The 72089-nt window shown below is 37.3% G+C and overlaps 6 protein-coding genes across 6 annotated transcripts; 2 read left to right on the top strand and 4 right to left on the bottom strand.

The window, feature by feature from the left end:
• Positions 1–1705: 1705 nt before the first annotated feature.
• On the bottom strand, positions 1706–4811 carry hoxd9a (homeobox D9a). Its single transcript, XM_084725112.1, has 2 exons — positions 3475–4811; positions 1706–2498 (listed from the first exon to the last, which is right to left on the bottom strand). The coding sequence occupies exons 1-2, from the start codon at positions 4076–4078 to the stop codon at positions 2254–2256; spliced, it is 849 nt and encodes a 282-aa protein (XP_084581238.1). The 5' UTR covers positions 4079–4811; the 3' UTR covers positions 1706–2253.
• A 981-nt stretch (positions 4812–5792) lies between these two features.
• Positions 5793–8871, bottom strand: hoxd10a (homeobox D10a). Its single transcript, XM_084725114.1, has 2 exons — positions 7600–8871; positions 5793–6542 (listed from the first exon to the last, which is right to left on the bottom strand). Exons 1-2 carry the CDS (start codon positions 8369–8371, stop codon positions 6268–6270), a joined length of 1047 nt encoding a protein of 348 aa, XP_084581240.1. The 5' UTR covers positions 8372–8871; the 3' UTR covers positions 5793–6267.
• Positions 8872–12312: 3441 nt separating this feature from the next.
• Positions 12313–15273, bottom strand: hoxd11a (homeobox D11a). Its single transcript, XM_084725113.1, has 2 exons — positions 14095–15273; positions 12313–12925 (listed from the first exon to the last, which is right to left on the bottom strand). The coding sequence occupies exons 1-2, from the start codon at positions 14723–14725 to the stop codon at positions 12690–12692; spliced, it is 867 nt and encodes a 288-aa protein (XP_084581239.1). The 5' UTR covers positions 14726–15273; the 3' UTR covers positions 12313–12689.
• Positions 15274–19933: 4660 nt separating this feature from the next.
• hoxd12a (homeobox D12a) lies at positions 19934–21992 on the bottom strand. The gene is made up of 2 exons (XM_084724080.1): positions 21421–21992; positions 19934–20383 (listed from the first exon to the last, which is right to left on the bottom strand). The coding sequence occupies exons 1-2, from the start codon at positions 21959–21961 to the stop codon at positions 20145–20147; spliced, it is 780 nt and encodes a 259-aa protein (XP_084580206.1). The 5' UTR covers positions 21962–21992; the 3' UTR covers positions 19934–20144.
• Positions 21993–38787: 16795 nt separating this feature from the next.
• On the top strand, positions 38788–43216 carry evx2 (even-skipped homeobox 2). Its single transcript, XM_084724081.1, has 3 exons — positions 38788–39647; positions 40063–40298; positions 40783–43216. The coding sequence occupies exons 1-3, from the start codon at positions 39254–39256 to the stop codon at positions 41395–41397; spliced, it is 1245 nt and encodes a 414-aa protein (XP_084580207.1). The 5' UTR covers positions 38788–39253; the 3' UTR covers positions 41398–43216.
• Positions 43217–57340: 14124 nt separating this feature from the next.
• On the top strand, positions 57341–71099 carry lnpa (limb and neural patterns a). Its single transcript, XM_084725115.1, has 13 exons — positions 57341–57467; positions 59645–59747; positions 60224–60265; positions 63839–64026; positions 64114–64172; positions 64266–64306; positions 65459–65542; positions 65636–65687; positions 65776–66000; positions 67071–67176; positions 68661–68731; positions 69045–69200; positions 70068–71099. The coding sequence occupies exons 2-13, from the start codon at positions 59721–59723 to the stop codon at positions 70238–70240; spliced, it is 1224 nt and encodes a 407-aa protein (XP_084581241.1). The 5' UTR covers positions 57341–57467; positions 59645–59720; the 3' UTR covers positions 70241–71099.
• The last annotated feature ends 990 nt before the right edge of the window (positions 71100–72089 follow it).

The raw sequence follows: 72089 nt of genomic DNA on the forward strand, positions 1-72089 counted from the left end.
AAAGCTGAATTAGAGCATTGTCGGGGAAAATAGTGTTGTCTCTGTCGTTTTGGTAGCTCCAGAATCATAATAGAGTTTACATAAAATATTAGTCTATTGTTAATATTTTCTACCACAAGGGCACACGGACAACAAAATATATTTAAAATACAGAATCAATCTGATTAAGTTAACGGAATTTAGAACAATGCATGTATGAATGTTGACTGTAATTGTTTGTGTTGTTTTTATTCCGTAAGAAATTCTGGGCTGGCGTCGGTAACCAATTTCTGTACCGATTAAAACTGTCTGTTCTTTTGTGGAAATGTGATGTCTGAAATTTATCAAGAAATATTTTCAAAAAAATCCACATTAAGAAAGTGGGTAATTTAAAAACATAAAATTATTAAAATGTGTTTTTCAATCGTTAAAGAAGCATGATTTTTCTTTTCTTTTTTTAAGAACAACAGCTGTCAATTCAGGACAGAAAATTGTAGAATTGTTCACAATGCAATTAAGCAGTTTCACACTCACACTAACTCTGGACTGTTGAGAAGTCCACAATTCGAAAACCTCTAGTTTTGTAAACGATATTTAGAGATATAAAGTCTATTTTTCTTTAAAACATTGTTGTGGCTCATATAAATCGATAAATGCATGTATGGTATGGTCCATGTGTTGCCTTCATGTTCCAGCTGTGAATGAGCTGCAGTGACTGAAACTCAAAGAACAATATCGCCCTCTAGTGCTCTCAATACTTTTCCAATGTAGCTCCAGAAGAGATAAACATTGTATCTGCACAGTTCAGGGTTTTCCCACTTTGATTTCACTGATACCATCAGAAATGTTAGCATTAATTTATTAGCTAAGAACAATAAAAAAAAATCTCAATGTCTGTTTCACAGAAAAAAGTGTATTTAATTTCCTCTGATTCAGCCTGTATGAGGTAAGATCAGGACACACGGCCTTGTTTTACATGCCAAAATAAAATAAAATTTTAAAATCTGACGGTATAAAACTGCATCGGACTCCAGTCAAAGTTAAGTTTTTTTTTTTTCCCATCAGTGGGAAGTGCAGTTGAAGAATAAACGTGACCATTAAGGTGGGGGGTGATTTCCTCTAAAACAATTCATCGACCAGACACCCTGTGGAAAAGTGTCTACATTCTGTTTGTCAGCAACAGACACAAACGCCCAAGAAAAAGGGGGTTTCAAAGGAGAGTGTAATTACTGGCCAGGACCATAAAGTCATTTAGGCCAGACGTCTAGCCATTTCTATAGCTTTATTGGACCGCGTTTCTTCCTGCTTTAAAGTAATTATTCGTACAAGTTGGACAATAAATTGGAAATCCGCCGCAACACCTCTCCCAATCGTAAACACTTTATTACTCGTGGTTCTACGTTTTAAATCCACCATTTTAAACGCGAGAAAGTGAAATTTAACAATATGTTACCTCATTTGAGATTAAAGAGTGTTTTAATCCCTTTAATAGCTGAAGATTCACGTGTTAGCTGCAAATAAGAAAAAACAGCTGTCAAAAACTGGAACTATTGGGTTAAATTTTGTGATTTTTTTTTGGGCTACATTGTGCCGCAGTAGCAGTCTAAATGTAAACAAGGCCTCAGGGAATATTTCTTTTTACTTTAAAGAGATTACTTGAATGAAATAACCCAAGAATGTACCAAGAAAGTTGTTAAATAAGTTAATTAAAGAGGAAAAAAAAAGGTAAGAAAAAAATACAAATATTTATTTTGAAGCTAAAAAGTGATATGCTTTCTAGTCTGTGAAAGCAATACAAGTAAAAGTCTTTGTGAAAACGGATCATTGCACGGTCATGTGTGTGTACTGACACAAACAGTAGGCAAATTAAGCTGTGAAAATGTTTTATATACAACTCCACATTCTTAACAACTATAAAAGCAATACACAGAGGCACGTTTCCTATTGTGGGGGATGCTTGAACATCCCAGTGTGTGTGTGTGTGTGTGTATGTGTGTGTGTGTGTGTGTATGTGTGTGTGTGCGGTTGTGTAAAACTGTAAAAACAGATTATTTCAGATGGCTTCAAACAGTATTTGACGGATACATGACTGTATCTGCCCAAGACAAATTCCTGCACATGAGATTTGATGCTTATTCGGCCAACACGTTAAAACACTGACACGCAAAATTACGCTAGAGGGTCTAAAATTAAAATAAAATGGCTACCGAGGCTCCTACCAAAATAAAAGTATCATTGTTCAGATGGCTTCCTTGGTACAAACATTAAATGATTTCATAAGTGCTCCTTGCCGCTCCTCTCTCTGTTCATCTTCTTCATTTTCATCCTCCTGTTCTGGAACCAGATCTTCACTTGTCTCTCGGTTAAACTGAGTATGCGGGCGACTTCATAGCGTCGGTCTCTTGTCAAATACATGTTGTAGAGGAACTCCTTCTCCAGCTCTAAAGTCTGATATTTTGTGTACGGGCATCGCTTCTTCCTCGTCGAGCGTGCGTGAATCCAGTTTGCTGCGGGGTTGTCTGGAAAAAAAAAAGTAGAGACACGTGAATGTGATGTGATGAGGGTGTTTTTGATTGTAAACTTCAATGGCTTCAGTAAATTGGTCCCAAATTGGGGCTCAGGGACGTGTGAGGACACCGGTGTGGTTGCACAGAAAGTTATTATTTTGACAGAAAATGAGACAATGCGCAGAAATGACTATTTAGATAGGTGGTTCTCAAATGGAGATCCCCAGTGAAAAAGGGGGATAATTTATTTTCACTCTAATGTCATCTATAAGCAACACAACGACAGGCTATCTGATTATGGATTTCATACGCCAGTATTTTTCTTCTGTATTCATTTAGCAGTGGTGCACCAGCACAGTAAGGAAACCAAAATATGTATAAATATTATAATTCAGCCTTAATGTTGTCAATGACTTATCAAGGTGTAGTCCAGATGTTTTAAAAGTAATGATTACGTGATGAACGAAACAAAGGATAACATTAGAACAGCATATCTACATCCCGAAACAGATATGAGACAAATTCACAAGCTATATTAAAATTACAGAGGAAACACGGTACAGCTTCTGCAATAAAACATCTTCAAGCAAAAAATCTTATCAAATGGGGGTCCAGTGTATAAGTGGTGTGAGCTGAGGGGTCCTTCAAATGAAAAAGTTTGAGAACCACTAATTTAGATGACATGTTGTCCTGTTTTCACAGATATGTCTTCACCAACAGAACAAAATCAGGCCCATCTGTCGCTAAAGTCTACATCAGGTAAAAATCTAATCGACTTGGAGCATTGTGTATCTGTTTTGGGTGTCCTATGACATGAAAAACTTTAGGATCCTTGCTGTAATAACCCTTGCAGGGCGGGTTTTTCCCCTTCCCGAGCCGCGGTATAGTACGAGACACTTTTATAGGTTAGTAAAACCTCCAGTTTTACACACCCAGCTCATACAGTTCTTGGGGTTGTAAATCAGCACTGGCTATTTCGTTTACTTACTTGGGTCAAGTTGTTGTTGTTTCTCCTCTTTGGGCTCGCTGCTGTGACTCGAAAGCTCACTTCCACTGTGCTCTTTGCTCGCTTTTTCTGGACACTCCGATACTCCACACGCGAATTCACCGGCGAGCTGGGGCCGAGCCTCCGGCGCCTCCAACGTGTCGCACTCTGAAGCTTTGGCTGCCAACACCGAGACCTCCGGCTTTGTCCCGTACGGCCGACTGCTGGAGTGGAATCCGGCGAACGAAACGTGGTTGGAGATGGGGTCCATCCAGGAGCGGACGCCTACATATCTGCCGTCCGAGGCGGGGAGGTGGGACTGGTGGTGGTGGTGGTGGTGCACGTACGGATGATAAATCCCCTGCGGGTGAACCGACGACCAAGACGACGAGAAAACGGCGGACTTTGGTGCAAAATTGCAAGAGGCGAAGTCTGCGTTGTCCCCGGCAGCAGCAGCAGCACCTGACGGCCTCGGGGTCACCATGTGTGGAGCCTGAATAAAGCGAGCACCGTACACATCCTCCGGCTCCTGCTGCCCCATGATAGCGTCCACATAGCAGTTACTGAGAGTGCCACTGGAAGACATTTTTGATCTCTTCCTACTCATATAATAAGGGTTGCACTGTTACGGGAAGCTTCCCTCTATGAACAATCATAGTATTTTTGCTGGCCTGCATCTACAGGGATTGGTTACATGGATCACGTGGTCATATTTACCAATACAGCGAGTAAATCAATCCTGCCCTTGCGCTCTCTTTTTTTTTTTTTTCTCTTCGTCAGGTTTAATTTAGCTTTTCATTTCACAAATAATAAAAAGCCCCATCAGATGTGACTGCAGGGAGAAAACATTCGCGCAGATGAATGCAAATGGCTTTTTTTTTTTTTTCCTTTTCTGTTTCACAGGCAGAACGATGCAACAATACATGGGATAAGACACTTCTTCTCCCCTCACACACAGTCCACCAACACGGATTCTCTGTGCCTTAATGTTTGAGAAAACTCTTATAATATCGTCCTGATACCCTCAATGCTAGTAAAATGGTTTATAGACTTACGGAGTCCTCGTAAAATAGATGTAATAACATGTTGTAAAATAACAGACGCCATTTCCGTTCACAATGCGCCGTATCCATTGTTAATAATCGTCGAGGAAACATATTTTCTGGGTTGGTTTAATTTTTAAAGCTAAGAGGGAAACGGCAGTTGTGAAATTATTGTATTCATTGAAAGGAAGGCAATAATGTCTTTATGTATCAATAAATGTTTTATGAGGTGCGTGTGATTCTAGGTACATGCCGTCAATAAAATAAAGAAAAAAGACTTGGAGAAGAAAAGTCCATCTGTGTGTTGCTATCTGAAAGGTGCAATTTAGATTTAATCTATAGGTTATCTTGCTTTTATATATATACATATATATATACACACACATTAGAAATTAACTTCAATATGTTGCTTATTTTGGAGTTTGTTAACCTTCAGTCCAGAAAAAAGAAGCACATTTCAAGCAATAATCGAGAGTTATGTCAAATCTACAGTTACATGTCATTTCATCACAGATAATCAAAGAATTCAAAGAAGTTATTCTAGACTTAAAGAGAAATGCAACGTGACTGCAGAGGCCTGTGTCGCTCGGAAGGAAGGAAGAGCTGATTCTTGCCTGTGAATTTGTGCTTGAACATAACTTACCCCGCCTGTTTGTCCGTATAGACGATTAGTTTAGTCACAAACAGGCCTGAAAATAATAAGCAACAGCATGTTTATTAAATTACACCATCACCGCCTCTTTGCGTCTCTGCTGCACTCCTAGTACATACAGAAAAACTGAAGACGATGGATACTAAATGGCAGGAAGACTGGAACATTTTTGTTATTTTTAGACTATTTTCTGTGCTTAATTTCACAAATATCAAGTCTTTAGGTTTCAGTTTATTTTTCAGAGAGCTGGAACATCTTTTAAGGTGTCAAATCATAGGTTAACTACTAAAAGCCGCATATGTTAAAACTGGTGGTAGCCCACAAACAAAATATTTTCAGGTTTTTAAGCTTGTAGGCTCTTCGTCAGATGAGTTTAGAGCATAATTGTAGATTAAGCGAAATAAGAAACACATGTTGGATCATCTTAAGAATACACTTTCCTCTCCTGCAGTGAAGCGCAATGACATTTCTTTTTCATGTTTTTTCCTCGTTCTTATAATGATTTTAAGCAAAATAGTGCCTGCGTCAATGCGACTAAATCTGCAGATTTAATTAAAATTGATGTACTGATAAATGTGGTATTTGCAGCCAAGATACGTCGATGGTACAAACAAATACAAAACAAGATTATTTGACAATTTATTGCAAGATACATGCCACAAACATGCAATAAATTCACAGATTAACATTGTTTTTTCGTCACTTTTTAAAGGCTCATAGAAACATTTCACTATGGAGCAAATGGCTTGCACTTACTGCAAAACAAACGTTGCACTACACGACAATAAAATGTGCTTTCATGACTGAAATGAAGTGACTCTTTCCACTCAGCTCGTCATCGCGACACAACAGAATATCCATGTCTACTGGCAGAAGGAAGACATCTACTTGTCCAATAATTTAAGACCAAAAAGTGTTACCCTGTGATAAAATAAAACAAATAACACGACGCCACACAAAGTACTAAAATTGGCATATACACATATATTTATATATAGTCACAGTTTCGTTGAAATTGAAGATAAACGTCCAATGCCACTAAAGCATCAAACTGAATATGGGAGAATAATAAAAGACAGCTAACCACAAATACATGCAGGCTCACGAAAAGGTGAGATTTGAGGTCAGTTCACGGATGCGGTTTTCCCTGCTCATTTTCTTCAGTTTCATCCTGCGGTTCTGAAACCAGATCTTGACCTGCCTGTCGGTCAGGTTGACGCTCCTGCTGATCTCTAGGCGGCGCTCACGGGTCAAATACATATTGAACAGAAACTCCTTTTCCAACTCCAAGGTCTGGTGCTTTGTGTAGGGACATCGTTTCTTTCTGCCACTTTTTGCAGTTAACCAGTTGCTCGTTGGCGGGTCACTCTTGCAGTCTGTGGAAAAAAAAAAAAAAAATCAGATCAAAAACACTCACAGTAGATTTTAACGCTGCAGTCAGTGTGATTCAAGCTGAAGGAAACTCCCTCACCTGCTGATTTTGGATTATACCTCTGGGAAATAACGCACAGTATAAATAAATAAATTCCCATGATAGATTTTAAAAATGCAGGGTATGTTATTAGTCACGTACATGCCACCACTAATGAAATAGAAATGAAATTAAGCCCCAACTGATCAAACCGCACCACAGGAACACAGCTTTATACACCTTGAAACATTATCAGAAATAATCTATAATTTCATAAAAGCTTAAATGCATTAACCTTTGATTAAACTGTTAAAATTATAAACGTTTAATTGAATTTCAGATGCACCATTTTTATCATGTTTGCAAGGTTAAACTCACCAGAATTACACAACTGCAAATGCACCATTTTTGCCTGAGATCCTGAGTGATTAAAGGTATAATTAGTAGGATTTCGGTTCGTAAACGCACCAGAAAGATAGTTGATTGTTGAAGCTAATTCCCAGGACGTCAAACACGTTTTAGGTTCGTTAAACACCGCAAAATAATGAGAAAATATGAAAATATAGGCAGGGGGCAGGGTCTCTGCAAATACTTCTGGTGGGTCACAAGTGATGATTGACAGGGATTATGTGTACAAGAGTCTATACATTGTTTTTTAAGGAAAATGTTACATACTATGCCTTTAAAGTTTGCATTCATACAACAATGATAATAGTTGCTTACACGTTAAATTCTTGGTGTTTGAAAACCGTGCGATATGCCTAAATTATAAAGCAAAAGATTGTGATTTTTTTTTTTCTAAAATTGCATATAATTTAAATTTAAATATGAGAGGAAAGCCGGGGACACAGTCTGCATGCTAAAAACCATTCTCTACTGCCTATTACTGCAACCTGAGAAAGACTCTCATTAAACATTACGACTTTAGGGTTGTTTGTGTTTTATACTTGGTTTTATGATGCTGGAGGCTTCTCAGCACCGCAGCGCCACAAAGATAAAAGCTTTCATTGTAGCCAACCCACCTTTCCCTTCCTTCTGGAGCAGCTCAGGACTGGACACGGAGGCTTCCTCCATGGAGCAGTGTTTCTCCCCGGAGCTGGACTGGGTGGGATCCGGGCTGTCTACGGGCACCGGTGTCCTTGAAGTGTCGGGGTTTTGCGGGACGTCCTCACTTTTCTTTTCTGCGAAATTAGAAGACGCCGAGGAGGAGGAGGAGGAGGAGTGCGGTTTCGGGGTGACCCGGCTAAGTTGCATCAGTGTTGGGTTTGGACTCGGCGGTGGCTCATGGCAGTAGTTTTCCTGATGTTTCCCGTTCGCATAAGTTTGGCTCAGTCTGAAATATCCCGGCACCGGGATCTCGGGACCATCGACTGGACAGGACTCAGGAATAACGTTAGAATATGCGTCTGAAGAGCTGACTTTCTGTACTCTCTTATCCGAGTACATGCAGCAGTTACTCTCTTCCTTTATGCTCTGCTGTGAAAATGTGCAGTTTGACATCTGACTGGACGACTCTATTCTGCAGGGTCTACTCGGATCAGTCCAGTTATCTATTTGAGGTATGTACGAGTGGACATTCATGCCCATATTTTGGTGGTTGTTGACCTCCCCAGCTCTCTTGCCGAAAGACGGCAGGAGTCCACAGGTTTGCATTCCGTAAGTTCCCATTTCTGAGCCGGACGGCATGTACATGTTGCTGCTGCTGGAGTAAAAGCTGTCCGCTGTCCTGCAAGCACCAATTAAAGAGTCCACTAAGAATGTGTTGGCCGCAGGAGAGCTACTGGGAAAGGACATTTTGGGGGGTTAAGTTCTTTAGAGGAGAGAGATGTCCTTTGTAAGCTGACATATCTAGGAAAAACAATCTCCGTGTAAGTCAGGATGCCTCAACGACCACATGACAAGCCCACCAATGAGATTTGAAAATGGCCTTGAGACGCAGCCTCCTCTCCCCCCCTCTCCTGCACGCTCTCGCACTGCGGATGCAGACGTGGTCAACAGCGACACCTACGACGCGGACTTGAAATTGGTTTGGAGGGACTGTGCAACAAAAGTGACACAATTACGTTTAAAAGGCACAATTTGAAAACAGTCCACCCCCATTTGCAGCTTGAATGTTCAAGAGCAGAAGCTGTTTAAGATGTTTTCAGTGTGTAAAATGATTCAAATGATGTGTGTGTTTGTGCGAGAGAGTGAAGTGTGTGTGTGTGTGTGTGCATGCCTACATGACGCATAGGCGACAACTGCAGACTATTTGAAAGAATGTAACCACCTCTTCTGAATTTAATGGATTTTTTTTTTTTTTTTTTTTTTAGATTCATATCACCCATGTGAGCGGACTCCAAGCCTACATTAACTGTATTTGCACGTTACACGGTGTCGAATATCTTTAAATATATATATTTTTTTTAAAGAATGAAAAACAAAAGAATAAAAATGACAAATGGTGAATATACTGTTTGCACTGACAATTAATTCAGGATCTGAAGCTTGTTTAATTCATGCAGAGGTTGCAGATGTAAATTTGCTATGTACACTGTTGCATGCATTTTGTACATGGTACTTGATATAAATAAACATAATAAACTAAAGTAAACTGGGCTATTTTTGGTATAGGGTGTTTTTTTTCTGTTTAATTTTTGTAGATAATGATATTGCACCAATTGATTCGATATAAGGACAGCCATTGTTTAAGATTTTCCTACAAGATGCCAGTATTAGAATACGGAATCTATGCGGTAAAATGTGGGTGAACATTCACAGATTTAAATTCTACTAGCTCGGTATGCATGAAGGTCAACATTACAGTCCTGCAAGGATTCAAGCAAATTCCACTTCAGACGGATAGAAAATTGTCCTTTATTATTTGCACAGAATATTAAGCACAACATCTTTATCTGCATTTTGTCACATGTGTTTCATGTATATGTTTAAATGCAAAATTAAAAATAAAACCTGCGGGAGGTGGCGGTGTACCAACACAGTCTGGGGATTATTTTGCTCAGAGCTCCATTGTTTTTGTCTGCAAGGATGGCAAATATGTGCAAGATAAACAATCTGCCTGTTAAACCGAGGAAGGCAAAAACACAAAACAAAACAAAAATAACAACAAAAAATCACTGCCTGGAAATATCCATTACCAAAAAAAATCAGGCCACAATAATTGTAATGATCCTACAGGTCTTTGCAAATAAACAAATAAATGAACAAAACGCAGCAAATGCAGCTTGAAATAATTATATCTTTGGTATTTATGCACTAAGCTTTAAATAATCACAGAACTTGTTCGAGAGGATATCGTCTGCCCTGTCGTCAAGCCTCTTGGATATTTACATTTGGTTGTAATCAAGCATTTGTGGTATGCAAATCACTTCGACATCACAGGATTCACATACAACAAAAATACAGGCGTTTGATCACGGATGTGTGTGAAAAAGAAAACACATTCGTCGTTACACCAGATTATGTTATTTTAATTTAAAGAAAGAAAAATAATATTTAACGGAGACATCTGACAACACGGACATATTTTTTTTTTCTTTTAATGATCATGATTTCTGATAATGACATTTTCACAAAAGTAACATAACAGCTGTTTTTATATCGTGTGACGCACTGAACTGAGAAAAAAAATATAACAGCATATTCTTCAGGTATAAACAAGAATTCATACACGGACAAAACATACAGAAGTACCGTAAATGTGGAAAAACAAATTGGACCTCGGGCTCTATAATAATAATAATAATAATAATAATAATAATAATAATAATAATAATAATAATAATAATAATAACAAAAACAACTATTTGAAACTTATTCCAGACTGAATGATATTTCAAACAAAGGACAGCATTTAAAATTTAAACACAGAGAGGTAGAGTTACTCGAAAAAAGGACGCAAACATTGCTGTAGTTTCACGCAAATCGAAGGCTTGAAACTACAATACTGTCTTTTTTTTCCTTTTCTTTTCTTTTTTTCTTTTTGTGTAAATGTCATGTATTATCTTTTAAAGCAAATAACCAGACGCAGTTATATGGCCATTTACTAAAACTCAAATAGCTGCAAGATTAAATTAAATGAGAGGAAATGAAAATATATCTATATATATTTATATATCAGTGATTCCCCACGATGCTTTAATTCGTGGAGTCTAGAGACAGATTTGAGGGGCGTCCAGATAAAGATCGAGGTCTGTATAATAAAGGCCCGGATTACAAAGAATTGGAGTAGAATTATATTAATTTAGTTGGACTCGTCTTTTCAAAACACTTGAACATGACTCGTAGACTAAATGTAACTGCCGCCTGGAAGATTCCCTGCAAGATTTGCATCAGTTAAACTGGGAAACGAGTGGGGGAAAAAATAGTGAGTGGGTATTGAGTTTTGCTATGTTCTTATTTTCCTCAGAGAAACTGTAGTCCGGTGAATGGTTTGACTTTTACAAGTGGTTTTGGTGGTTAGTATGTTTTTTTATTTTTAGAAGTGAGGGTAAAAGAATAAAAAAAAAAACTTTCATTCTGTTGAAATCACAAGAAAATGCAGGCTGCTGGATGCAGTTAGGAGTGAAATAAGAATCTAAACAAACCCTGCTGAACAGATTATTCAAGTACACGAGGATTCCTCCACTGAATGATTTTCATGCGGGGTTTGATGTTCAATTTGGGTGAACTCTGCATCTCCACTGGCAGCCACAAGCTGCAAGTCTGCCCTCATGTGGATACACCGAGAAGCAAAGTGAAATACTCCACACAGTTGGTAATGTAATTTCACTGTGGGCCATGATGACAACCCAATTAAACGCTTAATGAAACCTCGCTTTTCTATAGCCTTTTTGGGAAATAACTGTAGATGTGATACATTCATACACAAATGAAATAGTAAACATTAATTCCTTTTTAGATTTTTTTTTTTTTTCATGAAGGGCGCTGAAACAATGCGTGTAATTGTTGCTGCAAGAGGAAATAATGTCCCTACTGGCATCACATGGATTATGAATAAAGCGACTGTTTGTTTGAAGTCACTCATTTATTTACTCTGCCCCCATCATGGTTACAAAAATAGCACAGAGATGAACACTGCATGAGGTAAAGCATCGTGATTTCTCTTGTGGAGTTACTAGAAAGGCCTGGTGGAGCTGCAGCAAGATGGAGACGTTTCACCTGCATTAATTAAAGATGGAAACGCGTTTTTTTCACCCAAATCTTAAAATCTCTCTCTTTTGCAACAGATTTAGAGGCATGAGAGCCACATTTAGCCACTGAGAACACCGGAAAAGCAGATAAACTTGAAAAATTACCTATCTTCTCACATGGTGGTCCTTGTTAGAATATCCTCCATTGTTTCCCAGCTAACATTAAGATCCCCAAGATGCCAGAAGGAGCTACACGTGAACGGGATGCGCAAGAATCTCCTCAATTCTCCAAACATTTGTAGCCTAGAGTGAAACTACTTTGAGGCAGGAAAAAGTGTCAGTCCTCTTGTGGTCTGGGGGCTGGGACACCAAAGTCCAATAGCCCCCTATTTAGACATTTACAGCTATGTTTATGATACTGTCTAGACGGTTCAAGGTTTAGTAAACAACCCAGTGTTTGAAAGCAAAGCGAAATAAAAGGATCACGAAGGCCTGCAAGCGCCAAATTTCTCCAATGATGAATCTACAGAAAAATCCCCCTTTTCTCGTGCTGTTTTGACTTGGTTAAGTTCATGTGACAAGTTTCGTGACTATGATACAACATTCGTCGTGTCTAAGTTTATTTCACACCACAACGTGCATTATATATACATGCGTCATATAAATGGACATTACACAAGGAAGAAGCTTACATATATTTTATATATAAATAATTTCAAAGCACAGCTCGCACTTTGTTGAAATATGTATTGCCAATAAAGCGAAAATATACGAAAACAAAAAAAATAAATAAATGCAGAAACTGCAAAAATATGGCACCTTGGTTTTCCAATTTTTTGTGAAATAAACGGTTTGAATAGAATGATCAGGGTTCAAATAAGAGGGAACCAGTCTTTGAAACTTGTGTGGCTGCTATTTCACTACCGTGTGTGTGTGTGCTGTGTGTGTGTGTGTGTGTGTGTGTGTGTTTATGTCAGGTATCAGAATAAAGGATTCCCAGTGAAATACTGTAGGCGGTCGCGGTTGAGCTTTTTCTCTTTCATTCTTCTATTCTGAAACCAAATCTTCACCTGCCGATCGGACAGGTTTAACATCCTGGAGAGCTGAAGACGCTTCTCTTTGTTAATGTACACGTTGAAGAAAAACTCTCGTTCAAGTTCTCGGATCTGGTATTTGGTGTAGGGACACCTCTTCTTCCTGGACTTGGTTGATGAACCTGCGTGAAAAAGAAAAAATATTTTCTAAAATTTCAAGATTAAGTCACAACATTTAGATTACATAGGTAATGCTATAAAGTTAGCAGGTTAAAAAAATACAATTATTTGTGTTTTTATTGAAATACAGAGTAACTAGCAAGTATATCGTGCTTCACAAACATAAATATACATTTTACAGGCATAACCCATGTACACATATACATGTACATATATCACCAATATTATATGAGAAAACAGTTGAAATTAAACATTTCATTTCTTTTTATTTTGAGGAAAATAAAAGAAAAATACAATAATGTAATACAATAATAGAAATATTAACCCATAATGTCTACAACAATCACAGGTCATGATGCCAAATCTTTGTCAGTCGGGATCTCCTATTTATTTATACTCGACCATTATTATCTTTTCTTCGAAATAATACTGCTTGGAAAAAAAGAAAGGCGCTCAAAACCAATATTTCTGATGTATTGAATATGAATAAACGTTGCCAAACAGCATCACAGTGTTCAGTAATGTCTGTTGACCATCTTAAAAAGCCAAAATTATATTTAGAGGAATAAGGGTAAATGGATTCACATTTATTTGTTTATTTATTTGTGCACAAAGGCCCCTCTCTCTCTCTCTCTCTCTCTCTCTCTCTCTCTCTCTCACACACACACACACACACACACACACACACACACACACACAATGAGAGGCAACAACACAGGACTTTGATTTACAAAATGAACTTGTCCTACACTGTTTTTATGCGTAAATTGGTATATAGAAGTAAAGTATCGCATCATATCCTATAATTCAATATATTTATATCTTTCTATCTATATTGGGTGTTGTTATTACAAATAAATCGATAAAATAAACTTTAATGAAAAAAGATTGAACTTTCTTGAATTCCCTATCAATACAAATCGATTCCAGCAGCACAGTATCGTTAAGAGACACAAGGCAACCTTTAAAGTACGCTTACTTAACCGTTTCCCATTGTAAATACCTTTACAACCGTAAAGTAAATCTTATTGGGATATAAAAGCTTTTGCATGCTTATAAAGAGGCACATAACCCTGGACGTTGCATGCTGGTGGACACAGAGCAGTCCAGACACTCTATTGTCTCAACTGCACACCTTATAACCAAGACAAAGAGGAAAATAGTGACTTACTCTGTTGGTTGTTGTTCTTGTCGCCGCAGATGGAGGATGAGTCCTCGTCCACGCTCCTGCTCGGGTCAGCTTTGTGTTGTTCTAGTTTGGTTAGAGCCTGATTGTTATTCGCAGCATCTCCGGGGACAGCAGCAGCAGCAGAGTCTGTTGTCTTTTGTTTGGGTTGCTGTTCCGCGCTGGGCTTGTCCGAGTTCGGAGTGTCAAGAAACTGGTCGAAGCCCTGGGGAAGAACCCCGTTTCGGCCGACGCCGGCGAAGAAACCGCACGGCGAGCTCGTTCCTCCGTGGTGGCCACCGTACAAGGACTCATTTTTGAATATGACATCCGCCCTGCTACTGCTGCTGGAGGACTGGATCAAGTCCCGGTGCATTATCTCGTCCGTTGAGTAGTAAGACGCGTAATTGCCCCTGTAGTGCCATTTGCTGGGATGGTCCAGTCCATAATCCCTGAAAGCGACCTCTCGAACAGGTTGGACCTGGGCTATGTTGGGAGAATAAGGAAAATTAATCTGACACGAAGTAGTCTGCGGTAAAAAGGAGGAGACTGATGTAAAATCGGGCGTCGAAACGTAGTAAGTGCAGCTCGGTAAATACATATTTGACGCACAGCTGCGATCATCGTATTCCGTCATATCTCTTCTTCCCTCTTCCTCTTTGCAACAGAGGAAAGGAATTGGCAGCTTGACTGTGTTAAACTTTGTCCATCTATAGCACCACAGGCGTGTGGAAAGACCCCGCCAGGGAGAAAAAATCGGAAACGCAGGCAGACCTGCAATACATCTTGATCGATTCTTGAGGTAATTGTGTCATGTGATCCAGCCAAGAAATTACCATACATCAATATCAGTCATTAAAAACTGTCCGGAGAAACTCATGTGAGCGCATGCAAGAGCCTCCATTGGCTGCCTGGCTGCAGAGGAAACTCCTCTCCAGCCTTCTTGCCTGTAGCTCACAGGAAAAAAAGACATTTGTGAACCCACTGCTGGAATATTTAATTGAAAGCTTTACAGCAACATCATCTTCATCGTGTAATGACACGTAATGACAACCGCACACGCTCATTCGTCAATAAATTTGCGTACTTTGGAGCAATCATGGCGCGTTTGTGGCAACAGTTAGATTGGAAACATTGAAGTTGACCTCCGCATTCAATTCGCAGCTTGAGGAGAATGGCACCAAGGCCACCGTGCCTGCACTTCCGCAGCACTGTTAAACCTGCAGAAGTCTGCGGAATTATGTGATTCACAAGCGGCTCATTAAGTCAGATTTCATGCAGATAAATTTGAGGGTTCGTTGCGCATAATCACTGTGCGGCATGACGGTTGGAGGAGATTTAAACACACAAACAAACACAGCAAGGAAAATATCTGAATTCATTATCAGCTACATAGCTATACAATTATGGCCTGCAGCATTGTGCGATTAAAAAAAAAAAGCTCAAGCGCCACAAAAGAATTAACAAAAGACCACAAAACTACTTCAATTCTTTTATAAATTCTTCAGCTTTAAAAAAGACTTTGTAGAATATTTAGACATCATTTGCTGCTTGGTTTTTCATTTGTTCCACCATTAATAATAAATGCAGATGAACGCTGTGCATGCGGCCAAACAAAACAGCTCACTCTCTGCTATTGCAAATGCAGAAAAGTTGATTTTGGATGCCACAAAAAACATAAGCTAAGTGAATCACTGAGCACATTCAGCATTGCCAAGTCCAAAACAACTGGCTTTGACCGTCCGTGGTCTAGGTGATGTCCACCAAGCATTCACCAACAAACGAGCCTCTCTGCACCCAAATCATTTTATTGCACACGAAGGCAGCCATGCCCGCCTGCAGTGTTTAGGCCCCTCTTCTATTCTCAGTGGAGAAACGGAGTTAAAACACCGGTGAACGGATACCACATGTCTTCAAGCCTCCATCAATATATTTTTTATTTTTTTTGCCTTTTGTGAGTATGAATTTATGTTTATCGCTCGTAAGGAAGTAGAGAAGGAAATAACATATTTTAATTAAATCAAGCACTTCCTAGTTATTTGCAGGCCTGATAATGGACTTTGAACACAACATTGTCATGCTAACTGTACTTCTCAAGTAGAAATGCAGCTCTGATTTGGAGGCCAGTGTTGTATTCAGAGGACCAGCAGATTCTTGGCTTCTTTAGCTTGAAGGTCACACGCAAAGTGGAAGTAACTTCAAGGCGACTGGGTTTATTGTTATTGGGGGTAAAATCAGCCTTGTGCTCCGTCTTCTGTGTCCAACTTTTCCCACACTTCAACGCTGACACCCCTCAGGCTAGCTGACACGCAAAAACAAAGTGTAGATTTATTTACAAAAAATGAGGTAAAACTGGGCATTTCTAAATAAATTAATCCATACGACTCACAACATACAGAGTGCAAACTCAATCTTTGCTCATCACCGACGTTCAGCGGTGTTGAATGAAATGATCGTATAAGACGAAATAACTCAAGCAGACAAATAGACAAAGTTAGGACGACCTGTTGCTTTGCTGTTTGTTTTAGGTTGTGACGGTTGTTTAAATTAAACTGTTTGTTGTGAAGTATTTTGAAATATGTCTTCTTTTTATTAAATATCTAATGACATACGCCTGAGTATTTTTGTAATTTCAAGCTTTCCGTTTTGCCAGAATGCACAAGAATATCTTTTTTCCCGAGTGACTCTGAGTAACTCTTTATTTTTATTTATATGCTTATGTTTGAAATATCAGGGAAACTCCCAATATTTGTTTTAAATAAGTATTCTTCTTCTTCTTATTATTATTATTATTATTATTATTATTATTATTATTATTATTATTATTATTATTTGCAGTAGTAGCAATAGTAGTTTTTTTGCGCATTTGCACTTATGTTTTTTTTTTACACATTACACGTTATTTATGCAGCACTTTCTAAAAACAAAGTGCTTTACTTGATTGAACCAGGACTGTCGGGACTGCAATTAAATAAAATCAGACAATTGCAATACTACAAGAATAAAATGGAACAAAAAAATACCAATAAAACAATGCTCCGAGCATTAATTCATCTAGACGTTCATCACAAAACAGTTAGTTTAACTTTCGAGAAATTTTTAATTGTCATGTTGTTGAGCCTGGTTTGCTGTGCGTAATATTCATTTTAAAACTACAGTTTAACCAAACAGTAAGAGACACTACTTCAGAATTGTTCCTAAATAGATATTTAGCAAAATTAAAGTCGCTCCAAGTAGTATCTTTGTGCTAATATTGGGGGAAGTAGCAATGCACAGCCTACTAACTTGACCTTAACTTTGTTTTGGCGCCCCCACTATCTTAAGCTGCCGGAGCTATATGGCGCTGTCTGGCTGCGTTTGGCTGTAAAGTAATAAAGCAACAAATAGTGACGGGAAACGCCGCGAATTGGACGCATAGAAATCTCAGCGTGGTCGTCCAAAATAGTCTGAGCAATAAAAACTAATAGTAGGTGAAACATGTTGTGTGGGAAGGATTTTCAACTGAGAAAAAGCAGACAAACCTCCTCCACTCGGAACAAAACGGGCCCGCAGCATGTGAGCGCATTACTGGAGATTGTGTGCAAAAAATAATCGTATGAAAAATACGGCAACAGCTCTACCAAATAAACGACAACATGTGGAATAAACTTAGAGCCGTAATAGTCACTAATGAAAGAACCATCTCTTCTGGTTTCATTACAAATTACTAGGTTTGAAACGTTACTCTGACCCTCATGACCCTTTAATATGACTGCAGTACAGTTCTGTTCTGCAGAGAAACATGGATGCAGTGATGATGACGTGATTATGATGTAATGGGATGATCCATTAATAGATTCAGTCTGATGTTTCATGTTCGTCTGTTAGTGGCTGGTGATTCTTTGATAGCTGCAGCTTGAGCCTCTTAAAACCAGACTGACCACTTGTGACCCGCAGACTTAAACTTTCACAATTCTCAACCACAACGTGGAAACAACAACAAAATGTTCTGGTAAACAAATAAACAATGACTCAGGTATGTGTCCAGAGACAGCACACAAAATCGCTACTAATGCGCACTGTGGGGATACTGTTTTGGGCGTGTAAAATGAATCAAATGTGTAATATCACTTAAAAATGAAAGGATATGATTTCTGAAATAGTCTCCACCAGATCCATTTGGCCACATTAGCCTCCAACTGACGTGTGGAGGTTTTGCCTGTTGGCGTGAGCCGCTGCTGTGTAGAATATATCTATACTGCGAGCAGGAATTACGCGCCTGCTAAAAAGCTAAATAGACACAATGGAGCGAGTGAGTAACACTGAGGAATATACACAAATATAACAAAAAATTTAAAATGAAAAAAAAATAAATAAATAAATATCCAGTCAAAGTACAATGTTTGAGTTTTTATAATGAATTTAAAATATTTGCAAAGATTTTATGAGGTATTTGCTACTGAATTCACAACTACGTAAAGGTGTATGAATATGATATAATACCATTAACCCGTCGGCGATTTTGTTTTTGTGTGTATGAAAATTTTTGTGTCGTCTCTTTTCGAAGCTACATGATAGTCAGACATTTACTACAGGTAGAACTGAATGCAGATTTTAAGTCGTTTAATTTTAAAATGACTTCGGGATTGTTTCCACAAACTATGCTTCAAAGTGTCTGTCCATAAAAGCAATTCATATTTTCTTCCCATACAAAATTGTATGTATGTATGTATGTATTCCGTATTCCGTATTGATTGAAGGTAACAACACTCGCACAGATCGATGCTGATCTCTCCACCGCTACAGGTTACCCAAAAAAGTCTCCTAAACAATTCCCCTCGGCTTCTATTTTAAAATCATGAGTAATATTTGGCGGAAGAGGTGCATTCCATTGAAACTTTTTACATATTTAAACAGATAATGATCAACTAGTGAACGATTGAATGATCAATGATCGTGAATACAATATAGAGAAACATGAAGCCTGTAGGCTAAACTCGATATTCAGTACGCTGCCTAACAAAACAAAATGATTCACAAGATGCACAAAAACGTATGTAATTTAAAAACGATCTTTATTTACAAAATTACTTAATCTGCAGGTTACATCCATCTGTACAAAATATCTTGTCCGTGCGTAAAAGGGCGGCTGGTCGAATGCGTTTTCATACGTTTACCAAAAACATGCTTTTCTGGAATGATTCATGAATCAGTGCAATCCACGCTGAAATAATCTTTCATTAATTATGTATTTATAAAGACTGGAAGAAGCAAGAGTGATCCCGATGCATCTGATTTGTGATTGTGTGGTATTCTTATGCATGCGTTTGCATGACAACACAAAACCAGCTCCGACAACAAAAATCCACGCTTATTTAATGCAATTATAATGTAGTTTGAAATAACACAATCAGAATGTTTCACATCCACAGACTCACTTGTTTTGCAGGCATTTTAAAACCTTCTGGCTCTTTAACACGACGCAAACCTTTTCTTCCGCAGACGCGGCCATATAGACAAAAAGAAATGCAACTTTCCTCATTTAATCAGATTTACAATCAGTTTGGGGGGGAATCAGGCATTTAATTGAATAACAGCAATTAGGAAATAGACATGCAATTATAATATATTTTGCAATATTATTTATCCGTCCGTAAACATGAACTTGACTGTTTGCTTTCACATTAGGCCTGCACTACATGCGCAGCCCATCATACAAAATAAACAAAAACATAAAGAAACATATTCCAGTTTAAATAGGTCTAAAATTTGAGCTGGATGAGAAATAATCAGGCTTAAAGGTTCTTCATTATCCGGCAGACAGGCCAGCAGGAGCCAGGGCCTACTGCGCATTTGGAGACCTTTTTTACCCTTAATATCACTGAAACTGCTGGGGCTGCATAAAAATGTGGCCTATTATGTAACAAGAACATAAACATTTTGTACATATATATAAATACAAGTCCATGCCACACACCGAGAGGGCATGTCATGTGCTGCAGCATTCATCGTCGCTACAACACCGCATATTTTCTGTGCGCTGTTGGCTGGTCATGATCAAGTCCAAAGGTCATCTCTCAGTACGCGGAGAAAGCTTGTTCGCGCATCATCAGTCGTTTCTTCTTCATCCTCCGGTTTTGAAACCATATTTTCACTTGTTGGTCGCTCAGGTCCAGTCTGTCTGACAGCTCCTTTCGCTTCTGTCTGTTGATGAATTCATTCATCATAAATTCATTCTCAAGTTCAGCCAGCTGTGGCTTTGAGTAAGGCTTTCTCTTCTTTCTGGTTCTCACTTGCGACGAGCACCACGGGGCACCTGGAAGGAGCAGAGGTAGAAATACAAGTTTTATACCTTTAAATTAACACCGACTTCAGCTACAGTCATATCAACTGAAGGGAATTAACTGCTCCCAATAGTACTACTTATTAGAGTTGCTCGAATAAAAATGGTTTAATAATATAGGAAATACTGGAAGTCGTGCCTATTTTACTTATATGAAAATAGGGCTGATATTAACACGAACCCCAGACACAGTAGCCTCTGTAAGGTTATTGAGGGAATATTAAAATAATACTGACGCCACAGGAGATATAAACTGACCATAAAATAGTCATAGACAGTCATATGAGCTCATTATATGATGTCACACACAAACTACAAAGTCCCCATATCACTTCTATATAATATAATTCATCACTGGAAATAGATTAGCCTTAGTTCTAATGATGTGACAAAAGAGAACTGAAATCAAATAACAAGAGGATCTGCTTAGTAGCATGAATTATTGTGACACCATAATAGATTTGTAAACGCAAAAAAGATGGATATACTTTTTTTCAATTTAGTTGAAAAAGGACAATGTACACTAATCAGCATACAGATGGTGGTAAATGCGCCCTGATTAGCTAAAGGCTAGTTTTGATCATATAATACCCAACAATATCCCTATAATAAATAAATAAATAAATAAATAAATAAATAAATAAATAAATAAATAAATAAATGTACAATAGATGATAATAGTTTAAGAGATTATGGTGTAAAAAAGCATATACCATAGCTTCATGCTGTTAGCTGACATAACAAAATAGTTGTATAAAAGAGGGTACTTAACCTTCTGCAACATGCCCTTTATTTATTTAGTTATTTATCTATTTATCCGTTTATTTGTCTATGTATTTATTTATTTATTTAATTGGAAAGGGACAATGTGCCCTAATCAAGTGACGAATTCAAATGCTTAGCTAAAGGCTACTTTTCATCCTATAATATCCTATAATGACCCCGTAATAACAACAAATAATTCAACATGTCCAAAAGTTACAACAGTTGTATAAAAGAGGCTACTAAACCTTCTGCAAAAGTCGTCCTGGAGCACGTGTGACTGGATGAAGGCTGAACGGGATTCTGCTCCTGTTTGGTGCCGTTCACATGCAGTGGACCTGCTGAATCCGGATCGAGCTGGGCCCGAGTGTCCAGATCCGAGTAACCGCGTTCACTGGCGTAAACTTCATCTTGTCTGCTGCCGGACTCTTCTTCTGTCTTGTGGTTCGTGTTCTGGAAGCATCGAGCCGACTCCTCCAAGTGCGCCTTGATGTGGCCGCCGGAGGAGCTCGAACTTACGGACACCGAGTTGGACAGAAACGGCGGACAGTAGCCCCCAAAGGCGCGGCTCTGTGGTGGCGGTGGTGCTGCTGGTCCAGACGTGCACGAACTTGAGGGCGTCCACGGGAGCGTGCACACGTCTCTCCTGTTGTAAGGCAGCTGATGCAGCCCGGGTATGTGGGCTCCATTGCCCCGCAAGTTGGAGAAATAGAGCGAGTCTGGAGGCGCAAAATTCAACAGAGAACCAACATAGCCGGGATTTAAAGGATTCCGCTCACACATTTCCATGGAGCTCCCCTCAAACGCTTCTTGCAAGCCTTTTAGCAACTCCTGAAGAATAAAGGGTAGGTAATTGTTGATTTGTTAATACAGCGTCACGTGATATGCAAAATATGTTGTTCCGCCCCACCCTTGGTCTCAATACTGCAAAGCAAAATACTCCATGAGGAAATATTTTGGTATTGGCGGGGGGGTTGGGTGTGGGGAGAGATTTAATTAAGTTAAATTCTAACCATCCATTTAGTCAGGAATATCTAAACAATATTTGACTTAGGTCAATTTCAGTCTCAATGTTTTATATATATATATATATATCATCGTGCTGTGACATAAAGAATAACAAGGTGACTGTTAAGGACCGACCCATATAGGAGGCTACAAGGGCAAATTCAGGGCCTTAAACGCACCACAGGAGACCCGAGACAATGCATGCCCGCATTCAAAAGCTTAGTGAAATATTAACAGCACACAATTCTATTAATTATACAGAATAATTTTAGGATATTACGTTCAATATATTGTCTTAAATCACTCACATCTGATAGATAGATAGATAGATAGATAGATAGATAGATAGATAGATAGATAGATAGATAGATAGATAGATAGATAGATAGATAGATAGATAGATAGATACTCATGACAACAGTCATCAAAAATCCCCCTTTTCCCTCATGCATTCTCAACAACAATGGAACATTATAAGCCTCACATAGATAGCATTCAGTGTATTAGGTTAGGTTATATTATATTATACAGTATGTCCCTGGAGGTGTTGTTTTTCTTGTGGTGAGTCCTTTGTATACAATGCAGTCTTTATTCGTGTCGGCCTCGAAGCTATTTGTGTTGAAAACATATGAGAAACATATGAAATATATCCACATTTCGATCATTTGAAACATCCTCGCACAGTTTGAAACTGTTTATCTCCCTCGACTGTTTTCTTTGAATGAACTTCTCCATAACGCGCTTAAAACCATCGGCCTTGAGTTCGTTTGCTTGTTTACCACCTGCGGGTTTCTATATAGACTTAATTTTCTGTTATTTGTAAGTTCATATCTAAAATAAACTTAACAACCTGATCATATCTATAAAAACTGGAGCTTTACAATTTTCCAGAGTGAAGAATATGACCATTACAGCCGTCATTATTGTAATAAAAGCTTCTGCATGGCACCCCAATTACGACCGTGAATCTCTAGTTAAATGTTAGCATCTGAAAATAAGCCGCAAAATGATCAGTCTGCACTACATGTAAGACCCAGGAAAATTTGAAGTATAAATATCAGATAATGCGTAAATGTAGTAATCCAAGTCCAAGTGCATTGCAGTCTACCAGGGGTTTAGTTTATTATCAAATACCGTCAGTGCTGGCCTAAAAAAGATATATTCATATCCATTATTTAGTCTACAGTGGGGATATTTTTTGTGTTATTACTGGAGCTGTACATTGTGTACATTGCCATGCTGAAATTTGTCACATACTGTGTGTGTGTGTGTGTGTGTGTGTGTGTGTGTGTGTGTGTGTGTGTGTGTGTGTGTGTGTGTGTGTGTGTGTGTGTTGGGGATGGGGAGATCAAAAATGCACTGACACTGTAGACTTACAGAAGTCTGTTTTTCAGGGGTCTCCAGCACAAATGAAGATAAGATAAGATCAGGTCAGATAAAATCAGATAAGATCAGATATTATATTATATTCACTTGTTACAGCAGATCAAGGATAGGAAGCACGGGCAGACAAAGAATGAATGATAAATTAAGATAGAAAAACAATAAAAATGTAACTAAATATAAAATAATATAAATATACCTGTAAACTTACGTCCACAAACTGCCTACATCTGTCACTTATAGATATATGGATATATTTGGATAATCGTACAGGATAATTGCACGAATGTGGCGTGAAGCATTATAGTAACTCCTCATGACTGAAGCTCACCAATGAGCAAACAGGAGTATGTGCATAAAACAAATCAGCCTGCATATATTTAAGTGAAACAGGTTTAAACCAGTCAGTCAGTTCAGTTCAACTTTGTCAGAGTCACAGTCCATAGCACAAAACACTACAATAGATGGAGAAAAATAAAAACGTCGCCACTTTATAAAAGACAGTTGTACCAATATTTCCGGTGTGGTGACTGGTATCGTGCGACTCTAAAACTAGAGTGTCAGGTTTCTCAAAAAAAAAATCACTTCATTTGCTATTTTTTATAATTTGAATAGTTGCGACTGTAGTCCAATAGGTGGCAGTACAAGTTCATATATGGCCTTCATCCTGCAGTGCTGAGTTCGCTCTTTTCATTGTTTGTCAGTTGTTTAATTCTGCAATTAAATCTCAGCAGCAGTTTCAATAATCACTGGAGCTGTATGCAGATTTACTTCTATAAACGGAGGGCAAAACAACCAAAGGGGGAAAAAAACCGTCAAGATTTAAAAAAGGATGGAAATTACATCTGTTGCAAATCACTCTGCTAAGCAGGCATATGTTTGTTGCAGTTGCAGATGATGTTTAAACAAAGGAAACAAACATAAAACATCTGGCATGTGTAATATGTGTAACAGCGACCCCTATTTTAAAGATGAGAAAGAAATAAAATTATAATTAGAAAATTAAATAATACAGACGCAATACGTGAAATACTTTTAATTTTAACATAACGCCTTAAACTATATAGTTGTGTAAAAGAGAAAAAAGACATAAGGAAAGAAGAAAACTGAAGAAAGAAGAAGAAATACTACACAACTAACTGCATCTCTAGGGAAAGCAAATGAACGCAGATCTGTTTGAAATCTGTTTTTTTTTTTTTTAATCTACTGCGTCCAATTTCTTTAGACTGTGCTTAATCTGTGCTTCTACATATTTAAAAGAGTTCAAATAATGTGTGTGAAATATTCAGTTCTGATTCTATCGACATATAAACATTTCTATATCCCATGGGGCCATTCTGCAGTCAACATAAAGTAAAAGAAAATACAATCAAACAAAACGCGAGCAATATGAATTGAATACAAATGTGTATCAGATTAGACAACCTATGAATTGATTAAATGAGGTTAAAACAATCGTTTCATCTTAATGAAAATATATTGTTGTTGAGAACTGAGCAGTGTGCGTCATTTCAATGTTTTGCCTGCTATTTTTCTCTCAAGACGTGGTGTTTAATCACAAACTGTGCAGAGCTCCATGCAATAGGCCAAATGGACATTAAATTACAAGCGAAATTCTCTAAAGACAGAACCGCTTCTTTAAAAAAAAAAAAAAAAATAATAATAATCAAAACACACAGGTTTGTATTTGGGATATGCAGACTTAAAGTTTTGTTCCGTAAAGTTAAGCATGTAGCCTTATGTCACAAATGTAGAGAAGTCCCCACAAATACAAAAATTAGGGGAATTTTTAGTGTTCAGTTTTAGTGTCATTTACTGCTCTTCGTCCTTCATGTTTAGGGTGTCAGGAGCCAAATTGAGGAGCTTCAGTCTGGTTGTTTTCCAGGCCCTTTGAAGGAAGCTATCCGCCGTCTATTGTCCTTGGTAATAAACTTGCTGCTTCCCTCGTTCAAGTTCTCTGGGCTGAGAAATGTTGCCTTGAATCTCCCAAGTGTTCAGATCTCAGCAGTGCTTTTTCTGAGTCAGTGGGAGTCAAAGTGGATTCATAGCTTGATTCAGTTCATAGTTTTATTCCATTTGATATAACAGACACAAGTATACCCTTATTAAATTTACACTTTCCTAAAATATAAAACGTAGACGGTCAGCATACTCTCAGTTTTTGAATGGAAAATAAGTCTTTTCCTAATTATGTCCATTTGAGGGAACATTTGAAACGTCTGCATGTCTGTGTTCAGGCACAGACTTATTTAAAAGTAACAGACTAGAACCTAAAGTCCCTTAGAGGGTTTTAGCAGGTTAAATGTGTGCAATATTTTCAAGCTCGCCTATTTATTACACGATTAATTTGCATTTGCAAAGTACCGTGTTAATTTATATTCAAGTACGTCGTTTATCCGTATCGAAGTGGATCATTTCTTGATACTGTGTTACTAAACACTGACTGTGATGATCGTAGACAGCATAAATTAATATGAACTGATGTTATTGCATATAGGCTACATTGCAGAAACTATATCACGTAGAAAATATTTGAACTACATAATCTGCGTCCCTGTCATCACTGCCTGTCATCGGATGACCATGATGAAATGGACATATATTAGAAAGGCACCAGCTCAAAGCAGCTCCGTATAACTACATCAATAAAGTCCTTAGAAATGTCGAAAAGGACATTTTTTGCAGTTTGGTTGAGGATGCGAGAAATCCGGCAGATCATCCAAACACTTTTTTTTTTCTAATGTAGAGACAGCGACGAGATTTTAAGTTAAGAATTTTGAACGTATAAGCCTGATACTTGAATCCCACGGGTTGAGGTTTTCATACGGGCTTATTAATGAGTTTAGTCAGCTTTCTCAGTAAATATGCAGGATGAAACTGTGGATCACACTTTGGGATAAAAGTTTTTGCACTCTGCAACTGCACTGTGGAAAATAGCTGCAGTAAAATTTCAACAATTTGAAACAAACGCAACCAAAGATGGCACCGACTAATCATCGTCAGTAAGTTACCAATACCTATCTATTATCTATTATCTATTATCTATTAATTTATTATTTTATTTTTCATTTCTTTCTTTCTTTCTGCTTTGTTGTTTGGATTGAAGTCGTTGTTTGTATATTTTCCGTTAATATTGCTGTATTCTTGTCTTTTGTTTTCTTTTTTCTGAATGTTATTTTCAATGTTATTTCGGAATTTACTTTATATAATATGACTAGACTTTGTATCTTTGTATTATCTTATGTCCTATGATATCCTAATGGGTCTGAGGTGCGCGGAATTTGGTTGGTGGTAGGTGGTAACATGTATGATGTGTGAATCTGCTGTATTTTATATTTGGACCCAAGGAAGAATAGTTACTACCTTTGGTGGCAGCTAAAGGGGATCCTATTCACAGTAAACAATACGCCTGTATTCTGGAAAAAAAAAAAAACATCTGCAAAGTCGTCTATAATCATTAAAGAACAATAATAAAGTAAGTTGCCTTCTTGTTAAAATGACCACAATGCTAAGATTTAACAACATTGTACAAGAAGTTCTGTATAGGTGGGGCTATCAAGAAATACAACTAACTTGAACGAATCAACAACAATAAGCTCCTAAATAAAATATGCTCGGGTAGGAGCGCGTCCTGGACTGAAAATGAGTATATTGTGGGAGCTCGTTATGGGGATTATTGATACGTGTGCTCCAAAATCACAAAAACTACAAGGTATTCGATTTTAAAAGGAGTAAAATCCATTTATTGCATGCTGATGTTGGACCTTTAACAAACTCCGGTGCGTTTCGGTATTAAGCCTTATGGAGTTGAAAGAAAGAAAGAAAGAAAGAAAGAAAGAAAGAAAGAAAGAAAGAAAGAAAGAAAGAAAGAAAGAGATACCTAGATACCGAAAGTTGGTTTAAGGTTCAACATGATTAGTCCTGGTAATGTCCGACTTGAGGACTAGGAATTGGTGAGTGAGATTGCACGTCGATATAATAAGCTTACTGTATTAGTGATATGTGCAATAAGCAGCGCTTTATAAAGAATTGCTGAATTCTGTTGCACAGAGCCGATACCTCCACGTTAATTTATGCATTTATTTATTCTTAAGGTATTTAGATCCTTAGACTTATTGAGGCTCCTTAAGTATAAAGAGAAGCTACTATTCGTTAGTTCATGGTCACCTCAATATTAGTGTCCCATAAAAATCAATCTTTTACATGTGTAATTGTGTAAATTCAACTTGTTGAGTCTGATTGTTTTTTATATTGTATATATTGTATCTATTTTTCGATATCTCCTACTTTTTTATATTCCCTCCAATAGATGTTGCTTGTTTTCTTATTTATTATCCACTTTTTGTTGATACTTCTATTTCGATATCCATTTTGCTGCTATAACACTACTAATCCCGTACAGTATAAAGCTATATCGTACCTTACCATGTCTTATCTTATTGCAGAATCTCACCAAAGTAAAAAAGAAGCCATTCTGTTTTTACTGGGAATTTACAACTAGTTTATTAAACCGAGGAAGCAGGAAAACGATCAATGACATTTCGTCCACTTCAATATAAAGAAATAAAGACTGTTACACTCAAAAGACGACAGTATTTCACCTAAAACCAAGTAACTCTGTATGTTTAACAATGCAGTGATATCTTTATATTGAATGAATAAGTATGTGTAATGTTTCTGATGTGACTCATTAATGACATGAAGTTTGTTTGAACCGTTCACGATGCTGGACATGAGGAAATGTATTGTGCGCCTTCCAGTGAAGAAATCCACAAAAAGTTAGACAATTGGTGTCAAACTCGTTTTAGTTAATGGGCAACATTCAGACCAGTTTGATCTCAAGTGGGCCAGACCAGTAAAACGACTGTATATAAAAATACGTGTGTATAGATGAAAAGAACCCCCCTTTTAAGTATAAAGAAGTCAAGTGAAGTATTTAAAAAACAAATGAACAGCCTGAGATGTCTGAAGAAAATTAAGTGCAATTTCAGCAATTCCTACGTTTTTTTTCCGCATTCAGTCTACTGTCATTACATGTGCACTACAGTGCACAGATCAGAGTGGATCTACAAAAAACATTTATGCATTTTGGAACCAAACAACAATACAGCATTTTACTTTTACTTGTAATTTTCCAGACATTTCTGTGTAGTGATGCTGCATCAACTCAACTGAAGAGGAAGTTAATGGAGAAGAAGAAAGTGAAGTATCCCCTGCCTTACAAACTTAGGCCTACGTATCAAAAGTTTTAGCAGAGCCTTAGCAACAGGCTTTCACCATTGTGTCTGATGCAGATTATTTAGTACTGAAGCTACTGATTGGCAATATTTTGCACAAACATGAGTATTTAATGTTTTTTAGAGAACTATATTCTGATCTCGAATTACTGACTGCTATGCATTTTGTTTTACAATTTGCAGAGTCACCCAGTGGGCCACATTGGACCCTTTGGTGGGCCAGTTCTGGCCTGTGGGCCGTATGTTTGACTGCCCTGAGTTATACTGCGCTGTTTTTCACTTGAGATGTCCGAATCTTGTTCTAATGAGTAGCACTTTATAATAAGGGTTCAAATCATCAACTGAACTTAATGCTCAACCACTGCATGACTCATGATGATTGAATGCATGAATTAATGCAAAATGTATCATGAAATCACATGACTTCATGTAATTTATTATCGTTTAATAGATCATCAGTTTCAGAATGTTACTTCATACATGAATTGATATGCATCAAGTTAGCTGGATATCACTTACATGAAAGTTAATTTATGTTACTACATCTATGTTGATCATATTAATGTTCACATCCGATGACCTTTGATTAGCTTGAAAGCTTCATATTTCTATGAGAAAAAGTACAGTTCTGCTTTCAGAGAGGCTGAGTGAATACATGGGTCTGAAATAAACTTTTATTCGACTGGAATTCAGCTAATTTGATCACTTATCAATTACTGTATGAGGTAACTGTGAATTAACATTCTGTATCTAATGACCTATTGAGGGTGAACTAATCAAAGTGATGATTTCATGATACATCCTGCATTAATTCATGCATTAAATCATCACAAGTCATTAATTAGGCATTACTTAAGTATATGATTTGTAGCCTTATTTTTAAGTGTTACCCAGTGATCAGATGTCTTGTGCCTATCCGATTTAAGATTGAAGATTTCAGATTAGGGCAGCACTTTGATTGGTCCCTGCACTGTTATTTGGTTTGTTTGCATTGTCAAGAAGTCACCACTAGATAGCACTCTCACTCAAGGAAAGAAGTCTTCAGACCAGCAGAGTCATAGCTCTCTCAACAGTGCACTAACAGGAAATTGGCCTCCAGTAACAGCTTCATTTAGCATTCAGCACTGAAACATGTGATTAATTAGTTGGTTCAGCTCATAGTGGGGGCTGATATTTAAATCAGAGACACATCTGATGTAAAAGCCAAAGCAACTAAAAGCTTCTCCTCTACACAGAGATAAAGGGAGGAGGAAAATATGCTTCAACATCCCTTATTATTTAAAAAAAAAAGGAAAGGAAAAAAAAAAAGCCTTCTCCATCGCTATAAAATACAATTAATCGACATGGCCAACCCTGATCCTTCCCTTGTTGTTCCAACTTCCAAAAAAAAAAAAAAAACGTGATGAAAGTTAAAATATTCTATTCCTCCTATCGCGTCGGAGCCCCTACAACCCACCCAAGCACTACTGTTGCTCTCTGAACTCCAGTTTGAAAACTACTGTACTATGCATACTGTAATGAGCAGGCATGAGATTATGAGGAGAAAAAGAAAACTGAGATGAATGCACAAGTTGGAATTATTCCACAGCCATACTGTGTATTCAACAGTTGCACATAGTTTTACATACTTATTAGAACCACAGCTTATTAGACACACATGTAAAGTAAGATGTAAATTGCGGTCTAGTAGTTACTTGACTCTAATTCTGAAGGACAGAGTTCATGTTCTTGTAAGTGACTGATCTCCATATACAAACCATTTAATGTCCTCTTGACAGATAGTTTCTTGATGACTGTTACGTGAACAAATTAGACAGTGGCTGCTGTTTAAAGCTGGGGTAGGTGATTCTGGAGAAAGATCATTTATTTCCTCATTCCTAGATAGTCAAATACTAGTGTTTTGGGTTGGAAACTCAGTCCGAGTCACCTGCGTAAGAGACTCTTCCCGGCTCTGATTGATTATTTTTGTTTAGGCACCGGTGATTCTTGCAAATACCCCAAGGAACACTAGGAGGAGCCAGAGGACACATATTGTCTCTTTCATGTACTGTTAGGCTATAGTGACATTTTCACTAAATGACAAAAAGTTATTTTTATAAAAGTTATCGGTTGAACCAGGAATATATGACATGACCCCACAAAAATTGCAAAAGAAGCTCTTTTAACTGTCACTCTCATGAATATGTCATGTATAAAGTATCAAAATAGTCTTAAACCACTGAAATTGGTGATGAATTCATGGTTCCGCCCATGTTAAATTCTTAAAGGTACATAGATGGGTCAAAATGATCCAGTGGGTTTGTTTTCTTGCAGTACTTCTTTATGAAAACTTTTATATTGATTTGTGCCAATTGAACAGTCTTGAATATTTTGAAAGTAATATAAAAGTGCTATATAAATAATTCAATTTTAAATTTATGTTAATCAATGCCAATATTTATATGTATTGGTGCCAATTTATGTATATTTATGTAATTTATATTTTAGGAAGCAAAAAAAAAATGGTACCAGTGTATAGTTAAGACACACCTTTGTACCGCCACTTGGATTTCTTGGGACATTTTATATGTTATAGAAGAGACTTTTATGAGCAATAAACATTTTTCAGATTTTCTGAGGTTCATCCATTTTTTTTCCTCACATAATGCATCCATTTGAAAAAAAAAAAAGTTTTGGGAGGATCATATTTAGGTGGTTTTCAAAACTCTCCCTTCATACAATACCTTAAACCTTTTTTTTTCTTCAAAAGACAAAAAGCTTTTATGTCAACAACAACACCACTTTGTGAGACACGAGAAAGAGTGAGCTAAAATGGCAGAGTCTCCAATGTATCTGTCATCTATTGTGTAAAAGCAACAAAAGCAACCATATGTATCAAACAAGTTACTGTGGTGTTAGCTAACACTTTGGTTAGCCACTGTTAGCTAAAAGTACTGTTAGCAGACACTATCATTAACTACTGTAGTTAGGAACTTAACTTCTGCTACAGGTAGAAACATGAAAATGAGGACAGCTTAACAGTAATCCTAAAATTAGGAGACTTAAATCAACATTTCAGAAAGTTAGGAGTTGGGAACTGTTCATCTATAATAGCTTTTTTTTTCCCCTAAATCAGCTGCTAATCCTAATTACCATGGTTACCAAACAATTAAGATAGGATCTGCAATTTAGTAAGTTTCTGTAATATGGCTCCATATGCCTACTCAATATGGGCTTTTTGAAGTATAACAAAGATCATATGACAGCCAAACAAAAATCTCTCCAATGTTACTCCAGCATGCACTTTTTCCATTCTAGCTACAAGTAATCTTCATATGTTGTGTGATTATCCTGTCATTTAGCATTGTCTGCTACAGTTAATAATGCTAATGGACTGCTCACATCTCATTTTGCCCAAATGGCTCTGTCAGGGTTTGGGGGAGCTTGGATGGAATAGCTTCTACTTATCTGCTATAAAGGAGTCGAGTTCAAGGAGTCAAAACTTGCACAAACTTTGACAAAAATAAAAACAGATGGTCACTGTGATGGATTTCTGCAACACTAGTTTCAAATCTCTGCCAGCTGATTTGTAAACGGAGACCAATTGTCACCACATTCAAACATCTAAAACACTACAGCATGCCGGGTAGATCATCAGCAGTAATATGCATTTAATAAGTGTCAACAAATTTGCAAAGGACAGCTCAAAGTAAACATTGTTTCATCATTTGTGACTGATCTTTCATAAATATAAATTGTACGGACTGATAACAATACTGCTATGAGTGAGCAAAATTAAAGGTTCACAGTTTTTGGAATTCTAAATATGGGTCACATTTTTTGTTTAAATGAATGACATTTAATTGACAAACAGTGCATTTGAACATTCCTATCAGTATTTGTGACTTCTTGACTTCATCACTTAGTTGTGCAAGTCGTTGTTCCACTGACTACAATACAGACAACTGGTATGGGTTCAGAGGCTGAAAGGAACCCTTCAGAGAAGTACAGTCTTATTGTCAGAGGCCCCAAACTCAACCCTGTACAGACCAAGTAGCACCCACCAAGCTGCAGGTTGGGGCCACTGAAGTGCCTTAAGTTGCAGTCCCTCTAATGGCCACTAGATGCTGCATCTACAACAAGAGTGACTGTACTGAGGCTGCTGAACCCCCCCACTCACAACTTTTCACAGGATATACTGTCAGTCCCACAGCTTATACAGTAACATGCTGTTTATAGGATTTTCTTTCAAAGAAACATTTTAACATGTCGGAGCAGGAAAAGCACAGCTGATGCTAACAATGAAAGATGACTGAAGTCCATTTAGCTGGTTCAGTTTCACAGCAGCCACTTTGACATGAAATAGTAGGTTAAAGACAGGTGTTATCAATGATACTAATCACTAATCAATCCCTCCCATTCCATTCAGGTCAAACAGAGTCAGGGAGCTGCTATTGTGCATGTTGGCTCACTGGAAAGGCTCTGCTACACTAAATGGAACAGGACCTCAGTTACTATCATTGGTAAAACCTTTGTTTACACTACCATATCATATCAATATGGCTGCAAGGTCTATTGCACATGCTGGCCCTAGACCTTAAGACTATGTGGGCGACTTCAGACTCCTGACTTTGGTTAGTTCTCCACCTGTCAGGACAGGACAAATTACACCTCAATCATTCTAACAGGTATATTCTATGCAAGAGTGAACCCAAGGTGACATCACCCATTGGTTTGTGGACTATCGTTCTGAAGCCTCAGGTCTGGCATTATGGGGGTTGCAATCTTGGTTTTCTGAAACCAAAGCATGCACAATACCAACAACAGTGTGGAGGTGGTGGGTGACACACTCAAACTTGAACAGTGCTTGGTTTTTGCATCGTCCGTTCAGCAGGACAAAGTAGCGACCGGCCTGGCCACAAATTCTCTTGTATTACAGCTAAACAGCCACGAAATATACGATTCAAAAAATATTTTATGTGAGAAACAGGCAATGCAGTAACAGAGTATTAATTCATATTTGATCAACGCTGTCTAGTTCTACATCTGTTTTTCTTGAGCTCTGTGTCGCACTGGACAGCCTCATGGAGAATGAATTGTCAATCACAAGGTAGTCCCTCTCCGAGCACACCCTGCTTTATCATCTATTTTATCCTAAATAGAACCATAATATACAAAATGAACACCACACTGTATTGAAGAAGACTTGAAACTAACAATTGAGGTCTTAAACTCATTAGGAAACTGTTTACTGAGGGAATAAGTCATGTGAGAGGTAGAGTCAAAAAATCAGACTTCTTTTTGAGACCTGTGGAGTCGCCCCCTGCTGGATATTAGAAAGAAATGTTTAAGACTCTTCAAGCCCAGTCCTTACTCATCACATATCGATGATTTGTCATTGCCCCTTGCCAACTCAAAGAGACACGGACGGTACCCATTCAGAGCTGAAAGCGACACACTGGGCTTTTCGAGTGACTTCAGTGTAAACCCATAGATAAGTGGCTCAAACAAACACAGGACTTTCACCCAGGAGGCCAGTGTTCGTGTCCCACTTGAAATCAAAACATTATTAAAAGTTGTAAGGTAAATAACGTTATGTGCTTCGCATGACTTTTTTCATGTGACCTTTGTGTCAAGTGACTTTTGTGTTATGAGTTTCTTCAGTGACATCACATAACATATGTAATGTTACAATTATTATAACCCCAAACATGGTCTTATCCTAAACCTAACCAAGTTGTTTTTGTGCCCGAACCTAACTAAACTGCAACTGTTTCACACTGTTAATCTCATGTTAAAGGGGCTTTCTGGAGGTGTCAGCTACAGCTCCTTAAAGGTATAATCTGTAACATTTTCCTAAAGAACAATGTATAGACTTATATTACATAACCCCTTAAAATCATTACTCAAGTATGTGGTGGCTGTATCTGCAGGGTCTCTGCCCTCTGTCTGGATTTCTTAATTTTTTCTTATTATTTTGCTGTTCTTGGGACATTCACCAACCCAAAGCATGGATATTTGACGTCCTGACGTGTTTATGAACAGCTCAGCTCATTTAAAAAAAATGTAAAGTGTTTTACAGGTTTTCTTTCTAATATGTTACAATAACATCTTTAAGCCCAGTTGTGTGCCTTTTAGCTTTTATCTGCTGAAGGGCTTAACTAGGTCACTTTCACGTAGATTTCTTATGGCTAAACAGTCTCCATCTAATACATTATCAGTCAAGGGTTTCCATTTTTACCAAAATTCTTACACATCATCCAGTATTCATATACTGAATACTGGATGTTATTACTATAGTACTGGATCTATATTTTTAGCTTCCTGTTTTAAGAATGTGGATTTTGTTTCTGTGTTTTATAGTGGTTTGTTTTTATTTCTTAAACAGTCACTTCATTGGGTTGAGATTCGAGCATCTTGCCAAAAAACTGTAGTTGAAAGTCAGTCAGCCAACTAACACTGCTACATTTATAGAAATGTTGATTAATGTGTATTGTCCTTTTAAATCAATAAATTAAATTAATTAAACACATGACCATCGTTTTTGAAAGATCCCTTCACTAAAATGAGAGTGTCAGTTGACTGGCTAACACTGCTACAGTTACAGAACTATACTGTCTGAACTGGGTGTCAGAACGTCGATTGAAAACTGGTCACCAATCACTTACATTGTTTGAGAGATTCTGCAATGCTGTTTTCCTGTGAAACTCCAGCAGTGTTTTGCAGACTAACAAAATAAACCTGATCCCCAACTGGCACAAGGGTGGGTAGATAATGACTGAATTTTCATTTTTCGGTGAACTGACCTTTTAATCCAAGAACGCAAACAGTCAATAGTTCATATTTTTAAGCTGAGCAGAACAGTGAGATTTGGTCTGTTCAGCTAACACTAGTAACTAAATAAGAATTTTGTGGAAAACTAAAAAAAAAATTTAATCATTAAAGATAGGATCAGTAGAATTTGTCTGAGATGTTCCTAAATGTGTCAGAATGATAACTGATTGTTGAGGCTCATCCAAGGACATCAAATACAAAGTGTTTGGGTTGGTAAAGCATCCCAAACACAGCAAAATAATGAGGTAATAAAGAATTACGGGCAGAGGACAGGGTCTCTGCAGGTACAGACACCTCCACACATGATTGAAAGGAATTATGTTTTTAGGAGTCTACATACTGTTTTGTTTTATTTAAGGAAAATGTTGCATTTTGCTTTTAAATCATTGGTATGTTGCACCAAACTTTATAACTATCTTAAATTAAGAAAGATTACAAATTACAGATTTAAACTTCTACTTTAGTTAAGTTTAGTATGCAGTCTAAACTTAATTTAAATTTAATTCTGCTGCACCAAACTTTAAACTGATCTTTTTTTGTTGTTGTTGTTGCTCTACTATTTGGCCATATTGCTCCATTAGTTTAGCCAACAGCTCAAGCCGTTATCAGCAGGTAAACTAGGCAAACTAACTTTTTTAGCAAGCTAGAAGATAATGTAACAGTTTGTTAACTTTTCAGCTAGCTATCAAACAATGTTGCCTTTCGTTTGGCTAACTTTTTAGCTAGCTGAGAAACAACATTACATACATAGATGTAATATATGAATTAGATACAGCATGCAAAGATCGTGTCCATTTATCCAATGAGAATTGCTCACCTGGTGCATAACCCAAAAATATTTCCTAGCTTCTGAGTTTGCTTCCAGCCTACAGAATACACTGAACAGTGTTTTGTTTGTTTGTTTCGTTTTAAACTGTACTGTTTTTTCAGGTCATACAATTAACAACCACAGAAGAGGAGAGTTCCTGCTCAGCCCAGTGACATCACAGTTATTTAAATCACCTTTCTTGACTCTAGGAAAGTTTTATCAATAGTTATAATGGACTTTGTTTGCAGGTCAAGGTGCTTGGTCAATAGTTTTTCAGATGTTTCTTCATAATGGTGGTGTATGAGGAAAATGCTTTTGGGCCTTAAGGGAATCTTTCGCTGCAATACCGCAGGTGGCCACTGGGAAAAACTGGAAGCAAGGCTGGGCGAACTGTCCTAGTCTAGGTTCTATCTACGGTTGCTTTATGTTTTGTTGACTTTTTGGCTAGATAGCAAACAGTGCTGCCTAACTCTGCTTTGGCAACAATCTTCATATTGATTAAACTTGATTTTATATTGGTTAACATCACCAAACTTGAATTTACTAAACTGAGAAAAGTTTTCAATTGTGCAGCAGAGCTCTGCTTCATTTTAAATATGGATTAACCCATTTAAACCTAGTTTTGCTAAAGACCTATTATGACTAATACATTAAATTAAACATTGTAAATGCAAGTCTCAGTCTGAGATTATAGGATTATACAACTCAGTAGTATCTGCATTGTGAAAATATCTCTTAAGGTGAAACTCTCTTCATAGAAAGATTCATCAGCTGCACAATTTATCCAGTACATGTATGCAAATTACCTAATTATATTAAATGTAAATTCCCAAGGCTCTTAGGAGATTGCATACCAGTGTCTTAACTTAAGTACAATGTCATTTTTTCACTCAAGAATAAAAAAAAATATTGTGTTCACTAATGAAGTGATGGGTGCATCTAACTTTAGACTCATTTAGTGAAAAAAATATATTAATTGCTCTTTCCTGCAAGTTGTAAAACATGATTCTCCTAAATAAGATTCAAACATTAGTTTACATAAACAGTTTTTTGAACAAATGACTAAGTGGGATGAAATATATTTAAATTAGCTGCATGCAATAAGTGAAATACGAGCTTCAGTTGTCTCATCCTGTTTCTGAAGCCAAACTGTTATCAATATTCAGTCTCATATTCTGTGTTTCCCAGTGGGAAGGGCAGAGAAAAGACTTTGTTCTGATTTGAATCCCATCACCAGTAATGCAAAAATATGGACAAAATAGGCCAAGTTAGAGATCTGGCTCTTTCCAGTTCCTCTGAAATGGCTTTGCAAATTAAAATAATTATTTTTATTATCTATATATTCCTTGTCATACACTATAATCTTGGCAGGAGAGACACAAGTCTGAACATCAGGTAAATTACAGCGCACACCTCTCATTCAACACTTAATATCATTGACAGCAATTAGTATTAAAACCTGCAGGAGGCGCCAGAGGACGCACAGAGGATAATCTGATGGTGCCCTCATCGTCATTTCACAACGAGAAACCAGGAGTCCATGCATGGATGTTATGTCTTTACATATAGAGTCTCCGTTAGAGTTAATATGATGCACACATGTGCCAGGTATTTTCCGTTAAATACCCCAAATATCGTGCAGATAGTGAAGGTTTGGACACAGACGGAGGGGAACTGGGATGGAATCATGTAAAACAGATAAGACATTCTGTTTAAAACGAAAGTATTCAAGTATAAGCGCTTGAATGTGAGTAATTCGTTTAAATTCAACGTAAAAGCCAGTTAAAAGGAGCTAAGAAAGTGTAAAAAAAATAATAAAAAATAGCAGTAACGAAATTTTATTTAAAATAAGTGTTTACTCATCATTAAATTAAAAAGATTACTGACATCTTTAAAAAGCAGCATTTCTAAACATAAACAGACCACTTCTATGCATTAATAAATATATAAGTGTGTGCTGTTGTCGGCAAATGTGTAATAATGCGAGCATTATCACCTCATCAAAATGTGTCTAAAGAACTGCGTGGAACAAAATCCCCTCAAAAAAGAAGAAAAAGAAAAGAAAATCAACAAGGTTTCAAAAACTAGAAAAAATAATACTTCTAATCTCTCATCATAAACTTACACCTCAGTCCTAACGCACTTCTCATACTGATGAGGTCGAAGAAATGAAAAAGAAATAAAAAAGAAATAAGGACAATAAATAAAAAAGAAGAACGATTAGAGAGAGGGAGGGCGAACAGAGAGGAGGGAAACAATAGAGAATCAAAGCATAATAATATTCCTAAATGAAGAGGGAAATGTTGCACCGCTCATTTTATTAATCAGACTGTCAATTTCACCCAAGAGGCCAAACCCAAGAGCAATCTAAAACAGACTCAGAGATCAACCCAGGGACAAGCACCTCGCTTCTCCTCACTCCTCTCCTCCTCTCCACTTGGATATTATTCGTCTGACCGAAGGCCGCCTCCATCATCAAGTGACAGCCCTCTCCTATTTATTTGCTTATAAACCTGTTACAATAAATGATCATTGGAGCAACGTCAGCCGAGCATTTTAACAACGAACAGCAACCACTTTTTGATGAATGACATTTCGCTGCTGCCGGGGAGGATGCACGGCTCATTTTGAGCAGTCGCTCGTCGATTGCATTCAGATTCTTTCATTTTTTGCGTCTTGCTTATAAAAAGCTTTAGAGACAGTTATTTAGAGACAGTTGCTGAGTTGCATGCGGATTTAGCTCCCCGACACAACTCATTGGTGCTCCAGCCCCCTGGACAAGTGTTGTGTGGGTTGTTTCTTTTTTTTTTTTTCCTTCCTTCGTCTTGCTTAATGATGGAGAGGATAAGAAAAGAGATGATATTGATGGAGAGAGGTCTGCACAGTCCCGTCGCAGGGAAGAGGCTCTCAGACACGCCTGGAAATTCAGTGCTGGAGGCCCTGGAAAACTCTCAGCACAGCGGACGGCTAAGCCCGAGAATAACTTCGGCTTCCCTCCATGGAAATCTTGGGGACATCCCGACGAAAGGCAAATTTGAAATTGACAGTCTTTTCGGCACGCACCACAACAGTGAAAATACCTCGTCGGCGGAGATTTCATCGTCAGAAAGCAGGAAGAAAATGAGCCTTTACTCCGAAGTTTCGCCAGATTCAGATATTAACAGTGATGTGGAGGTGGGATGCCCTGCGCATCGCTCCCCGAGCCAGCACAAGGAAAATAATAAAGGTAGGATTTTATTTTTCTACAGATTTAGCCTGTTTTTATTTCTGCCATAACAGTTTGGTGATACTGGGACGGATATTATTATTATTATCCTCTCCATCTTTCAACAAAAACGAAATAGAGCTAAATTCAGTTATTTTTATTGTTACATTTACGCTACTATTATTATACCCATTATTAGTCGTATCATTATCACTACAATTATACCACAATATACAATATAATTAATAAAAAAAAAATAACAGACAGACAATGAACAAAAAAATGTTTTTCATTTGCCTCTTGACACATATTTTACATCAGTTTATTTTCATTAATATACTGTAGGCCAACACACGAGAATGTTGTTTTAATATTATCGATATCAATAACAAATTGTTTCTTTTTATTTACTTTTGTATTCTGCATTTATTTTTAGGTTTTTCAGACAGTAATTCTGGGTCCTCGAGCTCAAACTCCCTCGCGAATATGAACGGAAATTCAACGGGAGGATCAAACAATTCAAACACCGACCAAGTGAGGAGGTATCGGACTGCTTTCACCAGAGAACAAATCGGACGGCTGGAAAAAGAGTTTTACAGGGAAAATTACGTTTCGAGACCGAGAAGATGTGAATTAGCCGCAGCGCTAAATCTGCCCGAAACTACGATTAAGGTACCGATTAATCTTCATTATATTCTTGTCTACTAGTGTGTATGTGTTTGTGCATGGAAAGCAATGCTGATTATACAAAAATATATCATTATTATTATTATTTTAATATACATCATAAATTGTTGTTATTATAATAATTATTTCTGCTCAATAAATTATTTTAGGCTCTACACAAAATAACGTTTTTATATTCACTGGTCACCAACAATGGATGCTAATTGATTCAGCCGTTATGTACTATTACTGCTTTAAAAATATTTCTGCAGAAAACTAAATATCTTAATCCACATTTTGAGGTTAAATTGTTGATTTGAACTCTGGCACCATGCGACAATTTAAAAGATCATTTCTAGGATTTTTTTTTTTTTAATGTGACTGTCTGCCCTGATACACGCTGAAGCACACACTCTTCACAGGTCTAAATTTAGAGCTTGGAAACAACATGGCAGCTTCAATATGGGCCTTGTTTTGACTCTGTGTGCAGGTGTGGTTCCAGAACAGGAGGATGAAGGATAAAAGGCAGCGTTTGGCGATGTCCTGGCCCCATCCAGCAGACCCCAGCTTCTACACTTACATGATGACGCACGCGGCAGCTACAGGGAGCCTACCTTACCCTTTCCACTCGCACATGCCTCTACATTACTACCCGCACGTCGGTGTCACTGCAGCAGCAGCCGCGGCCGCCGCCACCGGTGCCGCCTCGTCACCTTTCGCCACCTCCATCCGGCCCCTCGATACCTTCCGGGCGCTCTCCCACCCCTACTCGCGGCCAGAGCTCCTGTGCAGCTTCAGGCACCCGGGACTCTACCAGTCACCCGCAGGCCTGAATAGTTCAGCGGCGGCATCGGCGGCAGCAGCGGCCGCGGCGGCCGCGGCGGCGGTCAGCGCGCCGTCAGCCACCGGGCCTTGCTCGTGTCTGAGCTGCCACAGCAGCCAGGCGGCCAGCGCGCTGGGCTCCCGGAGCGCCAGCGCTGACTTTACCTGCACAGCTTCGGGGCAAAGATCCGAGAGTGGATTTCTGCCGTATTCTGCTGCTGTTCTCAGCAAGACCTCAGTCCCGTCACCAGACCAGCGAGAAGAAACCTCACTTAACAGATAACTCATCATCAGGCAGCAGCCTACATGACCCTTTCATATTTTGCTCTAGTCCTTCTTTAGGGGATAGGCCTACTTTAAAAATACACAGCTGGGTTAAAGCAGTTGTTTACTAGGCAGCATTGTAAACACACACAAACACACACACGAAGATTAATTTCTAAAAGTCTGATTCAAGTCCAAAAGACTCTTTATAACAAGAAAGACGTGAATAGCTAAGCACCGAAAATTTTGCAACTCACAAAAAACTTTTTTCTAAAAGCTTGTGCCCTTGTGTTGTGCCAGTAGACCATTTTTGTATGGGCTGTGCTGGAATATAGGCTACATGTTTGGAAAAAATATCCATTCTGTTTCCATGCCTCAATCATTCTGCTATTTTAAATTTATTTATTTCCCCAAATTCTCACAAATTAAACCAAGAATCACTGAGTCACATTCCATATTTCTGCGGCTCAAATGTCCAGTTTTCAGCGTGACAAACCCAGCCTGGCTACGTTTGGCTTTAAGATACAAGCTAATTATGCTATCTAAATTTAGATAGCAGAAGGTCCTGCTTTTGTGCCCAGCAGCATATCTTTCTTCACTAAGGCCTAATAGACTGAGATTTTGGCAGGAATAGCTTCTCCAACACCCAGCCTCTGCTCTGTGGGGACAGCCCTAATCAGCTAGAAGGTGCATATCATTTTGCACCGCGTCTTTCGTGTCAATTTTTATGTTAATAATGAGAGGATCATGACAAAAATTGCCAATCATGTACCTAGATGGAGCTCCTTTGAATACATGACTGTAAGAAAGTTCCTCGTTTTGAGACCCGCTGTCAAGTGCTAACAACCCGCGGAGGGAAGTCATTAGACATACAAAAGAGCTGGAACAAAGCGACAGTCCTGGTACACAGAATGCACTGCAGAAGGAGGATATCTGACACATGTAAGGTTGAAAAATATTACATACAGAGCAGCAGACAAAGAGCCCCTCAATTTTTTTTTATTTTATTTTATTTTTGTTAGCTGATGATGGGAAATACCTCGACACACAGTAGCATCTCTTTTTATTTACATTGCTGCACCTCATTATATCAAATCCAGTATTTTCGTAAGTGTGTAATCCCTTTAGGACCTCTTCACACACACTGACGGGACTGAGCAAGGCGAAGGTTCAGACAAAATAGCCTGGCTTTACAATCTGTCTGCGCCTGTAAAAATGGCTATGTGCTATTTTATTCGTTCCTGTTGGGACATCACCAATATGTTAATTATAAAACATGTGAACTGTAAATCGTGAAATATTTTGCAAATATTATGGATAGTCCTACTGATAGTTGAAAACTGAATTACTGATCGCCCTGGATTAAATGCTTCATGAAATTGTGGATGGTAGGCTATTTTTAAACATTTTTTTTTTGTTTTTGTTTTTTAATTTATTTTGTGTGACTTGCTGAATGTTTTTTTATGTTTAAACACTGGATAGGTAGGACCATCACATAGCCTACAAATTGGCCTGTGTAAGCTCACCAATTGTCCAAATTCATGATTTGTATTTCGTGCAAAATTGAAGGCAGAATAATTATGAAGAGATGGAGAACATTTCTTTACGGTCCACTCAAAAAAAAAGAGGCTTTAAAGGGCTGATAAACGAGCACTGAAATTAAAATGATGAAAATAGTATTGGCCTTTGTCCCTAGGGTCTCTGTTATAACTCTATATCTCTGTATTTAAAATATCAATGACTGTATGAATTTAAATATTTTAACTTGAAAAAAATGTGCAATATGAAATGTAAATCATGTTATTTATTGATCGTGTTTGTTCTTGGAAAATAAATAAAAAAAAATCTTTACACATTTTTCGCTTCTTTACATTGATGACGCAGACATTGGTGCAAAATAAACAAATCGAGTCTAAAATTGGATTTCGTTACGAACTTTAATTTTAATCGCTTGGAAAAATGTAAACATTAAATATATATTAAGATATTATATTATATATGTTATATTACATTTTTACATTTTATGAAGACATCCTGGACTTATTTAGCTGCTGTGACACCAATTCTATAGAAAACACTGTCTAATATTAATTAAAAAAGACGTGGAAAGCTACAGGGAATATGAGGCCTGCCATCACGGGTCATTCCGGCCCTATAATTTACCATTATTTTTACATTACCTCTAAATGATACAAGCTGATACTGTCGTTAATTGCACTTGGTTAAAATATAGCCTACACCAGAACGCCCCCAGGGGACTTTAAGATAAGTTGCTTTTTTGAACGTCCCCATTAAAAGAAATAGGATTAGGGCAGCAAATATGGGCGTGATATATCACCATGTTTCCTTGCTCTTTACTAAAGCGAGGGTTGCAACCCATACAACAAAAGCATTGAGATAGATGGAGGTGTAAAAAGGAAAAGACAGAGGCCAGAAAAACACTGCCCACAATAACACGATTAGTTTTGTATCCAATGTGCAGGAGTGAAAAAAGAATTCATCATAATGCAGAGAGGACTGTCTGTCACCTTCGCTGAATGGTTTTTGACAAGAAAATAAATCTTTGGGTTGTTTAATATATTTTATATTTTCTTTATTTCGGTGCTAATAGAAAAACCAAATTAAATGTCCACCAGCGAGATAGAAATGCAAAGATCGATGATCCTGCCCCTACTGTCCAATCACCCCTATTTAATTGACTGTATTTTCAGGGTAATTGAACTGCTTGTTGTAAATTGAGGATTTTATAGAAACGACATGAAAACTACATTTACTGACATTCATCGCATCTTTGACATTGATTATCTGATCAGCGCCGTGTCATGCTAACCTCCAATTCTTCATTACACACTGTTTATGAGCTGTTACAGAACAACTTGCTTGTTCCAGAGTGATTGATTGCCTTATTAACGCGTGTTCTTGTAAGTGTGACCGGACTGATTACGATGCATATGTTTAGAATAATGTTTCATTTAGCTGACTGCGAGTAATGCAGGGTGACAGCTGCTGCGGGAGGACAAAAAACCTAAACTACAGGGAGCAAGCGGGGCCAAAACGCATTTAAGGTGGAACTAGAAGACAGCACAGACCCCTAATGGTCAAATGCAGTCACTCAGCGCCACATGAAGGACTGGCAGCTCAGTAGGGCCTTCAGCGAGCCAAGAGAGGACTGAAATATAACATTATTGTGACTAAAATCACCGCATGTAGTTCTTTTGTCCCTGTAAAAGCAGAAGTGTGAGATTACACTCCAACACAGCTCAGCCTTGTTCTTTAAACATATTGTCCTCACATTTGAATGTGGTGCAGCACAGTATTTACAACTGACATACCAGCTGTTACATCCAAACATTCATATCAATCAAATACCATCAAAAAAAGCATACTAGCGCGTCACATCTAAAATCCTCTTCAGGTTAGGAATTTTCGTATCTATTTAGCTGGATTTTTTTTTTTCCTCCAAAAAACGTAAGGAAAACTGCAGGCTGATGAGATTTATGCCACCATTATGCTTCTAAAGTAGTCTCTGCTCTGTTTGTCTCAAATCATTGCCTCTGTTCAAATGTTACTTTCATATATTACATGACATTAATTCAACTATAGCTCATTAAGACAGAATGAAATGGTTAAATTAACTTATCAACCCATAATGATGATGAATGAGGTATTAATTCAGATACAAGCTGGGCAATTTGCAATTTTGCGCGTTTTGATGGTTCTCAAATAACATTTAATATAACGGGTCATCCCCTCAATCAATTACATGAGCATATGAGTCGGTCGTATGGAAAATCCTTTTTTCATGCATATGTATTGAAACATGTTCTCAATTATCTTTGGAAATTGCTTTTATTGGTTTAAAGACTAATTCTTTCAGCGGTTCTTAGCTCTGGATATGGTTAAGGTGGTACAATAAATTGCTATACTTCTGACTTGTTCTTGAAACACAGCCTGGGATACCTAAATTATAAAAGAGAAGTTTTTGTTTGATTATATTTTTTGTTTCATATTATTTTGAGAAATTTAAAAATGAAAAAATATGTATAAAATGCAACTTTTAGAGGAGTAAATTTGAAACATGCTATTATTTTTAGTTTATTTTCCTTGTGTAAAAGGCAGTTTTAGAGGAGTACATATGAAATATGATATATTTTAGTTTATTTTTTCTTGTAGAAAGTATGAGAGGTATTTATAGATATATCGGTAATATCAAAATTACATACCTTTTTCTTTCTTTTTGAAACACTTTTTTGTGAAGAATTAGGTTCAGGTGGGGCAACTGAACTGTCCACCAAACTGTCATTTACAAGAACCATGACACTTGAAAATGCATTAAATTAACAAGAGACCCAAAACACAGAATCATCAACCTGTTATAAGATTCCAAAGGCAATTTAACAAATTGTGTGCATACAGGATGTGTGCTTAATTATTATAATTTTTAAATCACAATAAAATATGTTTTATATGCATGATCAATTTCCATGTAAAATCACATTTTCCACTGTATTATTCTGCATTCTGAAAACATGGGTCCCAGGTTAATCCTTCGACTCAGTGACATTCACTTTGCCCCTCTCTCATTGGTGTTGGTGTAGCTGACATGACGCTCTGTGCAGTGATTCCCAACATTTTTCCTAAAGGGACCCCTTTTCATGTCATACTCAATGCATAACAATAACAGTACAGAAGACAAAAATAAGTGTAACTAACTCAAATGAACATAATAAGTGCAGGAAGTTTGTGCAAAATTAGTGATTTGGATGAATTCTACGCAGATTATTTTCTATGACTATTGCATCCAGGATGACTGTTTATTATTTTTTAGGAACTCTTTATACAATTCTCTGTCTACATTAGGCTTTTTAAAACTGTGTTGTGTTTTTTGTTTTGTTTTTTAAATTTTTAATAATCTAGGCTTTTTTTTTTTTTGGACAGATTCATTGTTTTTTTTCTCCCTGATACATGGCCATTGTTTATTAGCTTTTTGGTTATTTTGGCTGCATATTTTTCTAATGCAGGATGAGGCTCTTTAGTACAGAGTGAAGGCTTTGTGAGTGGTGCATTCGCGCCTTCACTATGCCCTTTTTGCTGTGACATTTTCTGAAGTTTATATATATATATATATATAAAATCAAAACTAAATAAAAATAGGTTAGTTTTCTTCATAGTAAGTTTTATCAAATAAGTGAAATGCTGAGATATAGACCTGCTGTATATTTTCTTTAAAAAGTTTTCTTAGGCAGCTTAAAGGCCCAGAATGTAGGATTTAGTAGCATCTAGTTGTCCAAACCAGCAGGAGAACCTATGATGGCCCCGAAACTTGTGCAAGACACTAAAGACCATTAAGCTAGAGCCAGAGTTTGGTTTGTCTGTTCTGAGCTAGAAACACGGCAGTCCCTGTGAAAGAGGATCCACGCTCTCTGTAGATATAAACGTAACACACAACAATTCTTATTTTCAGGTGATTATACACTAATGAAAACATAAATTATTCAAATTCTTCCATATTCTGCCAATAAATCTCTTGCACAACAGACCTTCAAAATCACCCCCCTTGCAACTCCCCATGAAGCTATAGCGAAGCAGTAGTTTGGGTCAGGACCCGCTAGCTGGGAACAAGTGCTCTATGGAAACTTCTGTAATGTTAACAGCAGCAAACACAATCCAGTCCCGTTGGATATTGCTAAAATTGTAACATATCATTATTGGTTGCCTCTGCAAGTATTAAAATCTCCAGAGTCAGAGTGATTTCAGATTTGTTTTTAATTTATCATAATTCAGTCATATTGATCAGCACCTTTTCTTTCAGTATACCTTCATTTTGAGACAGCATTTGCCTGAATGAATAATTTTCACATCTATGGTTCATTTCATCACAGTCGTTCTGTCGTAGACCCGTCTCTAGTGTAATTCTTTAATGAGTCTGGGTCCCAGGAGGTTTCTTATTTCACATTTTAGTTTGACAAAATAAGTAGAAGCCTTGAATTATTTAAGGCTTATGTAAAAGACAAGTAAGGTTATTTCTCCAGCAACGAAACTCAAGAAATGATCCTGACCTGTCTTGTGCTTGTGGCCACGAGTACGTTTAAATCAATGCTCTCAACAATGAGTACATTTATAGACGCTGATGGATTCAAACAAGTGTGCAGCTACTTTTTATTTTTTTCCCCCACAAGATGCTGTGAGAATACTTATCTCCAGTGACCACTCATTGTTAGGACTTCCCTGTTATCTCAAGACATTAAAGCGAAAATGGAGGGAGTCCTTAAAAATGAGACATTTCCTTATGCATGTATGCAGGGTGATTTCTTATATTTTGACCTAACCTAACCTGACCTTGGCTTTTCATATATACCTAATCTGTTTCTGAATACTTTCTATAGTGTAGAAACAGAAACCAGACAATCAAAAAGCAAAAAAGAAAAAATCAAAGAAAAAAAAGAAAAATAGAATAAAATGTAATAAAAAATAAAACATTAAAAACATTTCGAGGTGTGAGCAGAACACCCTTGACATTCAAATTTGTATATTAAATAATGAATCCAATAAGCAAATATTGTGCATTATGGCTTTGTACCACCGTTTCCATGCATTCAGTCTTTCAGCTGTTGTGTATTAAGATGCTCAGTGTGTTCAAGACCATCATATTTTCTGGAAAATATGACTAAATACATTGTCATCACATTTTCAAGGAGGGTAATAGGGTGACACTTATGCATTTAGTCATAATTTGTAAACAAAAAAACAACAACAGAGAAAATGGTACAATTACAAATTTGTAAACTATTTCAGCAACACAGACAGTGCTATGAATTTATCAGTTCACAGCACAGTTAGGCTACTGACATGTCAGAGCCATGGTCGGGGCCAGAGATTGTAATTTGCAAAACCTCAGTCAGATAAAAGATCAATGAGTCACGGAGACTATACCACATTCAACTAAACCACCCCTCAAGTTACATCCATGTCTGTCCAAACTCATTTAAAGTATGCAGTCAAGACTGAACAAATTTAATGAAAGGTATTAAGTTTATTTTTTGGCAAAAACGGAAGTAATCACTATATTGAAATGTGTGATTCCTGTGATTAATTTCCAGTGGGGAAACATGCTGTCTTCACTCAGAGACTTTTTTTTTCTTTACAAAGGACTGCCAGGGAGCTCCGTCAAATACAATCAGTTCAGTCTTCAGACTAAGTGGACGTTTGTGCCAAGTTTGAAAAAAAATTCCATCAAGGCATTCTTTAGATATTGTGTTCACAAGAATGGGTATGCATGTATGGATGTACGGACGGACAGACAGATGGACTGTCGAAAAACTCAGCATGGTATATACAGACTGAGACACAGTATATTTCAAATGAGAAACAATTTATAGATAACATACCCATATGGGATCAAAGGGAAAATTTGGCAGTCTCATTGTGGATATACAGTCAGTGTTGATGGTATGTGTAGTGAATTGAAGCAATAAGTTCCACAATGTGTGCTATATTGACCTGAAGAAGTCATAATTTTTGCAAAATTGCTCACAATGTCCCAAAAATGAACAGAAACATTGTGGATTATTCTCATGAACTTACCTTCACTTTATAGAAAAGCTAACTTAGAATAAATGGCATGGCAAAGTATTGGAAGAATTACATTTGAATTTCTTTTTTTAATATATCTGTTTATTTTTTTAAAGGTCGGCAGCCGGACTAAAATCAGGAACATTGAGGCCATATGGTATGTGTCTTTACCATTTGGCTACCATATGTCCTGCAAGTAGTATTTGAAGTACCATGTATAATATTCAAAGTCAATTTTGACCAACACAGCATTCATATTCACAAACACTGGCAGTTAAACACTCATCGGTTGTCGGTAATTCAAAGCACTCTTTGTTGCGCTCCAATTTCTGCTACTGCTTAACAAAACCATAATGTTGTCCATATTACCTTACTGTCCTTTTTGTTTCCTTAAATTTTATCCATCTGGTGTATATTCCACACACTTCTTCAAAGTCACTGGCCTTCTCACCTCCAACCTCTCTAATAGCAGTGCCATCACATGCACAGCACTGACCATACCCATTGCAACCCAGCACAAAGTGCTGTCTTTCTGAATTCACAAGCTGATTAGGCCTCCATGAACCTAATTGAGCTACCAAGGGTGACAAAGAATACATCAGATTTGAGTGAAAGAAGAGAATTTCTCAGCCTTGCTCGTAGGAAGCTTTGAAAAGAGACACCTTTCTTGACCAGTTATGGCACATCTTGAAAATGCATAGTTTGAACAATACAGCATCTAAACTACAAGAGTGAACTCTGCAGAGTGTGGCTCTACATCAGACAAACTGAAAAAAATATTTGGATGTAGCCCATTTCCAATCACTAACATTTTGATAAGTAACCGTCATTGAATTACTTTTTTTTTTTTTTAATGGTAACTGTACCAGATTAAATAATTAAAGTTAATTTGTAAATTTAATTACATGTAACACTGTTAATAAGTAATTCTTGTTTTAGCCTAGAATTAGTTGATGATGAATCACTGCAACCATGAAAGGTCCTTGAGCATACAGTCATAAAGTGCACTTAGGGGCCACAGAGGAGTATAGAGGACTGATAGAGAGCTGAACATTATGCCACAGTGATTTTGACCTTTGACCTCTTTAAAAATGTCAACACCTCACCATTTTATCCTGTTAGACATTTGTGCAAAACTTTGTTATAAGTAGCATATGAAATCTTGAGTTATGGCCCAAAACGTGATTTGATGAACTTCTGACCTTTGAAAAATGTTCCACCTGGCAGAGATAATAACTCGGATATTACTGTTTCTTTTTGTTTACTTACCTTGTGCTGCCACATTAGACATGAGTGCGTTCGGTTCCACATCAGCTCTTCGTCCTTCCTTGGTATTGACTCTTCAGTGAGTCCCACAGTGATGATCTTGATGTAAAAGTAGCAAATCTTTTCTTGTCCTCCACAAGGAAACTAGGCCAGGGGATCAGTTAAAGATGAAATCAACCAGCCTGCAGAGCCAATGAAAAGAAGAGTCTTCTAGCTTGAGCTGATGAAAGCATGGATTCCTGAAAGTGAACACACAAAAAAGTGCTTTAAGACTGTCAGTGTAGTCAACAATGGAGGACAAACAAGCTAAGCAAACAGTATTTAGCTACAGTCCCTTGCTAAGGCAACAACAGGAGTTGGCGCACCCTTTACTGTGGTTGCAGGTTGGGCACAGGTGTATCACTTGCTGCAATGGATTTGGTTTTAGCTGTTGCTGTGGCTTTTACATGTTTGAGAGGTAAAAGATTACATGTTACAGGATTACCTAATCTGGAAACAAAAACAGTAACGTACTACACCACACACACACAAAAAAAGAAAAAAAACATGTAATGAGATTACAGATACATTTAGTAAAAAACTGGGATTATTCGAAGGATATGCAACACATGTTTGGGCCTTTTTTCAAGTTAAAAAATTGTGACAGAATTAAGGAATCTTATCATTTTAATTTAAAAAAATGAAAATTACTCCTCTCTGGCAGTAAACTGAATATTTCTGAGTTGTGGAAAAAAAACAAAAAACATTTGAGGACATCATCTTGAACTTTAATCAACATTTTTCACAATTTTCTGATATTTCATGGACCAAACAACTTATGGGTTCACTGAGAAAATAATCTACTAAATAATTGATGATTTCACCATATTTTCTATTGAGGTAATTCAAAAGTAACAGAAAGTAATAAAGTTACATTACGTTAATATTGAGATACTTGGATTATATTACTGACTACATTTTTTTAATTAGTAACTGTATCAGAAAACATTTTATCCTCCCAACCCTGCTGCTATAGCTGGATATAGATAATAACACTGTTCAGGAAGAATAACATGGATCAGAATACCCATAATAATGATGATCACAGTCACAATTACAGCCATTGGAACAGTCATAACAGTCAATTATTCATAGTCACACTGGCTATATTTACATGCATACAATATTCTGTTTTTTCCCTTATTTTGAAAAAGGTCATATTTGTACTAAGCTGCTTACATGGCTAATCAAAATCAATATTCCTTTAATATTCCCATTTACATGCACCTGTGCGTATTCTGACTATGGATACTTCTTTTCGTCAAATAATGTTTTCTCAGTGTTTTCCACCGGTGTTGAAATTGTTTGACAGTGCAAACAGCCTTCCTCTTTCATTCATTTGACCCCCTTACTGAAAAGGTCAGCATTGCAATATTTGTGCAAATAAAACAATATGTTGATATCAACTGATTAAAACAATATAATATAAAAAACAATATAATATAGAAGTAGGTGTGTTTCTCCGTCTTACCACAAATGTTAGATTTTCTTTTGTGGACACATTTCTACTCCAGCTTTGCAAACTTTGGTTAGTTGGTTTCTTTACAGCACAGAGCAGAAGAGGCTGTGTGTCGCAAACTGCAGTAAAATCCAAACTGAGATGCATATTCTGTATTTGCTGTTTACGTGCAAAGAATGCTCCTAAAACCAGAATAATGCCAGAGTATTCAGTCTAAACCAAAATATACCACATTCAAAATTCAGAATATCCAACCAGAATATGTTGTTTACATGACCCTTATAAATTAAGAATATTGCTATATTCTGAATATTAGTGGTAAACCAGCTTGCATGTAAATGTAGCCAGTGTAGAAAACTAACTAGCTTAGTTACCATTAGCAACAAAGTGTATGAGCATCAGTAATCAATATCATCAGTAAAGACTAGCTAATCAACCTAAAGCTAAAATTTCCACATTATTTTCAAGCTAGCTGCTTTATTTTTTACACAGAATAAACATTAAATTCATTTAGGTTGACAAAACTCTTCACTGATACATGCTAACTACTAGCTAGTCAGTGGCCAACCCATAGCCAAGCTTTGCTAGCTCCAACAAGGTGTGTGCATGCTCATAGGGTGGTTATAGCAAGTAGCTGTTGCTACTGTTGGAAATGAGGCCTACTCCAGCAATGTTACTAAGACATAAAAAAGTCTTAAAAAAAAAAAAAGTGAAAATACTTTGTTTTGAATACAAGCCATCCAAAGAACACCATTCAGAAAAGTTCACCTCAGCCAACATGTTGAGTTAAACATACATTTGTACAGCTCACCTTAGGCTTTGGGCCTGTGTAAAGTCACAGTACAGTGATAGCAAGTTGAGGATAAGTGAGGAATCACAGGCAAGGATTAGCATGTGCAGCAAGACAACACAAAAGAGCAGCAAACCCCACCATCTGCAGAGCCACCCCTTATATACCCTGCCAGTACCTGACTGGGACTGGACCAAACCACCAGTGGGGGAGCTCACAATACAAACATAAAAAAAGACAAACAGATTTAGATTTTATACAGTTGTATTCAAATATGGCTGACCATTTACACAGACAAATGTCTATGTAAACACTAGCTTCAGGAAAAACACATTTGTCATGAACAGATATATGTTCCCCCTGCCCCTCAGACATAGTAGAACCAGGAAGTATAAGTACACATTCAATCCCCTGTAGACTCTTTTGCATGAGAACCAGAGAACCAGTGAGGAGGTAAGACAACACCTTGATATGGTAACAATGTTAGCATTGCTTACCTTACCATCGAAGTACAGACAGTAGTGATGGGCAGATGAAGCCTTATGAAGTTTTGAGGCTTTCTTTCTATTTGTGATGAGAAAGATTCAAAGCTTTGGGGCTTCAGCACACACAGTGGCAGTGGTGGTTTGTTAAAGTTAGAGCAGTCCTTCAAAACTGGGGCTGAACCACCATTATTACATTATATCTCGCTGATATTAATAGTTTTAATATCATATGTCTGCAATAAAAGTCCAAGGTGTCTGCATGTTATTAAATCTGCAAACTTTAAATAAGAACTGCTGTATTAAATATAGATTTTATTGTACAACATGTAACAGTAAAATAATTATGCATTTTCCAAAAGGTGCAGATTAAAAATATTTTTGATGACACCAAACATTAATGTAGTTGAGTTTGAGTGCCACTGTGGGCTCATGTTTCTAAACTTCATGGCTGATATTTGTGTGATATCTCATATGAGTCACAGTGTGATGTGGCTGGAGAATTATATTAATTATATTAGGCTATTATTTTATTACATTATTATCTGGCATCATGAAGAAATTATGATTATGTCTTTCAGATATAGCTGACATTGCCACATTTCTCAGTTATTCCCCTTATCCCATTCATCTGCCAACCACACAGTTCAGCAGTTTCATTTTCAAAACTCCAAAACTGAATGAAGTGTTGTCTGAACACCAGTGATGTCATCAGTCACATGATATTTTTCATTCAACACAAGCTTTGGCACAACGTATTGAAATAGTGGGTTTCACAGGAGTGAGACACAAGCATTGCAGATTTGGTATCATCCATTAATGCTCATGGTTACTGGCTAACCAGCTCATGTATCTTTTCATATTTTGTGTAGGTGGGACTGACTTCTATGGCGGCTGAGAGCTGCAACCAGAGTATTGGCAATCGTTTTACAAATCCAACATGCCACTCCTGCCCACTGATGCCCTGCGAGTTTTACTACTTCTGCGAGCCAAGTGACTCACTCACCTCCCTGCAGAGCTTCACTGCATTTTACACAGCATTAGAGACAACACCCTTTTTATTTTTGAGCTGCCTTAAGGTGGTTTTGTATTTTTCATGCCAGGTTGCTGCTGAGACCCTGTAAAAGGTTTTATATTGTAGTTTAGCCAAAGGTACCGCTAGAGCATCTTCTCAAAAACAACACATTGAGAGTATAGGTCTATCATGTAGAGTCCACAAGAACTATAAGTGTTTCTGATCCAGCAAGATGCAGGTACTGTGTTTAAAAAACAGATGGCCAGTATGTCTATGTATGTCTATGTATACTCTAAAATACTATAATGTCAATGTTGAAGGGTTTTTTTGTTTAACAAAATTTAAAATCTGTATGCTGCTGTGTTTGTATGTGCTTTTGTGTGGCTATGTGTGATTTTGCTCTGTAACAATTTCTTTTGGTACTCAAGATCTCTTGCAAAAGAGAATACTTGATTAACTAAAGGCTATACAGAAACTTGGCTTACAGACAGGTATGCCATGTTGCTATGTCCCTACTTTCCAGAGTGGGACCGTTGTTGCCGGTCATCCCCCTCTCATCCGTTGTTTCCTGTGTGATGGCAAAAAAAAAACACAGTTACTTTAAAATCATTAGTAAGTAACTTAAAAAGAGCAGTAGGACATTTCTGTTTGTCATGACTGAACTGGCAAGCCAACTTAATAATAATGTTTCAGTTCTGCAGCATGTGATGTGAACACAGGCTAAACTTGTTTCTTAACCGCAATGAGGTTTTTGACTGCCCATGACTGACGTCTGCACATACTGTACATCAACAACAGATGGAAATTAGCACTGTGCTATATCTGGTGTACCAATACATTTGGTACACTGTCCTTGTTTTAAATAAACCAAGAAATGAACTGTCAGGTCAAACTTTGTTCGGACCCAAGGATTTAAACAAAAATGTTATTAAAGTACCATATTTTTGAGCTTCTTTAGTATTATCTTTCAAAAAAACCTGCAAAGGACAGTTTAACAGGTAGTTAAAAAAATCAGCTTTCAAGTCGTCAGCTAAGCCATTATGTTAATCAAACTGTATATTATTATTAGTCAGATGTCAAAGCTGTTTAAAGGACAGCTGAAGTTGTCCTTATCGACTATATGACCAAACACCACAGCCCTGCTAACCCATGAGCCGGCAGCAGTCAGCCTTTCAGTGCCATTTTGTAGTTGACAAAAATTCATGGTTCCTAAATGATGTTTCTTGACTTCAGTTATACCCCAACTTTTCTTTTGGTGCCACCATGTTGACATTTATGACTTTTACTGAACTATCTCAACAACTATTGAATGGATTGTCATTACTCTTTTTCCAAAGTTACAGTCTGTTTAGTACCAAACATTTGTGTGTTATACATTAATGCTTTCACTGGACAAAGAAATGAGAGTATTGTTTGAAGACAGAAAATGTGAACCTATCCTTTAAATTCAGATTACTGTTGTCTGTCAGTAGAGGATTATTTGTATTACTTTAATATTTCTCTGTAATTCTTGACAACAAGGTGCAGCACTTTTTGATGGCCCACGGCCAGTATTAAACTTCTGCCTTTGAACATCATCAGATGTCTTCTGAGGAAGATTTTTCATGTCCATTTTCAATTTCTTACCTGTGGGCAAAGTGGATGATATGTTGTGCCCTTTCAATTTGTTTTTTTTCATTTGAAGTGAATTAATTACAAACTGATGTCTAAGCTGTTTTCTTTTAAAGAGCCAAAATATGGTGTTTACCTGTTGTTAAAAGTAATAATCTCATTCTCATTGAAGTTGCTGAAATGTGTTCTTTTTTCTGTTTCCATTGTTTGGTCCAATTTTACTCCTATAATTTCACCACATAATGGCCTTTTTGCAATTTGCTCCAGCTTTTATGAGCACCCTCCAGCCAATGTTGGACTCACATACTCACTAATGAATCCAGCTGTTTAAGTTATATTCGTAATTGTATGCGGTAAACCTGCCCATCTAAAAATCAACAGGGAAATTTACTGGCATTTTACAATGCTGGATTTGTTGGATTAGATATGGGTCTTGATAAAGAGTGAATTTTGTGTCCAAATAGAGTGTAGGGTACGCACATACAAAAAACCTCTACAGGTGCTGGAACAAAAACCAAACCAAAAAAAGTCAGACAAAAGGTTAAGGGCCTTGCTCAAGAGCACCTCAGTGGTGGTAATAAGGGAGGGGGAGCCTTACACTTACCCCACCCAGATTTATCCTGCGGGGTGAGGGGGACTGAACCAACAACCTTCTGGTCATAGACTGCCTTCTCTAACCTTTAGGCCACCACTGCCCATTTTCAACTGAATAGACATGATGAAAGCACACTGACGAATATTATAATCTTTTTCTGTCAAATTCTGCCAATAAATCCATAGAAAACTTAGATACCGGACCTTCAACAGAGCAATGTTTCAGTTTAACAGATCTTTATCAGGCAATTGAAAATAACTTAATAAATCTACTGCTTCCTTTACATCTGAAACAGATTAAAGACAGTTTGAAGAAATTCTATCAGAACATTCTTAAGATATCTAGTTAATGAAAATCGGACGGACAAACGCAGATGCATACTAAGGAAATATGGGGGGAAAGCAGGATCTCTGCAGATCCAGCCACAACCACACAGTTCTAATCTGTCATAACTGATCATTCAAAGGGAATATGTTTATATGAGTCTATACTAGGGCTGCACAATTAATTGCAATTGCAATAAAATCGCAATACGGTCAAGTGCAATACTGAAATCGCAGAATGAGGTACTGTGGTGCTGCATAGATGACCTGGCCTAAAAAATCTTGGTCTCAAGATGAAAGAAAACATGTTTGTTTGGTACAGACCTCAATAAGCATCACATCATCATCATTTATTTGTTTGTTTTCAGTGGAAATGAAACTGTATTGCAATCACAATATCAGTCAAAATAATTTCAATGTCTTTTACCAGATTGTGCAGCCCTAGTCTATATCTGTTTTCTAAAGAAAATGTTGCATTATACCTTTAAATTAACAGTTTTGGAATATTGCCCAACTCTAACAGCACTCTGACTTTTACTAGCTAGTTACTTCTCATAATACTACAGCCACCACTACCACTATTACTACAGCAGTAGCCCAGCTAAGTGTTTCCTGACCATCAAAAAGAGCACAAGACATAAAACTCAAACCCTGAAGTTGCCACGTTAACACTGTGCGGGGATTCAATATTTTCTTTTAGGTGACTTTATGTCTTATGCAGCTGTCTGCCAGCGCACATCTAGCATGATAACATTACCATGCAGTGGTCCCAGCAGACACAGATTCCTGTGAAGGCCCAGCGGCTCTCATGTTTCCCTGCTGCTCTTCTTTTAGTGGACACTCCCCCATCTTGCCGCTCACACACCCTCCTCTGCTAAAGACAGGAGGACTGCAGTCCTGCCACAGGCTGTTGAAACCGGACAACTCTGCTGCCAAGGTAAATACGCCTCCGTACTTTATAACACTTGGCTGTTATTCAGTCACTGTCGAGGCACAGCATCTAGTCTGTATTGCACTTACAAAGCCGGGAGGCATTTAACTCTTAAGTTAACGACAATGACTTCTGTTGTCGTGATGAACTACGGGCTGCATTAGCATGACCAGCTAGCGGGCTTAGCTAGCCAGCTCCACTAGCCACGGCAATGCTAACAGTAACGGTTTAAGAAGTTATTTTTGAAACCTTAGCCGCAAATATCGAAATGACAAACGTCTGTGAGGTAACCGTTGCCGTTAGCCTACAGTTTGTTTCAGTTAACGGCTATATGAAATGACTGTTGCTTCCTTAAACAGAGTGAAGTTTGCTAATATAAGTTAGCAAGGGCGAGTTAGTTCACCGTCAAAGTTTTGTTTGCATTTCCCAGATGAAATATGATGACTAGTGGAAGTTAAATTAATTGAAATGCTGTGTGTGTGGCCGTCAGCAGAGTGTCCTGGAAGTTGTGAACGTTAGTGTGCAGCAGTCTTACCTAATGTGTGTTGTTGTAGGGTAGGGTACACTCAAACAGGTACACGTGTCTAAAAATAGTTCATTGTAATGCAGGAGCCCTACAATACATCTCAATTAACTGTATAATGTTCAGATTAAATGTTCATGTTTGGGGGGAATTGCACTGAGTTGCACTGTAAGATGTGTGAACTATTTTGTCCACCTCATGTAGTGTTATATCAGTAATGCTAGACTATAGATTGGAAATGTTAGTATATATTAGAATGACAGTAGGACAACATATTATAATTCATCAGCCTCACAAACAACAACCTCCAAAGTAGGGCTGGGCCCTGTGGACAAAAGATGATTAATCAATTATTAAATTCACCCCCAACTATTTTGATAATCGAGCAGTTTGAGTAACGAAAAAAAAAAAATCAAAATTCTCTGATTTCTGTTTCGTAAATATGAATATTGTTTGGTTTCTTTACTCCTCTATGATAGTAAACAGAACATCTTTGGGTTGTGAATAAAACAAGACATTTTAGGACATCATCCTAGGCTTTGGGGAGTCACTGGATGATATTTGTCACCATTTTATAACATTTTATAACAAACAACTACTAATAGGTTAATCGAGAAAATAATTGACTTGTTGCTCGACTATTAAAATAATCATAAGTTGCAGTCCTAATTTGGACTAAATTAAATATCCCCTATGTCTGATCAAATACCCCTATCAATATTGGAAATACATTATCAGTGTGACTGTTGGTGTTTTCACAAATTTTTGATAATCATCAGTAAAGTGAATTTTTATGTCCAATGCTGCAACCTTGAGTATCTGCAGATACCAATCCAATACCTTCCTATCTTTTTCTTTCTCTTAAACAACTAAGTTGTTAATAATACATTTGTATGGATGCACTTTTCTTAACCTAGACATTAAAAACATCATGCTCAAACTGTAAAACAAGTATTCTAGTCCCATGAAGGAAGGAATGCATAGCCCACAGCACGACTCAGTTATGCAATACTGCTGCTTCTTCTAATTGAAACGCTGTCTCTGTCTTGTAACAGTATTTTTGATTGGTTGGCACTATTCAAGCATTCTAAATAAAGTGCATAGATTGCGCTCAGCTGTTTTGCTTTTTTCTTACTTGAGCTTAAAATCACTCCACAGAGCTGACATGATGATGGCAGTGCTGACAGGTCTCAGTCATGTTCTAGCTACTGTTCACATGACACATTCTGCACGTCTGTGTTATTCATGACACAACTGTCTTTACGGCATGTTGCTCAAAGTTGAGGAAAGCACTTCTGTGATAGTTTAGGCTAATGGATGGTATTGGATTATACTCCCCCCCCACCCAGTATCCAATCCAACAATTTTGGGCAGTATCAGAATGATACTGACACTTAATATCAGATTGGCGCATCCTGAATTTGGATATAATGATTAAGTGGGTAAAGCCAAATAATATAACAACCAGAACAGCAATGCCACATCACATTATGATGATATCTAGTCTCATGTCAAGATATTGATGTAACATCAATATATTGCCTAGTCCTACTTCAAGGTTGAATCAAGACCTCCGAAAAACAGTTTTATAAAATCATCATCATGTAACATATAAATTGACAACTGAGTGTATATTCAAGCCTGTCACTGTTGTCAACAGGTGGAGAGGTTACCTGTGAGAGAAAATCTGAGGAGGGTCACTGAAACAGAATATCCTACACGCCCTCATTATCAACATGGGGGCTGTCATCTCACGGTGGAAGGTTTGTCAGCCTTTACTGATAATGTCTTTCTATTTTGGGTTGTGTACAACTTAGATTATTGCACATTAGTTGGCAATATTTTTACTTTTTCATAGAACATGTTTAGGTGTAATATTTTAACTTTGTTTTGACCTATCGTGAGTTTTACAAATAATTCTACTGAACCATATTTTAGGTACAAATAGTGGTCTCACGCATGTAGATTTACATAAATTATCATAATTCAGATGTTTATCTTAATGCTCCCTCTTGTATCACCGTTCCTTGGCGTATTGGCACACACAGGCCAACTAAAGGATATCACCAACAACAGAACAACATGTGATTGACACATAAAATATGCAGAAGAGGGAAGATGAAACAGGAAGTTTCCAGATGATTTCAAGAAGTTGCTTTCACAAAAAGCGCTGTTGCTGTGGCAAATGCCATCAATTCTTCTCTCTGACCAGGATTTCAAAATGTTTTTTTTCTTGCAGGCTAAGCCATCCACTGTAGAGATTTTGGAAGGAATCGATAAGGTATGTTTAACTTGAAAAATTTGTTTGACAGATTGCCAAAAGTGTTGTTTTGAATTTTTGGTTTAAATTAAGTTTTTTTTTTTTTGTTTGGGTTTATTTTAGTTTTTACTTTTCATATGTACATAGGGTATGAGATAACATGCTATACTAAATCGTTACAAATCCAATAGTTACAGCCTAACCTGCTCTGTGGGAAGCAGACAAAGCCCATAAACGAGAAATATTTTCACAGACATTAAAAAAGCCCAATTGTGTATCTAGGCCAATGATAGTTTCTTTTACATATATAGACATTCTGAAAGAACACACTCTATATATAATTTAAAATAATGGGGGAGATAACACGGTACAACTTCAAAAGAGAGAAAGTGCCTCATGTGAGAAATTCAACAGTGCTCTCTTTATTCTCTTATGCCCTGTTTATCTTTAAACTGAAGTATTTCACAACATCTCTCTTGACGATGGGTGCGTCCAAGCTTGCAGAAGGTTCCCGCTGTCAGTCAAATGAATGAAACACAAATGAAGCATTATCAGTAAAACTTACCAAAGGCATCTGTCAGTGTAATTATGCCCAATGATGTCTATAAAGCCCACACAATCCAGAGACACCCACATGTTCTACACAGACTAGATAGTTTTAGTGATTTCAGCTATTCACACTGTCAGTCTCAGTGGACATATCAAGCGAAGGTTACTAATAAATTGCTTATTTGCATATCCAACTAAAATTCCAAAAAAGTTCAGACATTGTGTACAACATAAATAAAAACAGAATGCATTGAATGGTTTGCAGATACTTTTCAATGTATATTCAATTAAATGCAGTACAAAGACAATATGTTTAAACTGATAAACTTTATTGTTTTTGTAGCAATATACTCATTGAATTTGATGCCTCTGACATGTTTCAAAACAGTTGGGACAGGAGCAACAAAAGATTGGGAAAGTTGTGGAAAGCTCAAAAAACACCTGTTTGGAACAGTCCATATGTAAACAGGTTAATTGATAACAGATGATAGCATCATGATTGGGTATGAACAGGGAATCCTTGAAAGGTTCAGTCACCACTTAGTGAAAAATTGCACAGGCAAATAGTCCAACAGTTAAAGAATGTTTCTCAACACAAAACTGCAAGGAATTTGGGGATTTCACCATCTATAATCCATAATATAATTAAAAGCTTCAGAGAATCCAGAGAAATATCTACATGAACAGGGCAAGGCCAAATCAACTTTGAATGCCTGTGACCTTTGACCCCTCAGGCAACACTTTAAATTAAATACCTACATAATTGTATAAAGGATACTACATGGGCTCGGGATCACTTTGTAAAACTGCTGTCAGTACACAGTTTGTCACTGCTTCTATAATGCAAGTTAAAACTCCACCATGCACAGCGAAAGCCATATATCAACAACATCCAGAAACACTGCAGACTTCTCTGGGGCCCGAGCTCATCTGAGACGGACTGACGCAAAGTGAGAAAGTGTGTTGTAGCCTGACGAGTCCACATTTCAAAATGCTTTTGGAAATCATGGATGTTATGACCTTTGGGCTAAAGAGGAAACAACCATCCAGATTGTTAACAACGCTAATTTCAAACGACTGCATCTGTGATGGTATGGGGGTGTGATGGTGCCCATGACATCATGGCTAATTGTCACATCCATGAAGGACACATTAGTGCTGAAAGGTACATACAGGTTTAGGAGCAACATATTTTTTATAATACAGCAAAATAAATGATAAGGTATAGATGTTTAGTATGTATCCTGGTGCTTAGTGACCACATAAACCTGTTTTTGATAAAGAAAGAATGCTTTGCAAGACATGTAATTTAAGCATGCATCTTTTGACCAAGTGCACATAGGTGTCAATGAACGTCAAATCAGCTCCTCATTTGCTGACTGATGAGGCTTTGGTGCTCCTCTTCGGTTAAGCTAGTGTTAGGCTATTTTCAGCACCTGTCCTTGGAGCAACAGACCCTACACATACACTGAAGAGGTCAGGTGGCATTGAAGTTGAGTGTTGGGCCTCTTATTTCCTTCTTGAAAAATCCTGTCATCTATTATGAAAGAATATTTTGGGTACAGTAATTATTCATGTGCGTGATGGCACAACAGATGCATGGACACATGCATTATATACTGTAAGGGTTAATGTGAGATTAGTGTAAGCAGTTTTTAGAGTGACAGACACGCGTGTTACAGTAGAACCATAGTGACCAGAGCAGGTCCTATTCTGTCTGCCACCTATTTTTGGATAGGGAGATCAGCACTTGAACTCAGTGGTGTAATATTTCCATGTAAAAAAACAAAAAAAAAGAACAAAAAACAAAAGATGAATGAGCTGTTTATTAATTGCAAAATGATAATGAATCACATAAAAGGTTTGCTCTTCTGCCAGAAGGCAAAATTGATCATGATCAGACCAAATGTGAAGTTAATGTCAAGTTTGGTTTATACTTCTCTTATGTGCTGCATGTTCACCTTCATATTTTCAGCCATGCTAAAGACGGTAGTGTACATTGTCAAAAGTTCAAGAGCAAATCATTTTTTAAAAATATGTTTTTAGGGACTTTTTTACTTTTATTATGAGTACAGCTGAAGATTGACTCGAAACGGGATAAAGAGAGGCGATGACATGCAGCAAAGAAAAATTGTGTGCAGGCCTGCTGCAGAGGACTGACAGCTTAAGTATATGGGGAGCACACTCTGAACAGTTAATCCTAATAGAATTTGCTTACATTTGCATCTATGTAAAGACATGACATCAAGGCAGCGGTGAACATACTGGATTTTGCAGGATGAAATGCCAAGCAGCAAGTTTGAATAAGAATAAAACCGTTAAAATATTCCAAGTTCAGTTACAAACTCTTCCTAATGTACAGTCTCTTAAAGCTGCAATAAACAGTTATTTTCCCCAGGGGATTATGCTATATTTAAATTACATTCTATTCAGATATTTGAGGGAAAATGTATAGGATTAAGGCCCTACTGGAAAAGCCTACTCAGAAACTTAAAGGTAGAATCAGTAGGATTTGTCTGAGCTGTCATTAAACACACCAGAAATATAGTTTATTTGTTGTGTCTCATTCCCAGGATTTCAGATACCTTTTTGGGTTGGTTAAGCATCCAGAGCACAGCAAAATAATGTGAAATGCAGGCAGAGGGCAGCGTCTCAGGGGCAGATACAGTCACCACCACACTTTTAGTAGGTCATATGTGATGACTGTAGGGGATTATATTTCTCAGGCTATCCTTTTTTTCATAGCATTAATGATCCAGAAAAACCAGAATCAGAAAGCCGGAACAGGAACATGACAACTGAAAGTTACCTTGTTACGTTATGTTTTGAATTTGAATATGTGCAAAATGGACTGTAAATACAGTATTTTGGTTGTGGTTGAGTTTGAATGAGAAAACTGTTGTTAGATACGGTCATTGTGTGACTGTGAAGAGTTTTGAAAAAGTTTGTGTTGAGAAATGCATTTTATCATTGGTAAGAAAACAAACAAACTATTTTGGTCACGTTTGTGTACTAATATAAAGCTCATTTTGTTTTTCCCTACAGGATATTCAGATTCTCGAAGAATACAGTGAGAAGTATCAAAGGCAGCTGAAGATATGGGTTGGACGACTGCTTCTCTACTCGTCTCTTCTCTACCTGATCACATGTGTAGTTGTGTATTTCTGGTATCTGCCTGAACAGTTGATGGGGCGGCTCATATTGTCTCTTCCCTTCTTAATATTTCCATTGCTGTAAGTGCACAAGATAGTGGATCACATTTTCTCTAAACTGCAACCACAATGTCACCAATGAACCATTGCTCTCCCTTTTCCCTTTAGAGTTTGGTTACTTCGAAAAATGCTTATAATTATTTTTTCACGAAGAACTGAAAAAAATAGTAAGATACTTTTTGATATTTATACTTAACTTGCCACATAATTTTTGTTCAAACTGGTGTTGAATTTTGTATTTGATTTTTTTTTTTTCCCAGATGACAAATTAGAGGATCTTAAAGCACAGAAAAGGAAAATAGTAAGTTACATTTTTATATTTGTCCAGTTTCTCATATATTGTGACACAAACTTTGGTCCTTTCAACACTTCAGTTGGTGCACAAGAGAAAACAAATTTGAGGTTTTCTTAAATAACTCTGCTGAAAGAGACATATTTGCATACCAGAGATGAGACTGTTAGTCAGGTGTAGCTGCTTCTCAGTGTTTTTAGAAAACCAAAGTGTTTTCAGAGATAATGCATCACCAAAACACACTAAAGACAATGACAAACTTGGTGAGAAGTGTGTTATATTGGCTGTTAGACATTTTATCTTTTAGACTCACCATGTCATTCAGTGTAGTAGTAGTATAAAGCCATTACAAAAATGTTGGTGGTGATTTTCGGCATCACAAGTACCCTACAGATTTTCTCTCACTCTGCGAGCTTGAGAGATCTGCAAATTGACATTTCAGAAAACAATTGTCATACATCTGTGGCTTGCACCGTGGTCAGATAATTGAGAGAAACATATAGAACTCATAATCTCTGTAGGACGCATTATATTTTGATGCCTAGTGGTCTCCAGTGAAGTGAACACTAGTGTTTTCTTCTGCAAGTTGTGTAGGGAGCCTTGAAGTGTTTCTGTTATTGATCCGCTCAGCATTTTGCAACAAGATACTTGCTAATCTAGGATCTATACAGACAGTTTGATTGGTACAGTGACTTAACCCAGTAAACCACTCTGCTAATGTCACTTTAATTAATAGCATTTAGTGCAGGAAAGAAATAAATCTGAGAAATTGCTTGTCATCCTCTGTCAAGTCTAATAACTTTCAATAATTAGGGCTGATGGATTTTCACACTCTCCATTATCGAAGTAGTGAATGTAATTATTCTTCATATTATATGTAAACATTTAGAAATGTTTAGTACTTATTTTAAATGAAGATGTACCATTTAGTGAAGTAACTTCCTGGTGCCATTTCTCAGTCACGTTTACTTGTAATGTTATGGTAGGTGATCCTCAGATATTAATGTGTGTTGATAAAACACCTATTAATTACATCAGATGATCATCGAATAATTACTGGGGAATAGAGCTATTATTCTGGGAATGATTTGTACGTGCAGTGTATTAAAAAATGATGGAATCATTTGTCCTAAAATACATTTTAATTACCTGTTTCTCCAGCTTGAAGAAGTTATGGAAACTGAGACGTATAAAAATGCTAAAATGATTCTAGAGAGATTTGATCCCGACTCCAAGAAGAAAATGGTGAGTTATTTTGTTTTGACTTTGAAACATAAAACACTCTTGAATTATGTTCCACATTAAATCATGCTCTTGTGCTTTCTCATCTGTGTAAAGGAGCTTGAATCCACCCCTGTTGGACCTCAGATGACTCCAAAACCAGGACAAGGTAACAATGAGTTCTCAAGAAGGCCACGCTATTTCCTCTTCTTTTCCTTACTGTTGGTGAGCAAACCCTAAAATATTTTCTGTGTTAGAGCTCCGCCAGCGCAATGTCAACCCAAAGACCCCCCCAGTGATGGTGAATCCTGCAAGCGGAGCTGTTGCTGCCCGCCCTCCTCTTGCCTCTGGGCCCACCTATCCTGGACGATCTTCCCACTCTGCTCCAGGCGGACCCCCAGAGAGGGGCCTGTCGGCTATAGCTGCTCAGCAGAGCTTGATGAGGAAGCCTGTGACCCCTGGAACACCTGTTCCAGGAGTCGGTGAGTTACCTGCACACAGGGGGACCACATCATAATGTGGTCGATTAAGGTGTGATTTACTCTTCCCTGGCTCTGTGTCCCCAGTTGCTCAAGGCTCGGTGGTGTGTGTTGTCAGCAGGGGTGGTGCATATTATATAGTAGTTGTAATGGGTAATTATAAGAATGTAGTTTTCAAATATCTTACAAAAAGGTCCAGCTTTTCTTAAAAAAGTGTATGATTGTGAAATAAAATTAGAAATGGGTAATAACTTTTGAAACTGTTGAGAGGTTTTTAAAGATTTCTAAAGCCGGCCAGCCAAAACAATGAAAAACTTTCCATACAACAGTTGTTGTAGATGGAAGACATCTGTGGAGTGTAAGGGTATTGAATATTCAATATAAATTATTTCTGGACTATGAACACTCAATAGAAGATGCAAATAAGTGCAAACAGTAAAGGCAATGTGCTCCTAGAGGAAGCTGCATGCTGTAATTGCCATGTGGAATGCCAACTGTGAGGTATGCACAAATCAGGATTACATTAACTATGATTAATTAGCCAGACCTGCGTTTGTTCTCTGGGCAATGGTGGTGGAATCTCACTAAATGTCTTTTAATGCTTGGTGAAATTGCCTTTGGCATTGGGAACACCTCACAAATGGTTTACATGACTTGATGTTATCACCTGCTTCTGTGGAAAATTGAAAGTGAAAAGCAATTTGATACAAAGAGTCACCACAGAGTTTCCATATGTTGGTAAATTAATAACCAGCAGGATACTGAGACTCTGCCAAGTCTCACAGAAATGACCAGTCATCTTCCTATGATTGCTCTTGATGTTAGATTATATTAATTACTACTCACCAACACAGCAGGGATTCTGGACGTGCTTTGCAAGTGAGATCCGGTGTTAAAGTCATTAAGAAAAAGGGGGCAGCTTTTTGTAAAATTCATCATGGTTTGTGCAGTAAACTGTGAATCTCTGCCTCACCATTTCACTTGCTTTTTACTGTAAGCAGCCCCAGTTTATTGCAGTTTGTATTGAGGACTGCAGACTGTGTCTAACAGGCATTGATGTTGTGCTTTAACAGGGATGCACCCCCCAGGCCCGCCCCTGGCCAGACCTGTGCTCCCAAAGGAAAGAGGCGCTATGGACAGAGTCATTGAGTATCTTGTTGGAGATGGCCCTCAGAACCGGTAAACAAACCCTGCTAATACATTTATAGTATTGTATATACCATTTCTTATCTAGGAATATTTTTTGGGGACTACTACATGGAACTTTTGATATTTAGGTGATTTTGAAGGTCATTGTGGATGAAAGCAGGAGTGTTTTCACCATAATAACCACAAAATATAACACCAAAAATCCTAACCCATGTAGTAGGTTTAATGTATTACGCAGGTTCTTACCCAGTTAAAAAAAAACAGTGCTGAAGCAACACCTAATAGATTATGTAATCTGATCAATTTTATGAGATTTGTCACCCTTTCACTCTTTGAAAGCAGTGTTTGGGGTTCCTATACAGTATGGAATGTGGTTTTAGTTACTTCCATGTCTGGATAAATAGAGGAAAAAATAAAAGAGAATATGGAAAATGTGTTTCTACTCTATTGCCCCATTCTGTTTTCTAAAATATAAAATTCTGAATTTCTAAAAATAGATTGATCAGACAAGTATGTTTTTCATGTGCATGCAGTCAGCATATAGGCAGAATGTTCTCCAGTGTGCAAGAGAGTGCAGGCCAGTGCAAACTTTATGTCAAGGCAAGAAATATGGTGTACGACTGAACACACACTCCCATGCAGAGCATCATGTATGTCAAAGCCTGCCCCAAGTGACTCCTAACTGAACCAAATCTGGACATCCAAATTAGTATGAAAGAAAATTTGGCAATATCTTTGAATTGCATGTAAACATAGCAGCACAAATAATCAAATATGAAGCTTTTCTGAACATTTATGCAGTCATTTAGTTGTAAAAGTAAACACACTGTCTTTCATGGATGGCTGCAGACAACATGGACAGCTCTGCGTATGCTCGGCGTATGCTATTTTCTACAGTCCAACTGACAGGCAACACACATGGACAGTAGTTTGGTGTCTCTAGTGGTCTAATGGATGAGTTTGCAGACAGTCACAAAAATTTGGGTAAGCGTATGTCCGCACAATACCTGCATGTACTCCCTCTGATGATGAAATGTACATCACATAGACTGTAGCGGACTCTGGATGTGGACAGTGTAATACTGGCTTGACCATAGTGCTGCGTGATGTGGCTTATACATATTATCTCAATTATTTTAAGGCTATTCTGCTATACATGATGTATATCTCTAGTTAACACATTTTCCCTAAAATAACGTACAGGATATTCAACAAGACTATAGGGATGATTTACACAAATGTGTAACATACGTGTTAGCAAATGGATTTTCAAACTATTTGTTTACATAATAAACATCTAGCTATCTATAACCAGATGTCAAATATGGTCTGAAAAGCCAAAGTATGGAATTTTGAAGTGGAAAATGCATAGGAATCTTGAGTGTTAAAATGCTGATGATCTGTCAATATTAACAGTTAATTGCTAAAACTGTATTGTGTATATATCAAAAAATGATCTTACATGTAATCTAATGCCAGTCTGTGTACTGTAAGCTGTCTTTCCTTCCTTGCAGATACGCTCTCATATGTCAGCAGTGTCTGTCCCATAACGGCATGGCATTAAAAGAGGAATTTGAATACGTTGGTAAGACTTGGAGAAACACAACACTGTTTGTCAGTCTCCATCAAACACTGTGCCTTCATTTGCCCTCTAGCATTTGGCAGTGTAGTATATCATATGGCTCTTAAATGCCTCTGCCACTACCGACCCTTGTAAGCAAAAACGCAACAAGATTGAATATGCAAACTAGTGCTACACATCAATCTGAAGTGTTTATGCATCTCAGGCATTTTTTGTCATTGGTTCATATTCATGTATATTAATCTGTGTCTGTTTGAGAATCTATTAGTGAGGTGACATAAACTATATGTATGGTGTTTTATTTGTGTTGTTTCAGCCTTCAGATGTGCGTATTGTTACTTCTTGAACCCCGCAAGAAAAACCAGACCTCAGGCACCCAGACTCCCTGAGGTCTCTGATGAGCCGAGGCTGTCATCTGAGACAACCTTACCTTCATCTGCTACTGAGGAAGATGATGACCAGTCTGTTTTAGGTGATTATTACTGCCTACAAAAGGCATGCACCACAAAAGTGTAGTACATTTAGGCTGGGTTGCACCAACAAGGATTAGTTTTTAAATCTGATTAAATCATCGATTAACTAAAATATGTTGTGCCAAATTTTTAAATGAGCTCAAAATTAAGAAGATTCAATTTAAACCTCTCTTTGAACCTCAGTTTATTTTTTACTCTGAACCAAGATTAAATTTAATTCTGTTGCACCAGACCTTTAAACTGTGATACAATATTAACTTCCACATGAGGGAATTGAACTTTTAAATTGGCTGCCATTTTGAGATGGATTGAACAAAAATAATCAGGGTCCTCAAACAAACTCAGCCCACTTGAGTTTGGCGATGCGTCTCTTCTGTTTTTTTCACTCCAGTTGATAATTCGGCCAACAAGTTTTTACAAAGGGGGTAAAATTACACCACCTTTGCTGAGCCGTCCTGAGTAACTAACTTTTTAGCTAGCTAGCAAATATGTACTGACGTCTTAATGTTTTAGTTAGCTAGCTAGCAAGCAATGTAATGTTTTGTTAAGGATACAGAGCAGCCAAAAGCATGTCCATATCGATTCAACTCTATTTGGTTTCAGTTAAAATCACTAAACTTGGATTTACTAAACTGACGTTAGTTAATAGTGCAAAGGAGCTCTGCTTATATTTAAACCTGGCTTTGCTAATTTTAAACTCAAGTTTTGTTAAACGCTGATTAACCTAATCTTAGATTAAACTTTGTTGGTGCAATCCAGTCTTAGACATAAAATTTCTAAATTATATTGTACACATATGCACTAGTGTTCATTTTTCTTTTAAAATTCATGTAAATCTGTACTGAAATATGATCTCTAATTATCAGGGAAACCCAAGCTGGCTGATGTCTCTGCTGAAACAGATACCCAAGAGCCAGGCACACCAACAACCACAGAGCCCAGCTCTGTGTCAGACGGCCAAACCACCCCAGAGTCACAAGATCTGCCCTCAGAGAAATCTGACGGAGAGCACGATTTGTCTGCCATGGAAGTGGAATAAAACGGTGGAGTAAAGATTTCAGTACAGTCAGGCAGGAACTTTTATTTTTTTCTTTGAATTAATGTTATAACGGTTAACTTGTAAGTAAACGCCTTGAGTTGGAATAATGTAGTAAACAAGTCAGACTGCGGCTGATGTAATTTTTCAACTCACAGTACAGAATGTCCTTTCTTTTGAGAATTGCTTTTATAGTTCTAGCATTAGTAATGAATTGAATATTAAATTATATAGTAAGTAGTAAGATTTGGTAGCAACCGCTAAAAAAACCTCTTTCCCAGAGTGACAACATGTCCTGCATTTTTTCATAACCATGTATTGAGGCCAATAATAAGGACTGTATTTGTTAATTTTGTTGTTTTTGATGTTGTATAGTCTTTTTTTCTTGTTTTCTTTATTTTCCATATTTTATTTGTTTTTGCCTGGCATTATTCTATCTGGCTTAATTGGAAACTGCTGAAACAAAACAAGAAATATTTTGTGGGGAAGATAAATTTTTATTTATGGGAAATTATTTATAAATATTTTTCTACAATGCTGTGCCTTTCATGACGGTGTTGACTAAGGTACTCTGCAGCACGGTGATGCTAACATGTTTACACAGCCTTGGTACTATAATTGGAATGCACATACAGTATGTATTTATTGCTTAAAGGGAGGAAAGGAGATTTATGTCAGTACTGTGCACCTGCCCTAATTGCCTTTTATATTTTAAGTCTCTCCCTCAGAGTATTGTCAATAAAATCTATTTACATATAGACAATGAAGTCATTTAACTGTTTATAGACTGTATGTGTTTGCTGAATGTATGAATCCCTGTTCTGTATAAATAATACTAAATAAACTTTTGAGAATATCTGGATATGTGTGCTCAGGTTCACAGCTCATTCATCCAGATGTTTTTTTTCATAGGCACTAGGGCAAAGTAAGATAAGTATGTCGGAACAAACAGCAAATTATAGACATACCTTTCTTAAGTGTCCAGTTAATTAATTATTAATTCGCTTTTGGGAATAGGTTGTGAAAGCCTTAATGTATATGTTAGAGTTAAATAAACATCTGAAACTAGAACATTACTTGGGTTTTAATTTACTAGGAACAATAAACATTGCTGACATCTCTTAAACATACTGTGTGTGACAGCCATGAAGTAGGTGACAAGAACATGTAAAGAGCAAAATCCTTCAAATCTAAAACCATGGTTAAGAACAATAGAACAAATTTTAGACACTGAAAAATTAACATGCATTTGGAGTTGACATACATAAAATTATAATGCACACCCTAAAGACAGACTTGGTAAAATGCCAAATATATTAATCTAAATAGATTTGCAGTAGATGGGCACTTATTCCTTATCCCAATGCCCACCTTTCCAACCCCCTCCCCCCTTTTAAAGTATTATTGTTACTGATATTTGCTCTTTCTGAGGTTGGGGTGAATTTGCATCACTTGATTTGTCTTTGTAATTCAGTTTATACAAAAAAAAAAAAAAATCAAAAAGTTTACTATGTGCTCAAACAACTGTCTTGAATGATCAACTTTTAATCAAAATAATACAAAAATAAATCACTACACAACTATCATGGCCAGTAATGTAATTATTGTAATAGGTGATCTCTTTGAATGCCTTGTTTTGTTTTTTTCTGTTTAATATGGTAATAAACAAAAAAAAAAGGAAATGTCAATATTTGAGAGGCATTTTCTGCCATTTTTACATAAAAATATTACTTAAACAATTGTTTGATCATCAAAATAGTTGAATAATTTCAATCGTTTTTTACCACTTGCTCACTTTAAAGTGTGTCGCTAGAACTACTAGCCCAACCTGATATCTAACTTTGCCCAGGCA

Source organism: Lutjanus erythropterus, chromosome 8 (genome assembly GCF_056507025.1).
Source record: "Lutjanus erythropterus isolate fLutEry1 chromosome 8, fLutEry1.hap2, whole genome shotgun sequence".
NCBI lineage: Eukaryota > Metazoa > Chordata > Actinopteri > Lutjaniformes > Lutjanidae > Lutjanus > Lutjanus erythropterus.

Coding starts and splice junctions, on each gene's coding strand:
- hoxd9a (XM_084725112.1), bottom strand. CDS start 4,078: ATGAGTAGGAAGAGATCAAAAATGTCTTCCAGTGGCACTCTCAGTAAC. Junction 2,499..3,474: donor ACAACAACAACTTGACCCAA/GTAAGTAAACGA, acceptor TTTTTTTTCCAG/ACAACCCCGCAGCAAACTGG.
- hoxd10a (XM_084725114.1), bottom strand. CDS start 8,371: ATGTCCTTTCCCAGTAGCTCTCCTGCGGCCAACACATTCTTAGTGGAC. Junction 6,543..7,599: donor GCTCCAGAAGGAAGGGAAAG/GTGGGTTGGCTA, acceptor TTTTTTCCACAG/ACTGCAAGAGTGACCCGCCA.
- hoxd11a (XM_084725113.1), bottom strand. CDS start 14,725: ATGACGGAATACGATGATCGCAGCTGTGCGTCAAATATGTATTTACCG. Junction 12,926..14,094: donor CAAGAACAACAACCAACAGA/GTAAGTCACTAT, acceptor TTTTTCACGCAG/GTTCATCAACCAAGTCCAGG.
- hoxd12a (XM_084724080.1), bottom strand. CDS start 21,961: ATGGAAATGTGTGAGCGGAATCCTTTAAATCCCGGCTATGTTGGTTCT. Junction 20,384..21,420: donor CAGGACGACTTTTGCAGAAG/GTTTAGTAGCCT, acceptor TGCTCCTTCCAG/GTGCCCCGTGGTGCTCGTCG.
- evx2 (XM_084724081.1), top strand. CDS start 39,254: ATGATGGAGAGGATAAGAAAAGAGATGATATTGATGGAGAGAGGTCTG. Junction 39,648..40,062: donor GCACAAGGAAAATAATAAAG/GTAGGATTTTAT, acceptor ATTTATTTTTAG/GTTTTTCAGACAGTAATTCT. Junction 40,299..40,782: donor TGCCCGAAACTACGATTAAG/GTACCGATTAAT, acceptor CTCTGTGTGCAG/GTGTGGTTCCAGAACAGGAG.
- lnpa (XM_084725115.1), top strand. CDS start 59,721: ATGGGGGCTGTCATCTCACGGTGGAAG. Junction 64,307..65,458: donor AAGCACAGAAAAGGAAAATA/GTAAGTTACATT, acceptor CTGTTTCTCCAG/CTTGAAGAAGTTATGGAAAC. Junction 65,543..65,635: donor CCGACTCCAAGAAGAAAATG/GTGAGTTATTTT, acceptor ATCTGTGTAAAG/GAGCTTGAATCCACCCCTGT.